The following is a 54,247-nucleotide window of genomic DNA, read 5'->3' on the forward strand; positions in this document are numbered from 1 at the left end:
CCTTAACACACACATTCCTGTTCCATACCCAAGAGCATACGATGTCAAGGGCGTCAAAAAGCCCTCCTGCCCCTCGCTGCTTATCCTTATCGGACTTGGTCAGATATCTCTTCATTGGGGCATATAAATGCCTTCTAAAGTCCATGGTTATACATAAAAAAATTTAAATACAAAGATCCTGGGGAAGGGCACGAGGGGGTCTAAATCTACAGGAAGGGGTGAGCGAGCGAATGCAGACTCTTTCCTCCGGCAGCTTTGGGTACGAGGAAGAGGGAGAGCTCTATCTGAAGGGCACCGGGGCTCCTGGGGGTCAGCAATGAGGGGGGAGGCAGAGGCAGGGAGAAACCAAAAGTCAAACCTCACCCACTTCCCACACCTGCCTTGCCTGCCCTGGAAAAGAGCCTCTACAGCAAAGGCTGAATAAATATTACGGCTGGGATCACGAAAGCCAAGCCAAGCCGAACAAAGCCCCTAAAAATCCAACACAGGGTGGGTCACAGAGGAAGCAAGGAAGATCGGGGTGGGGGGAGGCTAAGGGTGAGAGAGGACAGTGACTCCCCTTGGCTGGATCGCTCTCTGGGGCGGGGGTGCCCCGGGGCACTGGGGGGGGGCTGAGCAGCATCCCCGGCCCCACCCCCTCCCTGCCGGGAGCCCCCCGAGTCCGACAGTCACAGACGGCTCCCAGACGTGGTCCCGGGGAACCCTGGGGCGCAGCCGCTGTCTTGTGTGTCCCCATCAGATACAAGTAAGTACCGCACCAGACGTGGCACGTCGTGGGCTTTCATTAAATGTCTGCTACGTGAATGGTGACGGGTCCATTGAGAAAAACACACTGGGATGGGAGTTTCTTGAGCACAAGGAGGGTGTTTTCCGGACCGCTGTGAGCCTGGAGCCCAGCATCGTACCTGACACACGGAAGTCTGGGTTCAGTTCTCCTCCGCTCGCTAAGCTCCCAACAGCTTCCTGCTGTATTTAGTACAAACCAGACTCCTTGCCTGCCCACCCCCCGCCAAGACCCTGAATGACCTGCCCCGTCCCCTGCCTGCCCTTCCTTCTCCCTCTCTCCACCCCCTCTCTCTGCTCCAGCCACAGGGGCCTCCTCGAGGTTCCTCCAACACACTAGACCAAGTCCTGATCACAGGACATTTGCATGTGCTGTTTCTTCAGCCTGAAACATGCTTCCCCCAGATCTTCCTATGGCTGGCTCTTTCTCGTCCTTCAGGACAGTACTTAAATGTCACCTTCTTAAGGGGTACCTGGCTGGCTCAGTGGGTAGAACATATAGCTCTTGATCTTGGGGTTCTGAGTTCAAGCCCCGCATTGGGTATAAAGCTTACTTTAAAAAAGAAAAAAAAAAAGGTCACCTTCTTCAAGGAGGCTTTTCCAGCCTTTGGTTGCCTTTCCCTGTGGTTATATGCAGTTTCTTGGTAGCACTTACTTGTTTATAATTTTCCTGATTTATTTATTTATTTATGGTCTAGCTTGTTCAGTGCTTTATCCCTAAAACAGTGGTGAGCTCGATGAGTAAGCATTGATTGAGCACCTCTGCTATGTGCAGGCACTTCCTAGATCCTGGGGACCCAGCAGAGAACAAAGGGAACTCCATTCTAGCCTGTAAGGCCCTGGGGGTGGGGAGGAGAGAAATTAGGGAAGACACAAAAACAGGTAAAGGCAGAAGACAATGTCAAACGGTGAGGGGTTCCTGAAAACAGTGATGTCACAAAGAGCTATGGGCCTGGGCTCCGGGGAAGGGGGTGGTCACCCATAGCCTCTTAGCCATCTGGGCTGAATATACAAAGACAGTGACAGAGTCAGAGGTGGGAGAGAGGGCCTTTCCTGGCAGGCAGAACAGCAAGTGCAAAGGCCCTGGGGTTGGGACCAAGTTTGGCTCAATCAGTATTCAAGGACTAAATGAACGATAGAAGATTCTAGAAGGAACTGATTGCCGCTTCGGTTTGTCTGGGGAAGGCTTGGAGGGTGGGTAGGAGGCTACTAGGTCCTGAGGGAAGGGAGCTTCTGGCAGAGGGAACGGCTCCAGCAAAGGCCTGGGCTGTTCCTCTTGGTTTTGTTCTGTCCTGGGAGTGGACAGGACCCACAGCCAGGGGCCCTGGGCTCTGCTGGAGACCCACAACCTGGGACTCAGAAGAGAAACAGTCCCTGAAAGTAGGGGAGAGGTCATGGCAGAGCTGAGGCACCCCAGACTTTGGCCTTTGCCCACTGCCGTCTAGAAAAGCACAAAACATCAAGATAACGGTCTTCCCTCCCTTCCCCCAGCCTGCCCTGGTGTCACTGGCCCTTAACCCTGTCCATCTTGCCTGCCCCCCAATCAGCACCCAGGGATGGGCTGGGAGCTCCCTATACTATTTCAGCATCTTTTGGGGGTGGTTACAGAGCCGGAACGAGGAGCAGAGCAGAGCCTGGGAGTCCTGGTGGTGGGGTGAGGCTCCAGCTCAGAGCAGACTCGGAAAGCGGTGGGAGGCAGAGCTGGCTGGCCTCATGAATGGGGATTTAGCAGCTGGAAAGGTGAGCCCTGTCCAGATCCATGGGGGAGGGAGGGAGGGTCGAGGCCAGGAAACCCACCCCAAGCTCCCAGAGTTGGAGGGAGCCTCACACACACACACCCCATTGCAGATGGGAAAACGGAGGCCCAGAGAGAACACGGAATGACCAAACTCGTGCCTCCATCCTGGGGCTGCTCTTGTCTTTCCTCCAGGAGGGGGGCACTTGGGCAGGCGGGAGGATGAGAGGGGGCTGGTTTCATCAGCCTCCTAGGAGTTGACAAGGCTGCTCACCCCCAGACAAGCACCTGTCTAGCACTTTTAAAGGAATTGGTTCACATGCCCTGGGAGGGCCTGTGTCAGCTCCACAGCCCATCTGGAGATGGAAGCTCCAGGGGCAGGGTGGGCCGGCCTGGGGGCTGAGCGGTGGTTGAGTTTGAGCCTCATGGACCTTGGGGTGGCGTGCAGATGGGTGGCGGGAGGGGAGGGGGCTGTGTGATCCTCATGCTTGTCCCCTCCTTGCCCCAGATGGCTTCCTCCACCGGTCCCATGGACCCCATTGGCAGCCTGGAGCTCCTGGATCTCCTGTTTGATCAGCAGGACGGCATCCTGAGACACGTGGAGCTGGGTGAGGGCTGGGACCATGTCGAGGACCAGGTGAGGACATGCCAGGCCACAGAGCCAGAGCCTCACTCCATGTACTGCCGCACTTAGGGCTCACAGAACTCAATTTTAACAAAGCACAGCATTGTGTCGAACCTCTCAGCTACCCTAAGGGGCAGGTGACATTAGCTTCTTCTTAGAGGTGAGGAAACCGAGGCCCAGAGAGGAGCAGTAACTTGTCCAGGGTCACACAGCACTTTGGGGCTGGGTTCAAGCTCAAACTCCGGGCTTGTGCCTTGGCGGCGGGGGCGGGGGGGGGGTGTACCCATGCTGCACGATTGTGTTCAGGCTCCAACAACCCCGGGAGGACTGTCTTGCAGAGAGGACAAGTGAGGCCCAGAGAGGATCAGTGGCTTGCTCGGAGTCACACAGCAATCCAGAATAAAGCCTAGCGCTTTCATCTCCCACCCCGTCTCTCTCTGTCCCAGCAGGTCCTGCCAGGCCCAGACTCTGATGATTTCCTAAACTCCATCCTGACTTCTGGAGACTCGGTGCCCAGCTCCCCGATCTGGTCCCCTGCAGCCAGTGACAGTGGCATCTCTGAAGACCTGCCCTCTGACCTCCCGGACACCCCTCCACGCAGTGGGGCGGCCGCCACCCCCACCAGCTGCCATACCATGGAGTCAGGAGAGGGGCTCTGCCCCTCCTACCATCCTGGACTCCCCTGCCTTGCCAGTCCCCCGGGACCAGTGGCCCAAGTGCTGGAGACCTCTGTGGCCATAGACCTGGGTGGGTTCTGCATCTTTGTTCACCGCCCTCTCCTCGTTCCAGGCACTGTGCACACACACCGGCCCTTTGAAATAGATGCTGTCATGGGCCCATTCCCCAGATGGTGAAATGGAGTCCCCGTGAGGTTTAGGAATGAGTCAGAGCCATTGAGCTGGGCTGCAACCCTGGCAGGCTGGTTCCCGCCCCAGATGCCACACTGTCAGCCTCATCTTTGAACCTCCCATGCCTGGATCATAGAGATGCTCAATCAAAGTGTGTGAGGTCATGGGACCCTAGGCCTCAGGACGCTCCTCCTGGATCTGGGGGAAACTAGCCTTATGCAGAAGACACCTCCCCCCCCCCCAGCAGGGCGTCCTTTGCCCCTTGAGCCTTGCAACGAGGTGGGAGCTCTTATTAGATTCATTGGAGAGTTGACAAAAGTGAGGCTCAGAGAGGTTTAGTCACTTAACCGAGGTCACACAGCTCTGCCCAGTCAGGATAGGAACCCAAGAGCTGTGTAACCCCGAAGTCTGTGTTCTGGAGAGCAGCCTGCCTATAGGTGCCAGGTGGGAGGGAACCTGAGGTGAAGTAGACCTGCTCCCTGCCCCCAGGGGGAGGAGATAAGGCCGCTCTGGCTGGAGATCTTGTCTATAATCCCGGGCTATAACTGCCACTCCTCCTGGGTTGGCAGTGGGTCCCTCAGCAGCGTCCTGATGAATCGGGTTCCCAATTTCCCTCAGCGAGAAGACAGAGGCACCAGTTGGGGCTGTCGCCTTCAACCCAGGCCTTGGGGCCCCAAGCTGTGCCCCAAATCCCTAGCACATTGTGGTCAATCCTGGGAGCCTTTCTGGAGGCGGCAGGTAGAAGCTGGGAGCTCAGGGGCCCCCACCTGACTTTTCCCTGTCTTTGTCCCCATCCGCCCTCGTCAGAAATGTGGAGCCCGGGCCTGTGTTCCGAGGAGCAGGTTGAGTTGATGGACCAGCCTCCATCCTGCAACCTCACGGTGAAAGATCTTCTTCTCTCCGGCAGCGGGGCCACCGACCTGGTGAGCAGCCCCGACCCCACCCCTCAGAGCACTGGGGCTCGGAGGGCTTCATGGGGCCCCAGTACCTCCATTTCAGATATCGGAAGGCTGAGTCACACACAGGGTAGGGGACTTTCCAGTAGTAATAATAATTAAAAAAAAAAAAAGCTAAAACCTTTCCATGTATCATCTTTTAATTCACAGTAATGCAAAAGATTGGGGCTCTTGTTACATTAATTTCACCCTTGAGGAAATGGGCACAGAGAGGGTCAGCAATTTGCCATAAGTCACACAACGGCTGCTGGCTCGATCTCTGGGCTGGCCTATTGGGTCACTGCACACTGACCCAGGGCCATCTATCTTTCCAAGGGCTTTGAGTACCCATAAACCAGACCTGACCGACCCAATTAGTGCCTCCATTTCACAGATGAGGAACCAGCTGGGCTGATTAATGGCCTAGAATTCTGGGTAGTGGGGACTGATCCACAGGATTGACAGACTGTCCCAATCTGTACCTTTATTCTGGGGTCTGTCATTCCACAGGGTGACATTTTTAAGACTTTGACACTCGGGTGACATTTCTAATGTTTATCTTTCATAATTTAAATTTAATTAAACACTTTTTTTTTTTTTTAACTGGCAAATGCATCCATACAGCCCGAGTTCCAAAGGCACACACAGGCATGGGGTGGGGGGGATCTTCTCCCTCACCCTATGTTGCCAGATACCTCCCTTCCCACAGAGGTGCCAAGGACTCCTCCCAAAGGGATTCCTTCTTCTTCTTTTTTTAAGTCTGACATAATAACTAGCATCCCACCCTTAACACGTTTTTGCCCCTTTATTTTTTAACTTGAGAGTTTATCGTGGTGATTGCTTTATATCACGATACGGGGGAGCCCCGTCCTTTTACACCACCGTGTAGTACCCCCCACCCTGCATACCCGGGTGATGCCTTTTTTAATCTATCCCCTATTTGTTGGATATCCCCACTGTGTCCAGCCCTTTGCTATTACGGACAGCACTGCAGTGAATTTCAGAGCCCAGAACAGTGCCTGATACCTAATAGGTGCTAAACACATAGTTGCCAAGTGACTATTTGTTAAGCAGATGAAAAGCCTGTGCCTCCGCCGTTTTGTCCACGCGTGAGGTACCGTAGGATCAGTTCCCGGCTCAGAGGGCTGGTGCTGGCTCTCCTGAGCCCCAGCGCCCATGCGGACCTGACAGCAGACGAATCGATAGTTTCTCAAATCTAGTGCCTCTTCCATTTCCTGGAGGGGGTCGGTTTCCCTGCCCCCAGCGCCGTGTCCTGATTTTTCCCACAGCAACAGCATCACGTGGCAGCCCCCCACCTGCTGCACCCCGGGGCTGAGCACTGCCAGGAGCTGGTGCTGACAGAGGATGAGAAGAAGCTTCTGGCCAAAGAAGGCCTCACTCTGCCCACCCAGCTGCCCCTCACCAAGGTGAGCCGGGGCTCCGGGCCCCGCCCCCTTTCCTGCAGCTACCTGCCCAGGAATCTCACCTTGTGGGCCTCCTGCGCTAGAATGTCATGACGCATCTGTCGCTGGAGCCGGGAAATGCATCCTAAAGGCCAACTCTGTGGGCAGGGCTTGACATCCAGGAACCAAGGGTGGGCTTCCAGGCAGCGGCGGTTCGGGCGCTGGGGGCCTTCCTCGAGCCTTTCACGCTTTATCATAGCCCCTTGCAGGCCAGAGCTCACAAAAGGGGTGACCGCAGGCCAGGTACCCCTGCAGAGAGGCTTCGACTGGGCTGTGCTGCATTTTATGAATGTTTGAATTGGTTGCTAACATTTCTCTGGCCGGGAGTTTCCACGCAAGAATTCCGTGACTGTGGCCCCCATACTCCCACACCGCCATATGCAACCAGCTCGCCGCAGCTGCCCCCCGAACCCCAAGCGTATTTCACTCAGCTCAAGACCTAGGTTTGCCATTCCCACGGCTTCGTCTCGGTACCAGCCGGCCCCGGGAAAGGCGCTGTTCCCAGGCGTGGCCGGAAGGTGGCGCCATCGCACCAATGCGCAAAGTCTGGTACCCAGTTGCTAACTGGGATGGGGTCTGGGAAGATCATCCGGACCCAGGACACCCCCCTTCCCGCCCCGGAGACGGCAAGAATTTAGAGGGAGTCACTTGGAGTCTTCCCCCAGGTCCCTGGGTCTGGGGCGGGGGCTCCCATGGGAAGAGAGCATGGGTCCAGACAATGGAGTGGACTCTCCTCCTCATGTCACTGTGCAGTACGAGGAGCGAGTGCTGAAAAAAATCCGCCGGAAAATCCGGAACAAACAGTCGGCCCAAGAAAGCCGGAAAAAGAAGAAGGAATATATTGATGGCCTGGAAACTCGGTAAGGCTGGGGGCCTGGGATGCCACACTCGGGGTGGGGGAGGGGAACAGAGGCCCAGGGAGAGGGGTGCAATGTGAATAGGGTCACAGTTTGGGGGGCCTGACAAAATGAGAGACTTTTTTTTCCACTCTGGGGGAGAGGTTATTTTTCATGTGAATTAATTGCAAGGATGGAAAGATGCCTAGAGATGGCAGAGGGCTCAGTCTCGAGGTCCCTTTACCCCTAGAATATGTGGCACCAACAAGGGAGAATGTATGACCCATCTTGTTCTGGCTCTCTGCCTGAAGATGGGGTGCTTACTCCCCCAGTCTGAGCATCCCTGGTCCTCAGCTATCACGGCTTCCTTGAGTGTGTGTGTTGGGAAGGACAGAGGGGACATCATTCCTAGCAGAAATTCCCCAACTGAAAAACTGTGACCCCAGTTTCATCCACTCACCTCTCTCTTAACTCATGTAAGGGGACAGGCTCCTCTTTCTTCTTTAACAGGAACATAACAAGTGAGCATGCTCACTTCCTAACCTGGGACTGACTTGATGATGGAGTATTATAGGTTTATTTGGGTGTTCTGTCTTCCCAAGTCAGTTTTGGGATGTCGTACATTTCTAGGAAGTTGCCCGTTACAAATGTAGCACCATAAAATGGTTCATAGTTGTCTCTTATTATTTTGCTAAGCTCTACGTTGTTGGCAGTCATACCCATTTTAATAAATTCATGCTGTTCATTTGTGCCTTCTTTTTCTCCTTCATCTTCTTGATTCATCTTGTCAGAGACTTATTTATTTAGTTATTCTTGCCAGAGAATGGCTTTCTGGCTTTTCCTCCCACCCACCTCTAGTGTTGTATTCTGGTTCTTCCATTTCTGCTCTTATCTTTATTATTATTTTTAATTTATTTAAATTCAATTAATTAACATATAGTGTATTATTAGTTTCAGAGGTAGAGTTCAGGGATTCATCAGTCTTATTGCTCTTAGCTTTAGTATGTATGTTCTTCCTTGATGCTTTATTTTGGAGGGAGTTTGTTCTGTTGTCCTTTTGCTAACTTTCAGCACGTGTGCATTCAGCTTGTTGAGCTGTAAAAAGGCTGGTAAAGGTCTGTCCCTCCTGGCCCTGCGTTAGCTGCCCCTCACGCATTGTGATTTGCACCAGTGACATTACCACTGGGTTCCTGGGTCTTCCTTAATCTACATCATGGATTCTTTTCTATCCCATGAGTTATTTAGAAGAAGGGCCTTTCAGTGTGTGTGGGGGGGGGGCTGGGGGGGCTTATTCCTTTCCCTGGATGCAATGTGAAGACCCAACATATCCACATGCTGGGATTTGAGAATTTCAATTCCACATCTGAGTGGTCTGGGCCAACACCACGATCACAGATGGATGCAGGTAGGAAAGGCGGGGCCCCAGCCTGGATCTGGGATCCCTAGATGGATGGATCACCATTGTCATGTTCCTCAGATGCAATCCACAAAGTCCCTAATCAACTTTATTTCATGTCATTCTCCCGAACACTCTGTGAACTAGGTAATTGTTGCCCCATTTTACAGGTGAGGGGACTGAGGTCAGAGAGTAGAGTGGCTTGAGCTCACGGGGAGGGTGAGGATTGTAAGTTGGTTCTCCTTAGACTCCCAGTCATCCCACTCCTTGGTCTTCTGGAAGCATCACTGCCCAAGTTGGGCATTCCATTCCCAGTCCTCGGGGCACAGACTGGAGTGAAACCCCCACACCAATGCAGACGTGGGACCTAGGAGCCAGGCAGACCTGGGTTCAAATCCTGGCCCTGTCCACAAACTCGCCAGGTGAATTTGGATGAGTGACGTCCCATCTCTAACCTCAGGTTCCCTGCCTTTCAAGGGGGGCCTGACAGGGAGAGGTCAGCTGGGCCAGGTGATGACAGGCATATTCAGAATGTCACTGTGACATTGTCCCTACAGGATGTCAGCCTGCACTGCCCAGAACCAGGAGCTTCAGAGGAAGGTCTTGCATCTCGAGAAGCAGAACCTGTGAGTTTTGGTCTAGCTGTGACAGAGGACGGGGGTAGCTGGCCCCCAGAGTCCCTTGCAGGAGAGGTGGACAATGTGGGGAACAGCCTCTGTGAGGGCAAAGCAGAGCAGGGGGTAAGGGCTCCACCTAGAAAGGGGGCAGGCTGCATTGAGGAGGGCACTTGGACTTGGGGACAGGTATTTCCGGTGGAGGAAATGACACATGAATGGCCAGAGGCTAGAAACACAGCATGCTGGAGGACTGCATGTGTTCCATCTAAGAGGTGCATCTACTCAACATATATTTAGTACCTCGTCTGTGCCAGGCATTGTTCTGGGCACTGGAACCACAACAGCAAACAAACAGACAGTCTCCCAACTTAGAGAACTCATGGCCTAGTGGGAGACATACTCAAGACAAATGAAAATATATGATTGTTTTCAAATAATGATTGTCACTGAGGGTAAGAGCGAAGCAGGATGAAGGCCTGGAGAGCAAGTGGGGGCTATTCTGAGCAGGGAGGTCAGATAAGGTGACCTTTGAGATATGACCTGATGGATGAGAAAGAACCAGCTACAAGAAGACCTGGGGGAATAGTGTCCTTGGTACAGAGGGAGCCAGCATGTGCAAAGGTCCTGGGGCGGGACCAGGTCTGGCATGTAGCAGAAAGAGCACGTGAGCCCTTGTGGCTGGAGCAGAGTGGGTGAGGGGGAGAGAGGAGGAGGGGAGGGCAGGGAGGGGATGGGGTAGGTCGTGCAGAGCCTTGGGGGCCATGGGGAGGACTTGGGCTTTTACCCCAGGGGGGTGGGAGCCCTGGGAGGATGGAGAGAAGCCCACTTACATTTGAAAAGTGCCATCTGGCTACTGCTTGGAGCGTTAACCCTAGGGGGGCAGGAGGGGCCTTGGGGGGGGCCAGCGTAGAGGCTGGGGCTGGCATTTTGGTGATAGATGATGGTGGCCCGGATCAGGGAGGTGGGGTGGCGGAGAAGTGAGTGGGTGCAAGGGGCTGGGATGTTCAGGGAGATTTAATGAAGCAAAGAGGGAGAGTCTGGGACTCTAAAGACCAGTGGGGCCGTGAGGGATGAATGGGGTTCAGACACCAGCCAGGCTGGGAGATCCCAGAAGTGGATGGGAGTCAGATCACAGCCCCATGGGGCTGAGCCAAGGCCCCCCCATTCCCACTAAGGTCCCTCTTGGAGCAGCTGAAGAAACTCCAGGCCATTGTGGTCCAGTCCACCAGCAAGTCGGCCCAGACGGGCACCTGCATAGCGGTAAGCCCTGGTCCCCAGGATAAAGGGGGCCCTCAGCTTTGGCAAAGGGGGCCTGTGTGGGGAGCTGAGCACAGCCTGAGCCCCAATTCAAGCACGATCCCATCTTCTGGGCCTCGGTTTCTTTGCTCACAGGGTGGGGGAGGGACGGGGTGACCTCCCCCATCTCTGCCAGGTCCTGCTGCTCTCCTTTGCCCTCATCGTCCTACCCTCCATTAGCCCTTTCGTCGCCAACAAAGCCGAGAACGCCGGAGACTACGCACCTGTTCGAGGTGGGTGGGCTAGGGACACTCTGTCCTCAAAACCCCTCCGGGCTGCACCGTGGGCCCAATCCCCTTGTTTCCCCAAGTCTCTGTCCTGGGCCTCTGGGGGAGGCGGAGGGGGTCCCCTTGCCTGCTCGCTACTCCTTGAGGCTGGGGCTAGGGAACGGAGGGACACCAGTCCCCCACGCCATCCCTTATGATCCTCCCAACCCTTGCTCAGTTTTCTCCAGAACTTTGCACAACGACGCTGCATCCCGCGTGGCCCCCGACGACACACCAGGCTCCGAGGGCCCAGGACCACGGTCCAAGGATGGCACATCCCAGGAAGGGTCTCCAGGCAGCCCCACGGTGGACTGGGAATCTCGGGGCATGTCGGCTCTGGACAACTTGACGAAGGGGCTGGACAACTCGACTCTGATCCCAGACAACTCCACACTGGTCCCGGACAACTCGACACTCACCCGGGACAACTCGACACTCGTCCCGGACAACTCAAAGGAGAAGCTGAACGGGGCCACCCTGCTGGGCTGGACTGGGCCTGAGCCAGCACTCAGCTCTGGGTGGGTGGGATTGGAGGCAGCAGGGGAGGAGCTGTGAGCACCATCCCCATGTGCCCCCAGGCGCCTGGGCTTAGGGGCCCTTCTGTGGACAGCGACAATGGGCATGGGGGTGAGAGGTGAGACCTGGCCGAAGAGCCAGGGTGGAGTCGTGCAAACTCATGGACCCAGATACACACAGAACACGCTCACAGGGCAACCACAGGGCCACGAAGCCTGAGAAATACACAGATCCAGGCAAAGGAACAGGCAGACACAAAGTGATCCACAGACCCAGACAGACAGACACACACACACACACACACACACACACACACACACACACACAGATACACCCCATGCCTCAGCAGCTCCCCTGCCCCCGGACTCTTCCCTGCCTCCTGCACACAGGGAAGAGAAACCAGCTGAGTCTGTGGGGACCCTGGCCCACAGCCACCCTCTTTTCTAAGATCACAGAGATCCTTAATAAAGTATTTTTTTTCTTAATATTTTGACAGAACACGGCTGGCACGAAGCGGCATTAGGGTGGGAGCTGAAGCAGAGTCTCGGGCTCCTCAACTCCTGGAAGAAGGGGCTGGGCCAGCCTGGGATGGGGAGGGAGGTGCGGGCGGACCCCCAGGCTGGGAAAGCGGCCTGCCAGGCCCCAGGGGTGCCTTCAGCACCTTGGAGAGCAGCCGCGAGCAGCTCGCAGGGAACACCTGAGCCTGGACCGCAAGGCGTCTGGGGGCCCCAGGGAGCCCTTCAGGGTGTCCATGGAAGCTCTGGGGACCTGCCTTCCTGGGGGCTGCACAGCCCGCCCTGCTTGTTTTCCGGATGGGGAGACTGACGCATGGGAAGTGAAGGGACCTGGCTGGAACCCAGCTGTGGCTGCGCTCTCCTAATGTGTGGTGACTCTCCACCCGCTCTGAGCAGGTGCCAGGGGCTTTGAACCAGACCAAGGGCCACGGCCTCTAGCCTCAAGGGGCTCACAGCCTAGTAGTGGAGGGCAAATATTTAGAAACCACACACACAGGCACATCATCACACACTGAGGGCTCCGGGAATGCCCGGTGTGGTACTGCCCCATGTGGTACTGCCCCTCCTCCTTCGCCCCGGGGCCTGGTTTGCAGAGAGGCCCAGGCCGGGTCCACAGGGGCAAGGGGACCATGCAGTCCTGTCAGGACCAGGACCTGGCACAAGGTTATGAATGTCGAACACAGACTCCAATGCAAGAATTTCTGCCTTTATTGCATTGAAGACTTCTCTGGAAGTCTGGAGGCAGCCAGGTGGACACACCTTTCTCTCCCTCTAGCCCCAAAGGCAGTGTAAACCCCCATTGTCTGTGCCACCATGAAGTCTGGCTCCTGAATGGCGATTCTGCCCCCCCCCGCCACCTCCCAGAGGGACTGTGAAGGCGATTTGGGGGGGGGGGCAGGGGAAGGGGAGGATGAGGGCCCAGGGGCAGAGAGAGTTAGCTCTCGTTTACACTGGGAACTAGGGAGGGCCTGGCCACACCTCCCAGAACATCCTGAGTCAGGGGCTGGGGCCCAGGAGGAGCAGGTGCTTGGGGTGTCAGATCCAAGGTCTGTGTCCAGGGTGAAAATGCTCCTCCCCAGGCCCACACCAGAGGCCCCTAGAGCTAGAGAGAGAGGCAGTGGAGGGTGAGCCTGCCCTGGGGCCTGGAGCCCGGCCATCAGCACCCTGAGGTCGCCCCCCTACCCCCATGGGCAGGTACAAGTAACAAAGTGAGACCAGTAAGAAAAGATGAATCCATGGTTTCTATCAAAAGCCCCACCCTCCCCGGGCCCCCGGGTCAGCTGGGGGCCACCTCGGCCTTCACCCTTTTGGGGGGCCTGTGCGGTGCAGGACTGTCCAGATGCTCCCTCTTGGGGCTGGCGGGCCCGGAGCCATTGTGCTGGGTGCAGGGCTCTGCTGAGGGCTCCGGCTTGGAGCTGGCGGGCGCTGGGCCGTTGAGCTGGGTGGGGGCCTCCTCTTTGGGCTCCAGCTTGGGGGCGGGCGGGCGGGGCAGCGGGGGGGAGCGCCCTCTCCAGCACGCGGGGGCCGTCCCAGGCAGGGATCTCCAGGCCCAGGTGCTTCATGAGCCTGCTCATGACCTCATCCACATAGCCATGGATACGCAGGTCGGCGTGGCGGTCCTGCGGGGGCAAAGACAGGCCAGGCTGAGGCAGAGGTCGAGAGGGGACGGAGGCTGGGGCAGGGAGCATGTCAGGGTGGGCTCAGAACGTACATGCTTTGTGGGCTGAAGGTTGACAATGACCAGTCGGCCTCCTCGGCGCTTGGTGGCGAGGGGCAGGTTCCCGCTGGGCCGTATTTGCAGCGAGGTGCCCAGTGTGATGGACAGGTCTGCGTTCCTGGGACGGGAAGGCAGAGTCAGATGGAGCCCCTTCCAGCCCTGCACAAGGGTCTCTGCAGCCCTCCTTCTGCCCCACTAGGCTGGGAGACCTCCAACCCCTCCTGGCTCGAGCCCCATGGCCTCACCACCCACCTTGTGCTCCCACAACACGCCCGGCCCTGGGAAGTCAGCTCACTCCACACCCTCTGCTCTCAAGGGCCGCCCACAGCCTGGGCCAGCTTCCGAGCTGTCCTGAGTCCTGCCCCTGCCGCTTCCCTTCTGCCTGAGCCACCTCCCCACCCCGTTGGCAGAAGCAGGGTTCTTGACGTGGGCAGGACCTTCAATGCTTGGGACTTGGGTTCTATCCCGGCTCATCCACTTCCCAGAGGGGTAGCATTGGACAACAGTCCACCTGCTGAAGCCTCAGTTTCCCTGCCTGTAACACGTGCATGGTGCAGCATGAGTAGCTGCTGTTAGAGGACAGGGAGGCCTAGAGCAGGGCAGCCACCTCTTTCAGGAAGCCTCTCCTGATGGCCCAGGACCGGAGCTGGCTGTGCTTCTGCCTGTGTCCCCACCCACCCGATCTGGGCTCATCTGAGGGTCCGACCTGCTGGCCTCGTCGGCGAGAGTGAGGTCCCGGTCAGGCAGGGCGTCCTCCCAGTCCAGGATGGTATCTCTCAGCTCCCCTCTGCAGGGGAGGGGTGGGGGGATCAACATGGAGACATGCACCACCCACCCCCCCCGGCGTCCGGGCACGGCGAGAGGTCACTCACCTGCAGGCCCGAAGCCCCCTCGCCTTGGCCACGGTGCAGAGCCGGCCCGTGGCCTTGAGGCCCATGCTGCCCACGACGGTGTCCCGGACGTACTGCCTGTGTTGGGGGAGGAAGGGGGCCCCGTGGGGCTGGGTCAGCCCACCCCCGCTCCCCTGCAGCCTGAGCTGGGCGGCTCTTGCTCTTTTGGGGGAGCTGTTCTCCCAGGGAAGTGGGGGGCTTCCACAACACAGCTGGCCTGGTTGTACCCCAATGCCAGGGTCATGGAAACAGAAAGGCTGGGAAGTATTCCAAACCCAGGAGACTAGAGAGACCGGACAATGACAGGCAAAGCGTGACCCCAGGTTGGATCGTGGACTGGGACAAAAATAGAAGGCATGGGAGCCCTGGGAAGCCAGGTGAGGGCCCGGATGATCTACACGGTCTTCCACATCCCGGCCTTTACCACGAATGTGCTGTGGCCGAGGGAGACACGTATCCTGTGGGCCTGGGCCGGTGGACACGCTGACGCCTCAACAGGACAGCAAGGACTAACAGAATAGGAACGGAAGACTGTCAAATCCACGTTGAGATCAGCAAACTATGGCGCCGAGGATCAGATCTGGCCCTCAGCCTCCTGTCTTTGTGAATAAAGTTTTATTGGCACACGGCCACGCCCATTCCTTCCTGTGTTGTCTACGGCAACTTTCGCGTCACATCCTGACGGAGACTGTCAGGGCCACAAAGCTGAAAACGTTCTACCATCTGGCCCTCTACGGAAAAAGCTTGCTGAGCTCTGGTCTAGGCAAAGTTCGGGTTCATCCAGCAATTCTTATGAGTTTTCTGTAGATTTGAAATTTTTCAAAATAAATTTGGGGACACTTTTTTTTTTTTTTTTTTACTTGGGGGCCCCACCTGGAGGGCTGCTCAGCCAGCTCAAGGAGACACAAGCAGAGAGCCCCGGCTTCGGGAAGGGCTCTGGCTCAGCCTTCCCAGAGCAGGCCGACACACCTCTGTCACACTCCGTTATGGGCTGAACTGTGTCCCCTCAAAAAGATATGTTGGAGTCCCGGCCCCCAATACTTTAAAGTGTGACCGCATTTGGAAAGAGGATTGTTGCAGATGTGACGCGTTAAGACGAAATCACACAGGGGGAGGCTGGCGCTCATCTCACAGGACTGGGGTCCTTATGAACCAGGCGGAGGGTGGCGTGAGGGGAAGACAAGCCGAGGAGCACCAAGGACTGTGAGAAACCTCCAGAAGATGCACAGGGGCAGGAAGGAGCGCCCCCTGCAGGCTTCAGTGGGAGCCCTGCCCTGCCGATACCTGATCTCGGACTTCCAGCCTCCAGGCCGCGATGACACACTTCTGTTTCGAGCTGTTCAGCTTGTGGTCATCGTCAGCGCAGCGCAGGAGGGGAACTTGCTTCCCCAGGAGGAACACAAGCCCCCAGCCCCCACCCCAGCCTGGGTCTCTGGCCACAGCTGAGGAGACGCATAAGGCCCTTACGCAGAGCCTGACCTGGGAGGTGACAGAGAATGGGGCCGGCCCGTTCTAACCCTAACTCCCCCCACCCCCATGGCACTCACGTCTTACACTTGACACACTCTTCTACAAACATGTTTCCGTGGAGCTCCGCCAGCTTGTCTCTGTGGGAGGAGAAGAAAGACACGTAGCCGTGGCACAGGGTTCTGGTTCCTGAGGCTGCAGACCAAGTACCGAGCCCTCCTCTTCCAGGAAGCCTTCCCTAAGCCTTCATCCATAGGATCAATGGACTCTCTCCTTCTGGTGCCTCTGGCTGCTGACTCCACCATCCACACATTGTACAACCTCAACCAGATGGCCCAACCTCTCTGAGCCCGAGGAATCATTATCCCTCATGGCTGACCCCACCTCTGTTCACAGACAGCCCATTCCACTCACAAAATCCATCCACAATCATGTCGGAACCTCCGAATGTCACCAAGTCTGAAGGACAGGAGTTCTGATCCCCAGTTTGCAAAGGAAGAACCTGAGGCGATGGGTGGCCCAGGGGGCATGAGCTTTGGAAGCAGAGGAACAGGGGATCAACTCCCAGTTCTATTGCTTCCCAGCTGTGTCACCTCGGGCAGGTCGCTTAACCTCTCTGTGCCTCAGGCCCCGTCTGTGAAATGGGACAGCAGTGCCTAACTTTTGGGATAGTTGGAGGAGCAACGATCAGGCCTGGGCTCTTCCCCTGCCTCCCTTGGTCACCTCCCTCACGTCCCCACTCCTATGTCACAACCCCCCTGTTACAGGCTCCATTGCCCACCCTACCTCCTCCTCTCTTTCCTGGCAGTGATCACCGCCTGACCTAGAATGCAATTCACTAATTTATCTCGTCTTCTGTTTCCTCGCCACCAGAGCATAAGTCCCGGGAGGGCAGAGCTTCTGTCTTGTGCGCCCAGCATCCTGTGTCTAGAACAGCGTGCGGTGCCAGTGGGCACTGGGTAAGTGGTTGTAAATGGTTGTTGGGTGTGATCCATTTTGCTCCTGTCTGCACGCAGTGGGTGCTGGGGGATTAGTGCTTCGTCCTCCAAAATGGGACTCAGGAGGTAGTGACAGTGCACGACAGCTCTGGTTCGCAGAGCCCTACTGGGCGCCAAGTGCTTCTCCCTGCCGCCTCACTAGATCGCCACGGTGGCCTCACAGGGGAAGGGCTGGCAACCATGCTCATTTTACAGATGAAGAAACTGAGGCCCAGAGAGAGGGGTGGCCTGGCCCAGGCCAAGCGGGGCCGGAAGCTGGGGGTTACCTGGGGAAACCGGAGCGCACGTGCAGCCCATCCACGTTCTGGCTGACCAGGAAGCGGAGGAGGCCCACGCGCTCCAGCTGCACCAGCGCCATGTGCGTCTGCGTGGGCCGCGCACTCTCAAAGGTGGTGTCGAATTTGGGGGCCAGGCCCCGCTCCTCCATCGTCCAGACGCCATGGGGGCCCCTGAAGGCGGCACGTGGGGAGAGACACAGAGAGTTTAGGGTTCAAGGAGACAAGGATACAGAATAAGAGATCGAGCATTAGAGACAGAGACAGAGAATCAGGGAGACAAGAGATAGAGACAGAGTAAGCAAGACAAAGAGAGGGGAGAGAAAAGGGGGGGGTGAGGGGAGAGGAGGGAGGATGTGGTGCACGAGGGCAAAAAATTATTCATTTCAATCAGCACTTCCTGCTGCTGCACTGAGCCTGGCCCTGTGCTGGGTGCTGCTGGGGTCCTAGTGGACCCGGGCCCTGCCCTCGAGGAGTCCTCCATCTTGTGGAGGGGGGACACAAGTGGCCACAGACCCTGCAGCCTGTGGAACTGGAGGAGCCCAGTGGAGGTGGTGGGGGCTATGCACGGGGAGTGCGGGAAGGCTTCCTGGAGGAGGCTGAGCTGTCTCTTCAACTGTGCGAGGAAAGGGCAGAGCAATTCAGGCAGAAGGGGTAAGCAGAGGCCTAGGGGACTGACAACAGCCCATGAGTTGGGGAAACGCAAGTGGTCTGGGAGCAGCAGGGGCTGAGGTGGGAGAGATGTCCCAAGGCCGGAGCAGGAAGAGCTTTGATTTCCAGCCCGAAGTACCTGGAACTCTCCTGTGTGGCAGTGGGGAGCCATGGCAGATTGTGAAGGAGGGGTGGGAGGGAGTCACGCCTTAGAAGCCTAACATTCCTTCCAGAACCAGGAATCTGGGGCGCCTGGGTGGCACAGTCGATGGGGAAGGGTTGCAAACTCAGTGCCTACACGGGCCACTAGGGGGGTGCCAGTTGAGACGTGGACGCTTCAGCAAGAAGACTCTTGTCTAACACGTGATGCGCCAAGGAGAGAGGAGTCTCGACACTGTCTGGTCCCACACCCTTGTTAATGGGTGAGAGGCTGAGGTCTGGATGGTTTAAGCCACTTGCCTGACACCAGGTCCGATAGAAAAATATTTGCAAGTGAGCGTGGAGCTAATTGCCCCTGATATCAATTCTTCCCATCGTCTAAAGTAATAGAACCCCAGTATTTAGGCATGCATGGTGAGCCCAGGCAAGAGACTACATTGCCCAGGATCCCTTGCAGCCAGGTATGGTCAGGTGACCATGCTCTAGCCAATGGGGTGTGAGTGGAATGTTGCACATGACTTAAAGGGCCGCGATTAAAAGGGCGGGGTCTTTCCAGTGCCCAGCACCCCCAAGGGGAAGGCAGCAGGATGGCTTCTGATGCCCAAGCCTCTGTGAGCTAACAGGGAAGCTGCTGGCGGTGTGGCAGGCCCTGCCTCAACTTCCCCTGCATGCCCACAGACCTGAAGTCAGGGATGCCCGAGGCGGTGCTGATGCCAGCACCTGTGTGGAACACCACGTTGGAGGACTGCCAGACCAGCTGCGCCAGCTCCCACACCTTCCGCTCCAACTCCTCAGGGGGGTCGAAGATCTGTCAGGGGACACAGCAGAACGGAGAGGTCAAAACGTGTCCCAAGTGGCAAAGCAACTAGCCACAGATTGGGATGCCCCTGCCTTGCCCAGTGGGGAGAGCCGATTGGAAAAGGCAGCTTGTCCTCATGTCCCTCCTCTGCCCACAGCCCTCTGGGGCTCCCGCATTCCTCAGGGCAAAAGCCTGAGCCCTCCCAGCGGCCCTCAAGGCCCTGCATGACCACCCTCCCCTCCCCCCCTCCCTCCCCCTCGCCCACTCTGCTCCAGTCACACATGCCTCCTCACTATTCCTCCAGCACACCAGGCCTGGTCCTGCCTCAGGACCTTTACATGGGCTGTACCCTCTGCCTGGAGTGCTCCCACATGGCTCCTCCCTCACCTCCTTTAGGTCTTGGCTCAAAAGTCATCTCATTTGCACACCCCTGTTCACAGCAGCATCATTTACAATCGCTAAAACGTGGAATCAATCCGAGGGTCTGTAGATGGATGAAGGATAGACACACTGCGGTCCACGCACGCACTGGAATACCGGTCAGCCACAGAAAGGAAGGGACCCCGACACCTGCCACGACGTGGAGGGAGCCCGAGGACACTGTGCTCGGTGAGAGGAGCCGGACATAGAAGGACACATCCCGCAGGACCTCACTCTCAGGAGGTTTGAGTCCACAAACATTTACTTACTTATTTATTTATTTATTTATTTTAAGATTTTATTTATTTGAGAGAGAGAGAACGAGAGAGAGCACGAGAGGGAAGAGGGTCAGAGGGAGAAGCAGACTCCCTGCTGAGCAGGGAGCCCGATGTGGGACTCGATCCCGGGACCCCGGGATCATGACCTGAGCCGAAGGCAGTCGCTTAACCATCTGAGCCACCCGGGCGCCCCTCCACAAACATTTATTGAGCACCTACTGGGCGTCAGGCACTTTCTCAGCCCTGGGACCACAGTAGGGAACAAGGCATACAAAACCCCCTCATGCTAGCAGGGAGACAGACACGGAGCAAGTAAATATAAGAAGCCTGATGATGATAAGCTTCAGGTCCCCAGAGGAGTCCCGTCCACACAGACAGAGAGGAGAGGGTGGGAGCCGGGGCTGGGGCAGGGGGTGGAGAGTCCGTGCTTCATGGGGACAGAGTCTCCGTGTGGGGAGATGGAAAGGTCTGGAGACGGAGGCTGGGGGTGCTGCAGGACCGGGTGAGTGTGCTTCATGCCACTGAGCTATGCACTGAAAATGGTTAAGGTGGTACATTTTATGTTGTGTATTTTGCTACAACAACAACAAAAAAAAATTGAAAAACCAGAAGTGATCTCAATGATGCCTCCTGGGTCCTGGATTCAGGCAGGCCCAGCTCTCCTCACCACTCCCTGCTTTATTTTTCTCCCTGAAGCTTACCATCATCAGACTTCTCCCCCCCCCCTTTTTTTAAAAGATTTTATTTATTTATTTGAGAGAGAGAGAATGAGAGACAGCACGAGAGGCAAGAGGGTCAGAGGGAGAAGCAGACTCCCTTGCTGAGCAGGGAGCCCGACACGGGACTCGATCCCAGGACTCCAGGACCATGACCTGAGCCGAAGGCAGTCGCTTAACCAACTGAGCCACCCAGGCGCCCACCATCATCGGACTTCTTATATTTACTTGCTCCGTGTCTGTCTCCCTGCTAGCATGAGGGGGTTTTGTACGCCTTGTTCCCTACTGTGGTCCCAGGGCTGAGAAAGTGCCTTATGCCCAGTGGGTGCTCAATGTTTGTGGAATCAAGCGACAGGCAGGAAGAAAAGAGAGGGGCTTCGGAGGGATTCTGAGGGCTCATATTAAATGCCTCCCTCAGAACGCACAGCCAGCCTTTAGGGGAGGGGGGCAATCTTCCCCCCAGTTTACAGAGGGACGAGGGGACCCAGAAGGGAAGTGACTCACCCCAAGTCCTGCAGCGGCAGAAGGGGTCTTCCTGACACATATCTACGTCCATCCAACCTAAAACCCTTGTCCATCACCCTCAGGATAAAGTGTCAGCTCCCCAGTCTGGCACGGGCGGCCCCGGCGGTCCCGGCTCTGGCCTAATTTGTGCCCCAGGTGTGTTTATTTCCACCTCCTCGCCTTCGCCCCTGCCGAGCCTTCCGCCTGCAACTGCGTCCCCTCGCTTCCCCCATCAGAACTTCGGGACTTCCCGCAACGCGGGGGCCTCGCTCGGTCCAGCCCGGCCGACCCGGGGCTGGGGGCGTCCCGGGCCCCGGGAGCGCAGGGGGCGTCACTTCCCGCCCCCTCCTCCCTGGGAAGTCCCTCCCATTGTCTAGCCTCAGTGCCTCCCGATATTCCCACAATGCCCCGCTGCTGTCCGGCCCCGCCCAGCCCGCGGCGCCGGGGGCGGCCTTCGGGACGCGGGGCCGCGCTCACCTCGGGGAGGCCACACTTGCCCTTGTCCGCGTACGGCGACAGCCCCGCCGCGTAATTCACCGACATCCTCGCCGCGCCAGCGGGAACAATAAAGTTTCTCTTGTTGAGGCCGCTTCCGCCGGAAACGGGGCGGGACAGGAGGGGGGAGGAGGAGTCGCGTTCCCCTCGACGCGCCCGGCCTCTCCCTCCAAAGGCGCACGCGCCTCGTCTGACGCCTCAGGCGCCATCTCAACTGCGGGCAAAGAGACGTCCGCTTCCTTCGAAGCGCTGGCGGGTGGCGGGAGACAGGGGCGGCCGCCTACGGGACAGCCCTCCCTCCAGTCACCTCTCAAATGAGGGGCACAAGCAACCGGTGCCCCCTTTCTTCTTGCAAAGGAGTAAACTGAAGTCCCCACGTCCCTCACGAGGACAGAGGACTCGTGCTTCCAGTCGCGGCTCTTTCCGCTGCACATTTCAGGAGTTCACAAAGTCACCAAGGCAGGGCACTCGTGCACGTGTGCGGGGGGCAACGTAGGGCCTCACCACGAATTACCCGAACGTCATCCGGGCCGGTGGTAGTCTGCGCTCGGCAGGCCAGGTGCACCGCTAAGAGACTGCTCAAGGGCACTGGGGCTGGTGGCCTTGAGGATGCATTTAAGAGACGTGTGGAGCACCAACCGTGCCGGGGAGACCCTGGAGAACAAAGGCGGCACCTTGTGGCGAGAGGTGGACACAGACCGGTGACCGGGAGATGGTGACTTAGTGTGATTAAGGTGCCATGAGGGCAACGGGCCATAGAGAGCTCAGAGGAGGCACCTGACCCAGCCTGGGTGCACCCGGGAAGGCTTCCTGGAGGAGGGGGTGTTGCACCAAAGCTCCGAAGAGTCAGTAGGAATGAGACGGGGAGAGTGAGCCTGTTGGGAGTGACATGGCGTACAGAAGGGGCGTTTCTGGTGGAGAAACAGCAAGTGCAGAGGCTCGGAAGAGAGGCAGAGGGTGGTGGAAGAGAGCTGGTGTCTTCCCACCACGGCTCGTTGGCCAGCAGGCAGCCCCGCGGCCAGCCTGTCTCCTCCCTCTGCTCATCCCCGGCCCCCTGGGGCGGCTGCCCTCTCAGAGCTGATCGGGTGTCTGAGCTGAGCACTTGGAGCTGCCGGTGTGAGCTGGTGGCCCAGCTGGGAGCAGGTAACTGGAGCCAGCGGTGGGCGAGGAGGCCAGAGTCACTGGAGTTGCAGGAGGTAGGAGAGGAGGACGTGAGGGAAGCCTGGGATGGAGGCGCTGGTTAGGGCCTCAGCCCCTTGCCTCTGAGCCCTGGTGTGTAGGAGCAAGGAGAGGCCCGTGTATGTCCCGGCTACGCTGAGGAACTTCCCAGCACCCTCTCTCTCTCTCTCTCTCTCTCTCTCTCTCTCACACACACACACACACACACACACTCATGCACGCACTTCCCACTTCCCAGCCTTTGCATTGTCTAGGGTACATATAACTGCTGCTGCCCCTCTTAGCATCCTGCCTGGCCATCAGACCCTCCTTTATATATCATCACCTCCTCCAGGAAGCTAGTCCCATCCCCCAAGCCCATGGATCCCCTCCTGCCCAGCCAACCTGTGGACTCCTCTTGGGTGTCTTATTACACTCTGCCCTGGGTGTGATTGAGACAGAGGTGGAAGAGAAAGGGTAGGGTGAGTGCTAAGTGAATGGGTATGTTGATTGGTGGAGGGGTGGGTGGATGAGTGGGTGGTCAGTAGATAGATGGGTGGGTAAATGGAAGGATGAACGGATGAATGCACGGTAGGGTGGGTGGATGGGTGGGTGTTGCCTGGGTGAGTGTTGGATGTGTAGGTAGGTGGGTAGGTGGATGGATGGGTGAGTGTTGGATGTAGACGTGGGTGGCTGGGTGGGTGGGTGGTTGTTCAATATGTAAGTGGGTGGGCGGATGGATGGCGGACGAAGTATGGTTGAAGGGTCATGAAGAACCCTGAGAAGGTGAGTCGGTGGCTGGTGGCCAGCAGATGGCTGTATACATGCTTGGGTAGGAGGTTGGATGCACAGGCGAATAGATGAATGAACAGACAGGTGGAAGGAAGGATAGTTTCGAGAATTCACAGGCAGGTTGGACAGGCGACGGACGGGTCTTCACAGGAATCCGACTCAAAATAGGAAGGAATCCCTAGCCACACACCTTGAAATGTGTCTGCCTGTTCTCTATCCCTGTGCACGCAAAGAACATGTCTCAGGCCCAGGTGGACAGACAGGTGCATATACATGTATACAGCCGTCACCCCAGGCCTCTGCTCACCTGGGGTGACTTGCCTCCATGCTCTCCCTCACACAGATGCCAGCCTGATGTAAGGGGACTTGGCTGCAGATAATCTTCTCTGATTATCCAAGAACCGTGCCTTTGTGCTAAGGGGCCTCAGTTCTGGGCCTGTCCTCCAGGTGCCCCTCACTGTTCAGGAAGACAGTACCTGCCCAGACGCTTCCAACCTTCAAAGCCAGGGCTGGGGCAGAGGAAGGGACCCAACTAGGGCTAGGGAAACCCAGCTTGAGGAGTTAAGAGTTCAGCCTGTGGACAACAGGCAAAGCTCATCAGAACACGGGATTTTGTGAACTGGGCTGTGAAGGGTAAATAGGAGTTCACCAGAAAAGAAGGAGAAGAAAGGGCGTTCTGTGTAGAAATAACTGCACAGATGGAAGCTTGGAGACCAGAAAAAGCTTGATCTGCTTGGACAGCAGGGAATACGGGTGAAGTACATATATTGAGCACCTACTGTTTGCTGGGCTCTATGCTAGGGACTTCACTGAAGACCTACCACAAGTTGGTCAAAAGGGGACTATCTCCCTCATTTTAAGTTTGAGGAAGGTGAGACTTAGAGAGGGCAAGTGACCTGCCAAAGGACACACAGCGATTAGGAGATGGGGTGTCCTGCGTCTGGGTCCTGTTCTAGGGTCTGAAATGGCCCAGGGAAGAGGAAGAGGTCCTCTTAAGGAAGGGGAGGCGGGTGCCCTTCCTATTCCCCAGGTGCCTCCTCCCACTCCAGTCCTTATGCTTCCCCAGGGGGCCTAGGTTGAAGAGAACCATCAGACGCTGGCCATGAAGACCCTCCGGGCACGATTTAAGAAGACAGAGGTGAGTCTGAGGCCACTGAGATGCCCGGTATCCCCCCATTTCAGGCTCATGTGCCCCGGGGCCTGGCCATTGGGCCTTTGGAGTACTGTCCTCTGCCCCTCCCCTGATCCTTCTGGCAGCTTCCATATGACCAGGTCCCTCCATGTTCTGGACTCTCCTGAGGTTCCTCACCATACACGGGTTCCTCACCACCCACCCCGTAGCTTCTGCTTCCTCTCTTCCCTTTCCTGTCTACTGCACCCTGCTGCCCTCGTGTCCCCACTGCATCCCTGCTCAGTTTCCAGCCACCAGACCTTTGCCCCGGCTGTTCCCTCTGCCGGGGAAAGCCCTCTCTGCCGGGAAAGCCCTCTCCTGCATGCATTGCTGCCTGTCAAATCCTCTACAGCCCCCACCCTAGGTGGCACCAGTAACTCTTCTTCCGGAAGAAGGTCCATTCTCCCAAGCTCCAGTGACAACTTGCTTTTCTGAGGACTCAATTGCTCAGGGACCCTTATCTCTTGCTTTTGAGGATTCATTCAGCAAATGTTTGTATCAGGCACTGTTGTAGGCACTGAGGAAATGCCTGCTCTCTTGGAGCTGACAGCTGAGTGGGGTGATGGATACTAAACAAGATAAGTAAGTGCAAAGGCATTTTTTTTTTTTTTTTTGTACCATGGAGACAAAGAAAGCAAGGAAAGGGAGCATCCAGGGCAAGGAAGATGGTTGCAATTTTAAAGCAAGTTATCAAGAAAGACCTCACCAAGAAGCTGATATCAGAGCAAAGATCAGAAGGGAAAGAGGGAAGGAATTGTGTGTATATTTCAAGAATTGCATTCCAGACAGAGGGGACAGCCAGTGCAAAGGCCCTGAGGTAGGCTGGAGCTGGCTTCCCATGTACCCACACCTTGGACTGTGAACTCCCAGAGGGAGATGTTCCTTTTTCAGTCGTACCACCCCCTCCTGGCCCCCCAGGTCCCTGCCAGTGTGGGGACCAGTCCAGGGCACTGACTGAGAGAATCTAGGGTTGGAGGACAGAGACCAGTGTGGGCAAAGGTTCAGAGGCTGGGCCAGGCCTGGTTGATTTAGGGCATCTTGGGATCCCGACGAGCAGGTTCCTTGGGCTGGAGTAGAGCGTGTAAGCGGGCTGATGCTGAAGAGGGCCCAGCCCGAGGAGTCCTGGAAAGCCAAAAAAAAGGGGGGGGGGCCAAAGGAACACACAGTTCACACAAAGGAGCACAGTCAGGTGGCTCTGGGTTTGAGTGCATTCTCCTCCCAGCTAGCTGGGTGACTGTGGGTCTGTCCCCAGCCGCCGGTTGCCCCCTCAGGTTTTCCCAACTCATCTTATTTATTTCTATGATTTATTAAGCCTAACATTCCTTTTCCTTTGATTTGTTTTAATTTAATTTTTAAAAATTTAAATGTAATATCATTGAGTTCATTTTTACTTATTTTACCTATTTTTGGTTTTATTTGTTTTTGTTTTATTTGTGTGTTTTTGAACGCTATAAGGAGTTTACCATGTGCTTTGCAGATGTTAGCTCATTTATTCCTCATAACAATCATATGGGGCAGGAGCTTTTATTATCCCACTTTAGAGATGAGGAGGGGAGGCCCAGAGAGCTTAAGGAACTTTCCCAAGGTCACACAGCAAGGAAGTGAGACACCAGACTTCCGCCAGGTTGAGGGCGGAGGGAGTCTACTGATAAAAAAGAGAGAGGTAGGGAGAGACCCAGACAGGAATAAATGGCTTATGAACCACTTACAAAATGTGGCACAGAGTCAGACTCATTCATTGAGGAATGATCCTAAAATTCTTCACCCTGTTTGAAATCCGTTCCTAAGGTGGACTGTTCACGTTTACCCCCCAAGAATTCCTGAGATGTTGTAGCCAGCGGTAACCCAAACCATATCATTGTTTAATTTCAAAAGTAGATTTATACTGAAATTGAATCCTTCAAAAAGTGTGTGCAGCTAAAAAAAAAACCAAAGACACCTGATTTGGGACATGGGTGTATTGGGTGCATAGCACAGGTATGGGGTGAGTGGGGGGGGCGCGGAGGACAGGTGTTAAAGCCTCAGACTGGGTGTGAGGGTGTCTGGGGTGTCTGGGAGGTGGGGAGGAGCCTGGGCTGGAGCAGGGGCAGCGCCAAGAGGCCTGGGGGCGTCCTCCGCATCCCCCATCAGGCAGCTCGGGCAGCTCCCTCCCTCCCTCCCTCCCTCCCTCCCTCCCTCCCTCCCTCCACCGGCCAGCTCCAGTTTCTGGGCAGACAGCAGGAGTCAGGTTCGGCTTTTGTTCACTCCCCAGAGGGACGAAAGCGAACACCGGACGACACCGTGACTGCGTGACTGCAGACACACAGACACCGCCACCCACCCACCCCCCCCCCCGCCCCCAGCTATCTCTCAGGACCTTTCATTCTGTCTTCTCAGCACACAGACCAGCCACGACACCTTGGGCCTGTCCTCCCAGCTGCCTGGCATACCCTCCCCACTCCTTTCTGCTTCTTTACCACCAGCCTTTCCCTCAAGGCCCCACCCAGCACATCGCCATACTTGCTCTGAGCCTTCTCAGAGCTTTCCGGGCCTCAGTTTCCCCATCTGTAAGATGGGATTTAACTGGAGCCGTGAGCCTCGTCCTTGGGTTCCTGCCGGCCTCCTGCCCTTATGTCAGGTTTTAGAAAAATCCCACAAGCAAGAAGATCGGAGTTTTTAGAGGTTCATAGATTCCCACTGCCTCACTGCTTCCTGGAAAGTCTGTCTCTCATTTTTTGTTCTCCGGAGTTACTATTGAATTCATTCAACAGACATTTACTGGGTCCCAACCATGTTCCAGACCCTGTGGTAGGTGCTGGCGGTCAGGCCTGGCTTCACGGACCCACACTCGGAAGGGCCCCATGTGTGGTTTAATGCTGTCTTCTCTGACATTGTAAGGGAATAGACCCAGAGGAAACAGAATGTATTCAGTAGGAGGTGGGGAGAAGAGCAATAAAAACCAAAACCAAAACACCCTCTTCAGGTGCCTTCCAGGGTAGACAACAGGAGAGGAGCCAGCCATGTGGACAGTGGGGGAGGGACGGTGCTCCAGGGGGAGGACACTGCAAGACCGGAGGCCCAGACCAGAAAGGAGACCCCTGCAACGGAATGGGCCTGGCCAGGGCAAGCGTAGGGGAGGTGAGCTCCGGGAGATGACCAGGCTACTGTTCAGGGCAGGGGTGGACCAGTTCTCCCTGGAAAGGGCCAGGCAGTAATATTTTTGTCTTCTGGGGCCCTCAGACCTCAATTCGGCCAAGGCCGAATGGGTGAGGCTCTGTCCCAATAAAACTTTATTTATAGACACTGAAATGTGAATTTCAGGTCATTTTCATGGATCACAAAATATTACCCTTCTTTTGATTTTTTTTCCGCCCAAACCACCTATAAGTGTAAAAACCATTCTTAGCTCTTGAGCTGCACAAAACCAGGCGGGGGTGGGATTCGGCCCGGGGGACCAGTTTCTGTAGACCCTTGGGGACCCCCCGAGAGCAGTCTGGATTTTACGCGGAGTGAGGCTGTTGGAGGCTTTTCAGCAGGAGAGACATAAGAGTTGATGCAGGCTTCAGGAAGCTGGGGGACAAGAGCAGGGGCTGGGAGACCAGGGCAGCGGTGTCCCCACATGGAGCCCGCAGCAATGGGGCTGGACTGCAGGCAGGAATGGGTACGTACATGGAGCTGACAGCCAGTGGGGTTGGCTGGTAGATGGAGTGTGGCACGAGAGAGGGGGATGGTGGTGCCCACATGCCCCAGCGGGGGGAGGGGGGGCGGTGACGGGTGTTCGTCTGAGCTTGTATAGAATCCAGGAGGACAGGCCAGGGCACTGGGAGATCTATTTCAGTTTCCTCCCTGGGCAAGCCTGAGAGGGGCACTCTGCCTCTGGGTGTGAGAGACAGGAGCCCTCAATACCCACCCCTCCCCAATTACTTATTACCAGACTCCCCATTTATCGGCCCCACCTCTCCCTCCTCCTGCCCAAAGGTGTCCTAAGAAGAATCACAGACAGATCTTGCCCCCTGGGGACACTGAGCCATGTCTAGGGACGTCTGTGGTGATCACACTGGGGGTGCTCCTGGCATCGAGTGGGTGGTCCCCCACGGTGCCTGGGACAGCCCCCCGACAGAGAACAGTCTGGCCCTGAATGTCCGCAGTGCCTCGGTGCAGGAACCCAGCTCTGTGGTGCCTGTTGCATTATCTATCCCGTTTAGCAGTTGGGGAATTGAGAGCCAGAGAAGGAGCATGACTGGCCCAAAGTCACACAGTGTGCATAACATGACCGAGCTGGATTCAAGCCCCGCCCCCTTCCTGTCTGCAGTCATGGCTGCTAACCCCAGGTTCCAGAAGGCTGTCTCTATACCCATCCCTTCTCTCCCCTGTCACCCCTGTGTCCCCCCCCTCCAACCACCCCATGGCCCCTTCGTGAATTTGCAGCCACATCAACGCAGTGGACCATCCCACATTTTGGAACCTCTCATAGCTTCCCCGATGTACCCCATTCCTGGATTCCCCCTCCTTCCGTGGACACACCTCCTCCTCTGCCCTACCCTTAAGTATGACCCCAACCACCTGGTCCTGGACCAGGGCATGAGCAACTGGGCTGGTGGAGGAGAGCGATAATTTCGTGATTTCTCCTGAACTTGTTCTTGTCCCTGCCACCGCCCCCAACTCCTGCCCATCTAAGTTTCAGCTCAAATGCCCTCTCTTCCAGGAAGCCCTCCCAGACTCCCCAGTGTCAGGAGTCCTCTCTGAGCTCCTAGCTGGCCTGGCGTCCCCCATTACGGCCCTGATCACCCTGGTTCATCAATTCCCGGGTGTGTATGTCTCCCCAGGGACCCCAGGGATAGCAGGGACATCTGTCTTGTCACCACTGGGAGACAGTGCCCCGTGCAGCACCAGGCTCCCCATAGGACAAATGGACTCAATGACTGAAATTCACATGGCTCAGAGGGCCTGGCCTTGTGAGTCATTCATTCACTCAGCAAACATTTATGCTGGGGTGCCTGGCCCTGCTGTGAAGGGGCCCCCAGTCTGAGAGAACACCCAGCGGACACAGACCCTACCAGCCCCTGGGAGGAGCTGGGTCCTCCCCGTGTTCTGGCGATTTTACTGACCACCTACGGCGGCCTGTGCCCTCAGGATTTAGCATTAGATATGCACACGGGCGCAAGCACATCCGTGTTCAGTGCTTTGCGTGGCCGATCTCATTAGTCCTCCCGCTAACCCTCTGCGTGCAGTAGCAACTGTTTATTTTGTTCAACATTTTCCAGGTGAGGAAAGTGAAGTCCGAAGCAGGTAAGCAAGTATCTTGGCCGGGTCGTACAGGTGTTAAGTGCGGAGGGCCTGGGGATAGGGCCCTGGATTCAGATTCAAGTTTGCCACCCTGCTGGGTCCCCCTGCTGCGTGAGTGCATGATGGCCCGGCAGAGTGGGAAGCTCTGGCTGCCGGGGACTCAGGCCCGGAGTCACCTGCGACCCGCGGCCAGCTCGGACGAGGCGGAGACGCTGCGGGCGGGTCCCTGGAGATCCAGCGGGCAGCCCGCGGGGGCAAGGGAGCCGGCCTCCTTGGCCGCATCCTCCTCCAGGCAGGAAGGTCGGGGAGTGCCCAGGCGGCACCTGGTCTCAGAGCCTAGCCCCTCCCCGACACGACCCCCACCGTGGGGGCGGGACCCCCAGGAGGGGGCGGGGCGCGCGGGCCGGGTGGCAGAGCTCCGCCGGACCCCCACCCCTCCGTCGAGTCCCCCCCCAAGTTTCTCCCTCCGGACCCCCCAGCCCCTCCCTCCAGCGCCCTGCATCCCCTCCCTCCGGCCCCCCCGTAGCCCCTCCTTCCGGGCCCTCCCTCGGCCCCCCCCGGCCCCTCCCTCCGGACCCTCCCTCCAGCGCCCTCCAGCCCCTCCCGCCGGGTCCCCCTTCAGCCCCCCGCCCCTCCCTCCGGGTCCTCTTGGCCCCTCCCTCTAGACCCTCTCCAGCCCCTCCCTCCAGGCTCCCCCAGCTCCTCCCTCCAACCCCGCAGTCCCTCTCTCCGGAACCCTCCCAGCCCCTCCCTCCGGACCCTCCCTCCAGCGCCCTCCAGCCCCTCCTCCCGGCCCCCTCCAGCCCCTCCCTCTGGGTCCCCCAGCCCCTCCCTCCGGACCCCCTCCAGCCCCCTGCCACCCCCTCGGGGCTCCCCCAGCCCCTCCCTCCGGGTGCCCCCTGCCCCTCCCTCCGGACCTTCCCTCCAGCGCCCTCCAGCCCCTCCTCCCCGCCCTCTCCAGCCCCTCTCTCCGGGCCCCCTCCAGCCCCCTGTCCCTCCCTCCGGGCTCCCCCAAGCCCTTCCCTCCGGGCCCCCTCCAGCCCCACCCTCTGGGTCCTCCAGCCCCTCCCTCCGGACCCCCGCCCAGGCCCCAGCCCCTCCCTCCGGGTCCCCTCCAGCCCCTCCCTCCGGACTCCCCAGCCCCTCCCTCCAACACCCCCAGTCCCTCCCTCGGGCCCCCCCAGCCCCTCCCAAACCCCCTTCCGGCCCGGTCGCCTCCCGGAGCACCTAGCCCGGCACCCGGCGCCCTGGCCGCCATGAAGCAGCTGTGCGTGTGCGCCGCCGCCTCCTCCGCGGTAGGGCCAGGGGAGGGGGCGCGGGAGCGGGCGGGGCTCGGGCCCTTACTCTCCCCTCCCCACTCCGCCCCTCCCCGCCCCTGGCCGCTCCCGGCCTGGACCCCCGCCCCAGACCCGGGGAGGACCCGGAGTGAGGGGGTTGCGGGGGAAGGGGGCAGAGGTTGGGGGTGGGTGGGACATTTGGGGAGACATGGGGACGTTCTGGGAGGCAGTTTTGAGAACAGATGGGAACACTGAAAAATTTAGAGGACATATGGAGGGACAGTTTTGGGGAACAGTTTTGGGTGGGTTCGTTTGAGGGGACAATTTGGACTATATTTTGAGGGATCATTTTGGGGAAAATATATTGACATTTGGAGAAAAATTTCAGAAAACATTCAAGGGATTTTTTTGGAAGGATATTTTTAGGACAGATGTTGGGGTCATTTAGGGGGATGATTTTGGAGAAACTTAAGGAATTTGAGGATGACATTTTGGAATGCATTACATGCTAAGTAAGTTTTTGGGGAACAGATCTTGGAACATTTGGGGGACAATTGTGGCATTTTGGGGTCAGTTTAAGAAGGATGAATGACAGAGGACAGTTCTGAAGGACATTTAAAGGGACCCTTTTAGGGGCTCTTATGGGAAGATTTTGGAGGTGGGGGTGATGTTGGAAAGGGGGTTTTCACTAAAAGACCGGCTGGGTGCTGATCTGGGGGAAATTTAAAGGGATGATGCCCGTAGTGGGTGTAGGATGGACCTGGGGGCAGATGCTGGGGGATGCAGACTGGGGGGATGCTGTCTCAGACCCCTTCCCCAGGACTACCTCCCCCTGCAGCTGCGGCTCAGCCCCACTGACCTTGGCTCCTGCCCGCCCTGCGGCCCCTGCCCCATCCCGAAGCCGGCAGCCAGAGGCAGGCGCCAGGCAAGTGCCCAGGGGCAGGTGGTGAAGCCTGGGAGCTCCGGCCAGGGGGAGCGGGGAGGGGGCAGTGATCGCTTGGCCCCACGACCCTCTGGGTGTGCCCCGCAGAGCCAGGAGTGGGGCAAAAGTGATGAGCGTCTGCTGCAGGCTGTGGAGAGCAATGACGTAGCGCGGGTGGCCGCCCTCATCACCCGGAAGGGGCTGGTGCCCACGAAGCTGGACCCCGAGGGCAAGTCCGCGTGAGTGCCCATGCCCTGGGGGGTGTGAGGGACGAGGCCCAGCCATCCTGCAGCTGATCCCCGATCTCTGACCTCCAGATTCCACCTGGCTGCCATGAGGGGTGCAACCAGCTGCCTAGAGGTGATGCTGGCTCACGGTGCCAACGTCATGAGCACAGATGGGGCAGGTACCGCCTGCCGGGCCCTGGGGGAGGGATGAGGAACTCAGACCAGGTGCCCAGCCTGAGGGTCCAGTGGGGCCCTGCTCCCCTGGCTTCAGTGACCTGGTGAAAAAGGGGGAGAGTTCCTTTCAGTGCTCCCAGGAAGGCACAGGGACGTGTCGGGCTGCAGTGCCCAAGGAAGAAGACTCTAGCTGGCACCAATCAGGGTCAGTCGACAGCTTGTGGTCGGGGAGTGGCCAGGACTCAGGCAGTGCTTAAGTCCGAGGAAGTAGCTGGAACAGAGGAGTACCTGAGCTTGAGAAGTATCTGGAGACAGGAGACTAGCAAGTAGAGGTTAGGGGGTAGTATCTCAGGTATGTTGAATAGCTGGAGCTCTGGGAGTAGCTGGGACAAAAGGAGAATCTGGGTGTATGGCTTGACTAGGGCCCTGAGATAGACTGCACCGCCAGAGAGGATAGCTGGAGCTCAGGAGGTAACTAGGCGTGGGGCATAGCCATGTCTGAAGCTTTGGGGCAACATAGGAGACATAGCCGGGATGTGTGGAGCCTCTGAGGGTCTGTGGAGTATCAAAGATGACAGGGAAAGAGCCTGTGGAATAGCAAGGGTTTACAGACTGGCGGGAACATATAGGGCAGCTGGATTCTCAGGGGCAGTGGCACTGAGCATATAGAGTAGCTGGGGACGTGGGGAGTCGCCGGGGCAGGAGGGCTTGAGGAATGCACGGGAGTGGAGTGTAGGCTGGGATGCAGACTAGCTGGAGCTTGGAGAGTCTCTGGCCACGGAGTAGCATGGTTTGGAGAAGTACCTGGGGGTCGGGAACTTACTGGACGCGGGGAAGCTCATTACAAATAGTTGACACAGGTTTGGAGAATGGCCAGAAGCTCCTTGAGTGTGTGGAGCCCAAGCAGACACTCCCTGCCTTTCAGGTTACAATGCCCTCCACCTGGCCGCCAAGTATGGGCACCCACAGTGCTTGAAGCAACTGCTACAGGTCATTTACTTTCTTGTATCAGCTCCTCCCTCAACCCTAGATGCTACCTTCCTCTGGCCCCTACCTCCCTCCCAAGTTCTAGAAATCCCCAAGCCCCCAGATACTCCCTGAATCCTAGATATGTCTTAACCTCTTTTACTGCTGAGCCCCAGCTACTCCCTGGACAACCAGCTACTCCCTGAGTGTCCCGATACTTGCAGTACCAGACTATCTCCTGAGCCCCAGCTTCTCCCCAAACCCTAGGTAGTTCTTAGCCACCATCACTCTCAGAGCCCCCACCCAGCCCCCAAACCCTCAGCTTCTCCCAAGCTCCCAGCAATTTCCACTTGCTCACCAGTTTTCATAAAAGCCAAGTCACTTGGGGGCCTGTGAGAAGGGGGAGAGAAGAGCTAACTAAAGCTAGGAGTCTGAACTCTGGCACAGCCTAAGAAGGGGCAGTTCCTAGAGAACCTCCAGTGACCCGCACCCCTCCCCCACAGGCGTCCTGCGTGGTGGATATTGTGGACAGCAGTGGGTGGACGGCCCTGCATCATGCAGGTGGGTGCAGCCCAGCCTCGCCCCGCCCACCATGACCCAGAGGGTGCTAGGCTGGGGATTCTTCTACCCGGGGCCCTGGGGACCTACCATGAACCTTCCGCTTCCTCCCTTCTCCTTCCTCACCGAGTACCTGCTGTGTGCCAGGCCCTGGGGCTCAGCATTAATATTCAGCAACCCTCTGAGCCACAGACAGTCACCCCACGGGACAGGGAGGGTGATTGAGGCTCGCCCACAAGAAAGTAGGGAAGACCCAGGCTGTCTGACTCCAAAGCACAGCCTGATGTTTGCCAGGCCTGGGTGACACTGGGTGTCACTGGGTGACTGCATGATGGCAGTCTTGGCGGGGGGTGCGACCAGAGTACAATCTCCTTTGACCAAATCCTAGGGGATCTCAGGAAGACCAAAGGTCCAGGCATCCTTAGAAATCATTAAATCCAAACTCCTTCATGAGGGAGGGGAAAGGACCCACCTGCCAGAACCAGATGTCAGCCCAGCATCTGTCCACCATGCCTGTGAGATTGGGGAATGACTTTCACTAATGACTCAAGAAACGTCTGACCTTTTGGGAACACGGAACACATTTGTGTTTGCTTTGGGGTTTTAATCACCGGTTAGAACTTCCCTGCAGTTGGAGTATGCTGCCACCTAGTGGTAGTGATGCCTTTGGTCGCACTGGAAGCGCACTAGGTTTTTTCATGCAATAAATATTTAAGTTCCTGCTCTGTGTGTCAGGCTCTGTTCTAAGCGTGGGGACTACAGCAGAACACAAAATGCCATACCCCCTCAGGCACACAGCAGGTCATCAGATAGAGCTTGTTGACTTTTCCAGTGACCCCCTAGCATGAAACCCTTCCTCCTTTCTTTACGGCTCTAGACACGCACACTGTCTCCCACTTCCTTGACCTTACCATGCTCTCCCCCACTTCACAGCCCTTGCCTACTAAGAAAACTCTACCCTCCCCCTTTCACCTTCAAAACTCAGAACTCAGACCCAACCCCGAGAAGCCCGCCCAGTCTCCGCTGACCGTCTGATCCCTCCAGCAAACATTAACACTCTCTGTATGAGGTTTGGTGCATGGCAGGTACACAATGCTAGTTAAATCAAAGAGAGGAAATACATAAACATTAGTCAAAAGGTCCACCTTAAGAGGGAACCATGAGGGCGCCTGAGTGGCTCAGTTGGTTAAGCGGCTGCCTTCGGCTCAGGTCATGATCCTGGAGTCCCAGGATCGAGTCCCACATCGGGCTCCCTGCTCAGCAGGGAGTCTGCGTCTCCCTCTGACCCTCCCCCCTCTCATGCTCTCTATGTCATTCTCTCTCTTAAATTAAATAAAATCTTTAAAAAAAAAAAAAGAGGGAACCATGATGGAATGTGGAAAGAACTTGGGACAGCAGGTTAGCAGACCTAATCATAGCTCTGTCTCTGACCCTACTGGCTGACCATGGACCTGGCTGGACCTCAGTTTCCCCATCTGTAACATAGGAGTCATACCTTCGCCATTGTCCTCCCAGGGAAGGTGGGAACTTCTCATGAAATAAGGAGTAAGAATCACCTTCGGCAGAAAGCCCCCAGAAAATATCTAAACCTTGCCTACATACCCTCCCTCTTTTTCCAGCGGCCGGTGGCTGCCTCTCCTGCTCAGAAATGCTTTGCTCCTTCAAGGCACATCTGAATCCCCGAGATCGGGTGAGCCTCTGGGATCTTTTTGGGAAGATGCTGTATTTGAGGTACACCGTCACCAAGTGGCAGCATCCCAGGCACCCTTTAAAAAGTGTGAAAAGGTCTGGAGTGAAGTTCGGGGGCACTCATATAGGCTTCCCTACCTCCCAAGATCAGCCGCTCACCTTTTGTCTTATCTTTCCCCTAATTCCCACCAGTCAGGTACAACGCCCCTTCTCATAGCGGCTCAGATGTGTCACACAGATTTGTGCCGCCTTCTCCTGCAGCAGGGGGCAGCTGCAAATGACCAGGACCTGCAGGGCAGGTGAGTATCTCCCCTCCCAGTTAGTCCGTTGTATGCCGTGTGACCTTGGGCAAGTCTCTTAACGTCTGTGGGTGGGGGAATCTAGCTGACCCTCCCCCCCACCCACCCGGCCTGGGTGTGGAGGAGGGCTTGGAGGTGTGAGAATGTCCTCGCTTCCTCAATAGCCCCCTCTCCTGGTAGGACAGCCCTGATGCTGGCCTGTGAGGGGGCCAGCCCCGAAACAGTGGAGGTGCTGCTGCAGGGTGGGGCCCAACCAGGCATCACCGACGCACTGGGCCAGGATGCTGCTCACTACGGAGCCCTAGCAGGAGACAAACTCATCCTGCACCTCTTGCAGGAGGCAGCCCAGCGCCCTTCACCACCCAGTGGTATGCAAGCCTCGCCTATGCAATTTCAGGCCCCCCCATCTCCTTCCAAGCAGTTTCTCGTCACCCCTTTCCCTACTGTAGATAGTCTCAAGGTATCTCTATTGGCTGCATTACGGGAGGTTTCGTGTTTCCCCTGATGCTACTCAGAACAGTTTCAAGGAGCCCCAGAGCTTTCAGATTAATCTAGGGATCCACTCTGCTTTCCTGAGCCATCCTTATCCTTGGGTCTTTGCCTTTCCTAAGAATTGGCACCCCTGCTTGCACCGTCCTGGAGGTGCCATGGTCCTCCCCTTTTGAGAGTTCCAAGGGCCCTGCTATTAGCATCTGCAAAAGTAGCTGATCCTACTTTCAAAATCCTGATTCTCGGGGAATTGGGAGCCCCCCCCCAGCCATAAGTCCCCTCACTAGTGTCCTGCCTAGGGCTGGGAATGGAGCCCCTAAAACAGAGTGCCTGACCCTGCTTCCCTCTCTTCCCTGCCCTCCTAGACGATGACTCAGGCGAGGCATCATCTCAGGTACGGATCTCTAAGCAGTGAATGAGTCCCCTCCCCCTGCACACACTGCCTCCCGCACCCACCCTTGGCCCAGCTTTATGGGAAAAGGAGGAGATGGACTTCTGTCCCAGGGTTATGACCTAGGAAGACCTGTTTGGGATGAATGCCACCTTCAGGGTATGCTGCCACCAAAGCGACAGCAACACCCACAGCATAAGTCTCAGAACTGGGTGAAAACACTGGGGGGATGGGGCCAAATCATGGGGCCGGGGTGGGGCGGTGGAGGGAACTGAGTTTGGTGAGGGCTGGTGCAGGTCAGGGAAGAAGGCAGGTCTGGCCTCTTTCTCTCTCCCGGCCCTACAGCATCTCAGCTCCACAGGGAAGGGGAACGTGTCGACAATCTGGTCTAGTACCACGTACCAAGGCACAAAGAGGGACAGAGAGTGAAGCATAAGACCTGGAACTCTCAGGAAGTGTGGCCTCTTCTGTGCTGGGGTCAGTGAGGACCAGGGAGAGCCAGGGACTTGCTCAGGGTCACACAGGAAGTGAGGGCCAATTTGGGGCTGATGACAGTGGGCCTGGGCTGGCATATTTGGGTGGGAGGCTGGCATATCCCCCATGTGCCCCTGTCACCCCTTCCCTCAGAACTCTGTGTCCAGCCATGAAAAGCGAGGGGCTCCCAAGAAGCGGAAAGCACCTCAGCCCCCTGCCAGCATCCCCGTGCCGGTGAGAGATGCCCCGGCCAGGCCATGGCGGGGAGGAACAGGGGCAGGCAGGAGGGGAGGAAGCTCTGGCTCAGGTACGGGAGGGGACAGCCCGTGGGCCTCATGTGAAGCTGGTGGGTCCCTGGGGCGGAGGAAACAGGATGATCAAGATGCCTACGAGGAGATCGTGCGGCTGCGACAGGAGAGGGGCCGCCTGCTGCAGAAGATCCGGGGCCTGGAGCAGCACCAGGAACAGAGGAAGCAGGAGGTGAGGGGCCACAGAGATACGGGCCTAGGGCTAAGCCTGGGGTGGGGTGCAGTTCTGCAGGGAAGACTCCCCTTACCTCTCCTAGCTCCCGCCTCCCTCTCTTTACCCACACTTACTCCGCTCCAGCCACACGGGCCTCTTTGCTGTTCCCCTAGTGTTCCAGGCCTGGTCCTGCCCCAGGGCCTTTGCATGTGCTGTGCCCTCTGCTTGGAACACTCTTCCCCAGATGCTTCTGTGGCTCCCTCCCTCTTTTCCTTTAGGTCTTTGCTCAGAAACCACTTGCCAAAGACACCTCCCTTGCCTACCTTATTTAAAATTGTCACAGCTCCCACTCACTGCCTAGTTCCCTTTATTTTTATTCATGCTATTGGGCATGCCATGTATCTTATTCACGTTCACCCATTTGACTGTAAGCCCACGAGGATAGGCATGGTTGACCATGACTGGCTCACAGGATTCACTTGATGTTTATTGGAAGAACGGGTATTTGAGTGAGCGAGTGAACGAGTGGTCCCAAAACAGGGTCTGACACTCAATAAATCCTTAGTGATGAGTCAGGGGTCAGAGGAAGGTGCTGGGTGCGCAGTAGGCGCACAACCACTGTCTGGGGTGGGGATGGGGGGCTACTACGGAGGTGGGGTGGGAACGACCCCCGACCCAGATTCAAGCCCTGTCCCCCCCTTCTTCCCACCAGCTGCCAGAGGCAGAGGCCAGCTCCCTCCACAGCCTGGAGAGACAGGTAAGTGGCAGGTGCGGAGAGAGCCAGCCCCTCAGCCACCCGTGTTTCCTCCCCAAGGCTGGCCAAGCCCCCCTGCTGCCGCCCCCCTTCCAGGTGCAAGAGCTGCAGCAGCTGCTGGCTGAGAAGCAGGAGGAGAAGGAGAGCCTGGGACGGGAGGTGGAGAGTCTGCAGAGCCGGCTGTCCCTGCTTGAGGTGGGCGGGGGCGGGGCCTCTCGCACTGTGGTTATGGGGCAGCCACACCAGTATAGGTACAGACTCTCACGGGGACATACACAGTCAAACCTACAAACGCACCATCACAGACAACAGACAACACACCCACACATGTACGTGCGCAGAGTGGACACTTCTCCAGACACGGAGCCGGGACACGCAGAGATGAACAGCCGCGCTCACACACGTGGTCTTGCACATTAAACCGGTGACTGCAGCAAGCATCCGTGATGAACGCTTACTCCCACATGCACACCAGAAATACTGGCGCCTACACAACACACGCTCCTCCATCCCACACAGACGACACACCCACAAACCCAGGTACACGCACACATATTTCCCCCAATACGTGATTACACAAACATCCGCGTGCACCTGTCCTCATGCACACAGACCCACCCATATCCACAAGCACAAAGCAATCACACACACAACAGACTAAAACACAAGCACAAAATCACACACAGTCACAGGAACTCACACGGGGGGGGGGCGGGGGGCCACGCGACACCCCCGTGCTCACCACAGACCCATGAACCCTGAGCTGTCCATACTCACATGCAGACACCCTCAGCCCGACGTGACCCCAGTGCAGGATTCCAGACATAACCCTGTGAGGACACGGCCCCGCATCCCTCTCTCTGTGACCCACACACACGGGCCGCACATACACCCCCAGGCATCGGGTTATGGTCACACATTCGCGCGGTGGCTGGGCTGTTCCCTGCCCTTCCCGGGGAGCCCAGCATAGCCCCATGGCACACAGCTGGCACTCAGCAAACGCTGTGGCCCAGACACGGCCAGTCTGATGCTCCTGGGGAGCGATGAGGACACGTGAATTCCCCTGTCCTCTCTAGATTCTTGGGGGCGGGTTTGGGGCTGGGAAGGGGGTACTACCGGTGCCGGACCCTGTCCCCCGCCCCAGAATGAGCGGGAGAACACCAGCTATGATGTGGCCACTCTGCAGGATGAGGAGGGCGAACTGTCTGACTTTCCAGGTGAGCCCCCACCCCCGTCCTCCCTCCATGCACCCCTGTCCCCCTTGACCCTGGGGCCCCTGGAAATGGAGCCTTGACCCACAGGCATGGAGGGAGTTTGAAGCTGGGAGGGAGGTCGGCCCCCACCCATTATCCATTCCACCTGCTTGCCTTGGGGGCTCTGACCCCCTGCTCCAGACCCCTAGTTCCCATCCCCTGTGGCCCAGGACACGCGGGGCTGACTCTGTGCGCCCACCAGGGGCCGAGGCTCTGCTCTCCAAACGGCTAAGCCCCTCAGCCCAGGAGCTCTTGGCCTCACTGCAGGAGCAGGTGGCTGCACTCACCAGACAAAACCAGGAGCTGATGGAGAAGGTCCAGGTGGGGAAACTGAGGCCCTGGAGGGTGGGATGGGGACAGATCTGAGGACCTGAGGGATTGTTCCCCGGGGGGGTCGGGGTGGGTACACGCTGAGTCTGTGGGCAGGGAAGGTGGCAGTGCCACTCTGAGCCCCCATGGCCACAAGCTCCTGCCAGCTCCCCACTACCTCCCAGATCCTGGAGAGCTTCGAGAAGGACGAGATGGAGGTGAACGGGTCGGCCGAGGTCATCCCTCTGGCCCTCTACGACTGTCTTCGGGCTGAGTTCGACCAGCTCCGCAGGCAGCATGCCGAGGCTCTGCGGGCACTGGAGCGACAGGAAACATGGGGCGCCCCTGGGGAGGGCAGGGCCACGGGAGGCAAGACCACCAGGAATGGGCCAATGGAAATGGAGCTTGACGGCGCCACGGCTCTGGGATCCAAAGTGAACGGAGCTGAGACCACAGACGAAGGGGCTACAGGAGTGGAATCTGTGGAAGCAGCTTCTGTGGGGGCTGAGGCCACAGAGGCAAAATCCACGGGGGCCGAGGCCACAGAAACAAAACCCATGGACACCGAAGCCACAGAAACAAAACCCATGTGGGCCAAGGCCACAGAACCCGAGGCTCTGGAAGAGGGAGGAAATCCAGAGGCAAAGGCCACGGGGGGCGAGGCCACAGAACCGGAGGCTCTGGAAGAGGGAGGAAATCCAGAAGCAAAGGCCAGGGGAGCCGAGGCCACAAAGCCGAAAGCAGAGGAACGGGAAATGAGGGCCAGCAGAGCAGGCGGCGTGGAGGCCGAGTCTGCAGGCGCAGAGACCACGCATGTGGAGGCCACAGCGGTGGGGGCCGCAGTCCCGAAGGCCTCCCCGGGCCCGGTCCTCCACCCTGGTGCTGCAGAGGCTTCCGAACAGCTGCAGGCAGAGCTGGAGACCCGGATTCGCGGCTTGGAGGAGGCACTCTGGCAGCGGGAGCGGGAGGCGGCCGCCGAGCTGGAGGCGGCCCACGGCAAGTGCCAGGCCGTAGAGGCGGAGGCCGGCCTGCTCCGGGAGCGGGTGCGCCAGGCTGAGGGCGGCGAAGCTGCTGGGGGCAGTGACATGGTCCAGCTGCGGGCCGCCCTGGAGCAGGCCCGGGAGGACCTCGGAGTGCGGGACGCCCGCCTCCGGCAGCTGGAGGCGGCCTCAGCCTGGCTGGACGAGGCCCGGGCTGGCCGGCTGCTGGCCGAGGAGGAGGCCCGGGGCCTGCGGGCAGAGCTGGAGCGGCGGGAGGAGGTGCGGCTGGAGCAGAGCCGGGAGCTGCAGGTGCTGCGGGAGCAGCTGGCCACGGCCACCGCCGCCGGGGAGCGGCAGCAGGCTGTGGCCGCTGAGCTGGGCCGAGCACGGGATGCAGCTGAGGCCCGAGCGGCTGAGCTGGCCGCGGCCTGCGAGGAGGCTCGGCAGGGCCTGGCGGAGCTGCGCGAGGCTTCCGAGGCCCTGCGTCAGTCGGCGGTGCCGGCCTCCGAGCACCGCCGGCTGCAGGAGGAGGCCCTTGAGTTGCGGGGCCGGGCGGCCAGCCTGGAGCGGGAGGTGGTGGCCACGGGCAAGGAGGCCGCCCGGCTGCGGGCCGAGCTGGAGCGGGAGCGCGTGGGGGGCGTGGCCAGCCTGGAGCACGAGCGCATCGTGGGCGCCCTGCAGGCTGACGTGGCCCGGCTGGAGGGGCAGCTGGAGGAGCTGGGGCGACGGCATGAGAAGACCAGCGCCGAGGTCTTCCAGGTGAGCGTGGCCAGGCCAGGCCCCCGCCCGGCACAGCCCAGTCCCAGCCCAGCCAGCAGCAACTTGGCGGCCTGACCCGTCCTGTAGGCACCTGACCCTGTTTGCGTTTCTGGGTGGATGGCTGACCCTGAAACCGTTCTGAGCTCTTGGACATCTCAAATTGTGTTATCTTTTCTTAAAAACCTTTGGCTATTTTGACCCCATCAACTTACTTTTTCTTTTCCTTTTTTTTTTTTTTTTAAGACTTTATTTATTTGAGGGGCGCCTGGGTGGCTCAGTTGGTTAAGCATCTGCCTTCCGCTCAGGTCATGATCCCAGGGTCCTGGGATCGAGTTCTGCATCGGGCTCCCTGCTCAGCGGAGAGCCTGCTTCTTCCTCTCTCTCTGCTTGTGCTCTCTCTCTGTCATATAAATAAATAAAATCTTAAAAAAAAGGACTTTATTTGAGAGAGAGAGAGGAAGAGAGAGCACAAGCACGGGGAGGGACAGAGGGAGAAGCAGGCTCCCCACTGAGCAGGGAACCTGATGTTTTTTTACTATGACATCCATTTTCTCTGCTGGCCTGAAATCTCCCTGTGGTTCTTCTAGTTGGCTGTTTAGAGCTTGTCATTTTGTCTTTGGATCATTTTTGATGTTTCAGCCCCAAAGTAGAAGGACGTTATTTATGCCCAGAGATTTTTAATCTAATATTTTGAACCCAGTAGATTTTGATGCTGAGTTGTTGGTTTAAGGCCAGGGAATATATATATAATTTTGTCCCTCATGGTGGACATTTGATTCCGTCTCTGCTCTTAAAAAACAAACAAAAATCTCCACAAAAACTGGCAGGTGTTATAACAAAATATGTGAATAAGAAGCCACATTCATTAGTTGTTGTTGGGAAAGCATTTTTCTCTCCGTGCCTCTGTTTACTCACCCCTGGGACAGAGATAATAATACTTCTGAATCCTCGGGTGAAAATTGAATGTTTTAATCTCTGTAAATGATTTAGGGCAGTCATAGTATAAGAGATCAGTAAGTGGCAGCCAGAATTAACTGATTTTAAAAGAGCATTTTCTTGGAAGAATAATGATTCTGTTCTAAGCACATGCCCTGTATTTGTCCATTTCCTCCTCACAATTACTCTGCGAAGTGGGGGCTGCTATTACCCTGATCTTCCATATGAGGAAACAGACACAGAGAGGTTGAGTCAGTTGTCTGAGGTCACACAGCTAACAGGTCACGAGCGTAAGGATGGGTCAGAATGTTTGCGGTGTCCGGGAAGAACCCAGCACTCCCTGAGTCAAACTCCTCGATATCAGAATGGGCTTGAATGTCCTTGGGCCCGAATGGAAGGGTCAGGAGACTCTGGGGTCCTCATGTCCCCGGGGTCACGCATGGGCTTGGGCTGCAGGTCCAGAGGGAGGCGTTGTTCATGAAGAGTGAGCGGCACGCGGCCGAGGCCAAACTGGCCACCGCAGAACAGCAGCTGTGGGGGCTACGGACCGAGGCCGAGCGGGCACGCCAGGCCCAGAGCCGCGCCCAGGAGGCCCTGGACATGGCCAAGGAGAAGGACAAGAAGGTGCGTCCCCTTTCCCTGTGCTCCCCTGGGGGTTCCCACCCAACAGAGGTTGGGGGAAATCCAAGAATGTCCCAGATGAACGAGTCTTGGGAGATCAGCCCATTTTCTAGATGGGAGACTGAGGTACAGAGAAGGAAGGGGACAACTCAGACACGCGGGCTACTGTTCTAACTGAATTATAACCACAGTTAACATTTATTGAGCACTTACTGCATGCCAGGCCCCGAGCTATGTATTCGACATGGACTAACACATGTAATCCTCACATCAAGTTTCCGTAAGATCGGTGCTCCTGTTGTCCCCATTTGAAGAAGCAAGGCACAGGGAGGGGATGCCACTTGCCTGAGGTCGCACAGCCACGCAGAGGTTCAGCCAGCGTTTGGGCCCAGCTTCCCAAGTTCTGGTCTTCAGTAACGATGATGGTTGACAGCAGGCCATAGCTACCGAGTTGGGTGGTTTTCACACACTATCACTTTTAATTTCCCTCTAACCCCAAAAGCCAGAAGGCATTCTTATTTCTGTTTTCTAGATGAGCAAGCTGAGGCTCTGAGAGGCCAAGGTGACGTGTCAGAGTGACTCGTCAGGTCGCTCGCTCATTGGACAGGCACGTGACTCCCAGAGCCCCAGGTGCATCAGCATAGAGTCCCCCAGCTCTAGTTCACTGTGTGACCTTGAACAAGTCAGTTGACATCTCTGAGCCTGTTACCACCTTCTGCAAAATGAACATAAAGTTGTGGTTGAGATTACGGTTTATTTGTTGCAGGATCTCTCCCCCTTGGCACCTAGTGACACTGGGGTCAGGTCATTCTCTGTGGGGGGGGTGTCCCAGGCACTGTGGGGGGCTGAGCAGCATCCCTGGCCCCACCCCCTCCATGCCAGGAGCACCCCCAATGTGCCAACCACAGACATCCCCACACATGGCCTGGGGTTCCCTGGGGGCAGAGATTGAGAACCTCTGATCTGTAGTATAATAATAAAGCTTAGCATTTATTGAGTGCCTGCTGTTTGCCAGGCACAGTGTAGATTTAACCTCCGTTCAGAATCACAGTAACCTGCCAAGGTGAGAACCGTGATTCTCCTTCCTTTACAGATAAGGAAACTGAGGCTCAGAGGGGTTAAGTCGTCTTCCCAAGATCTCCTGCAAGAAAGGCGTAGGGAGGGACCCAAGCCCAGGGCTGCCTGACCCAGCCCCACCAGGCCAGGCTGCTCTGGGCCTCCTGTTCTGTCAGCCTCCCCTTTCCAGAGTCCGCAAGAGGGGCTGTGACAGGATCGACAAACTTCTGGAAAGAGCCAGAGTCCATGTTTTCGGCTCTGACGTGTCGGTGAATGGGCCTGGCAGCGCATCAATGAAATTTTATGTACGAGCTCGGAATTTGATTTAATTTTCCTATGTCATGAAATATCATTTTTCTTTCAACATTTCCCCCCCAACCATTTACAAATGTGAGAGCCATTCTTAGCTCACAGGCCAGACTCCCGCGGGCCAGAGTTTGCTAGCCTCTAGGATGTGACCTTCCCTCACCAGCCTCTTCTCTAGGTGCTAGGGAGGTCCAATGTCCTGGGCTCCAGGCTCAGGGTGACTGTAGGTGACCCCCTAACCCCCCGCCTAGATCACAGAGCTCTCCAAGGAAGTCTTCAGTCTTAAGGAGGCCCTGAAGGACCAGCCAGCGGCCCCAGGCACCCCTGAGGTGGAGGCCCTCCAAGGCCAGGTCAAGGCCTTGCAGGAGCAGCTGAAGGTGAGGACATGGGACGGGGGGAGGAAAGCAGTTCAGGATTTTTTTTTTTTTAAGATTTTATTTATTTATTTGACAGAGAGACAGTGAGAGAGGGAGCACAAGCAGGAGGAGTGGGAGAGGGAGAAGCAGGCTTCCCGCTGAGCACAGAGCCCGATGTGGGGCTCGATCCCAGGACTCTGGGATCATGACCTGAGCCAAAGGCAGCCTCTTAACTGACTGAGCCACCCAGGTGTCCCCAGCAGTTCAGGATTTTAGCAGCTGTCACACTGGGGCAGGGGCTCTGGGTGTAAAGGGGGCTTTGGGGCGTGTTGGGGGGGGACCTGCTTTCCTAAGCACCCCTCCCCCATACTCACAGCAGGCTGCCAGGAACCACAGTGCCGTGGTGGCCTCGTATAGGAGCCACCTCCTGTATGCCATTCAGGTGAGTCCCGCCTGGCCACCAACACTCCGGCCTGTTCTCCCATCTGTACAGGAGGAGAGATTCATGGCCTCCAGGGGTGGGGTGGGAGGGAACCGGGAAGCCAGAGCAGGAGTGCCCAGGCTCTCTCTCTCTCTCTCTCTCTCTCTCTCTGCTTTCCCCCATCCCAGGGTCAGATGGATGAAGATGTGCAGCGGATCCTGAGCCAGATCCTACAGATGCAAAGACTCCAAGCTCAGGGCCGCTGAGCACCACAGCACTGACCCTCTGCCCGCCAGGCTCACGCGTGGGGGCGTCCAGGCTCACGCGCTGACCTTCTAAGCTCGGACACCAGCCTGGGCCTTCTCTACTGTACTTAGCTGCGTCCACTGCCCCACTGGTCCCCACATGCACTGGCCGGTGTCATCCCCAGCCCTGACTGTGCCCCCGCCCCAACCGGAGAATCTGTGAGCCCCCTCTCCCGCGTCTGGTCCTGTCGGTCCTGTAACCAGGCAGCACCCCGGACCCTGGGAATAAAAGCTCTCAGAGCAGAGGATGAATGTGTATGGCCTGATCGCTGGGCCCCTGTGGCAGGGAGGAGAGGGGTGGCCTAGAGCAGGGACTGGCAGGTGAGGCACTCACCTCCTGCACCAATGACTCAGACCCCGGAATGAGTACTGTGTGCGTGCGGTGTTGTAAAAAGTCAGAAGTCCACGATGAACAAACCGTCCAAATGTTAAGTGACGACAGCATCCAAGTCGGCGTGTGCCCTGAGTCACCTTCCTCACCCTAAATCCAGCCCCCCTGGGAGACTCCCACCCCCAGCCTCCCTGCCCTTGGGCAAGTCCCCTGAAATCCCCCGGGGCTTCTTGGCTCTTTCCAGCCGAGGTGGGGGAGGTGGGAATATGGCCTGTCTCCGGGGTTTCCTTGAGCGTCCGGGGCCGGCACCGCGTCTGTAGGGGCTCAGCCCGTCCCTTGGCGTCCTTATGGCTCAGAGAAGGTCCCGCAGGAGGGGCTGCCCTCCCAGGGCCCCGCGTGTCTGTGTCTCCGTGGCCTGGAGCGTGGAGTGCTGGCCAGGGTGGATCCCCACCCCTGCAGTCAGTCGGTGAGTAAAGGGGTGATTTCTGTGTCCTGCCTGGGTCTCTCTTCACCCTGTGTCTCCCCGTCTCCAGGTCCCTCTTCTGTTTCTGCCGCTGGCTCACGGGCTCCCATCTCTGTCCCTGTCGCCTTCTCTCTGTGTCTCTGTGTCTTTGCCCGCACTGGCCTTCCTGTTCTTCTCCCTGTCCCCTTCCCCTTCCTGGGGCTTCCCCCCCCCACCCCCCGTGCTCGTCCTCCCTGCAGCGGAAGGAAGGACTTGCAGTCAGGCTGTTGTGGGAAAGGCCACGGGGGCTCCACTTCTCTCTTTTGAGACCTCCTCTCCCGCCCCCTTGCCCAGGGCCTCCAGAACCTCGCGCCCAACCCAGCTGTGACAGGTGAAGGGACCAGGGCTCCTCCACCGTCCCCGCACAACTCTCTGCTGGCTCCTCAAACTGCCCAGGGAGTCAGACCCAGGGAAGGGAAAGGGGGGGCTTTGACCGGGGGCTGTGCGGCCCCCTCGGGTGGGACCCAAGGCCCCTGCCTCCCCAAGGTGCTCCCGGCCCCAGCTCCTGACAGCAGAGCCCGTGGACTCATGGCCTCAAGACTTCTCCTGGTGCTCGCCCTCTGGGTGGGCTGCTCACCCTGCAGCGGGAGAAAAGGTATGTGGGACCCGCCGGGGGGCCTGGGGGGCAACAGCAGAAGGACACTACCCGGGGCCTGGAGTTGAACTGTCTACCATGGAATATTCTGGGCTGTGGGGTGGGAGCTCACACACCTACTAGAGAACCCACAGGTGGGAGGGGGTTACCATCCCATTGCACAGGTGGGGAAATGGAGATACAGAGGACCAGTCCCACGGCAAAGCGACACCGGGAAGTGGCAGCCACAGCATGGACAGGGGGAGGGGGAAGGAGGGAGGGAGACATTTTAATTGCATGCATTTATTCCATGCACTTCTAAACAAAGCTGCTAGGAAGAGGGGCTACACTGAGACAGTTCCCTCCCACCGGGGCTCCCCACCACTCAGGTCCCCCTGTGTGGCTCCCTAACCCTCAGTTTCCCCATCTAGAAAATGGGCTAATACTCCCTGCCTTCGCAGGTTGTAGTGGAGGCGAGAGATGATGCAGCTGCCCTTTTTTTTTTTTTTTTAAGATTTTATTTATTTTTTGGGCGCCTGGGTGGCTCAGTTGGTTAAGCAACTGCCTTCGGCTCAGGTCATGATCCTGGAGTCCCTGGATCGAGTCCCGCATCGGGCTCCCTGCTCGGCAGGGAGTCTGCTTCTCCCTCTGACCCTCCCCCCTCTCATGTGCGCTCTTCTCTCTCTCTCTCTCATTCTGTCTCAAATAAATAAATAAAATCTTTAAAAAAAGATTTTATTTATTTTTTGACAGAGAGACACACAGAGAGAGGGAACACAAGCAGGGGGAGTGGGAGAGGGAGAAGCAGGCTTCCCGCAGAGCAGGGAGCCCGATGCGGGGCTCCATCCCAGGACCCTGGGATCCTGACCTGAGCTGAAGGCAGCCGCTTAACCACTGAGCCACCCAGGTGCCCCTGTAGCTGCCTTTCATTTACATATTCATTTGCTGCACAAACCTTTATTAGGCACCTACTGTGTGCCTGGTGCCTCCGGCTGGCAGGGAGGCTGAGGCTGGGCACATGTAGGGCTCTGACAATCCCGGGGCGGGTTGGAAGCTCACACGCCGTCCTCTCCCTCCGGGGCCCCAGCAGCCCCCACCCAGCCCAGGGTGCGGTGCCGGGCCTCTAGGTACCCAATTGCCGTGGATTGCTCCTGGACCCTGCTGCCCACTGCACGCTCCGCCAAGCCCACGTCCTTCATTGCCTCGTACAGGTCAGAGTGCCCAGGAGGGCGTCCTGGGGTTTCACACTGGGGCCAGGACAGCTGGAGGCCTAGTGAGTACCCGAAACCCCCGGGATTCCAAAGCAGCATGGGCCAATAGAGATATACTTCCTAAAACACAGCCTGCGAGTCACATGTGGAGTTCAAACCCTTCTAGAAGCCACATTTAAAAAGGAAAGAGAAATGACGTGACTTTTAATATTTTGCTTCAGTATCATCTCAATATTCCAGATATTTACTTAATAGGATCGAGTATCACTTAACATGCTTATGTGCAATTTATATATGTAAATTCATAATAGAAATTAGTTTTATTTAGTGGGATTAAAGCAGGATCATGTCAACATGTAATCAACATGTTAAAAGTTAATGAGGTATTTTACATTCTCTTTATACTAAACCTGAAACTCCATGTGCATTTTACACACAGAGCACCTTTCAACTCACGTGCTAAATGTTCACAGGGAATTCTTAGTCTCTGATTAGACTTTATAAAATCTGTAGGTAGGAATGTAGAGTCACCCACCTGGGTCGTCCTGAACAACTTTGTCAAGTTTTCTGACCACCAGGAAATTGACATCGAGGGCAGATAACATAAATTGGAAAGCGGCCCTCGCTTGCACCAGCCACATTTCGAACAGCGGACAGCCACTCATGGCCAGTGACTACTGCATCCGACGGGGTGGTCGGAGCACGTGGAATGTTCTGGAAGGCTGTATGTGCAGCGCTGAGCTTGTCCCTAGAGTCTGAAACCTTGGGGTCTCAGAACTCAGGACAATCAGAATCTTCTTATTTCAGAATCTGTGAGTCTGTAGACCTCGGAATGTTGGAATTCTAAGGCTGGAATGCTGACATTCCAGAAACTTGTAGAATCTGGACCCCAGCGTCTCCCTGTAGGGTGTTCCCCCTGGCCCTGGGTCCACACAGGCTCCGTGATGTTGGGGTGAACGGCTACCTCTGGGTCCCACGGCCAACAGCAGGACCCCAGCCTGTGGTCCTTGAGTAACCCCGCTTCCCCATCCCGCGGGAAGTGCTGAGGCCCTCACGCTGCCCCTGCGTGTCCAGGCTCGGTGTGGCTGCCCATGGGGAGAGCAGACCCTGCCTCCAGCTGACCCCTGAGGCCACCAGCTGCACCATCCCAGACGTCCAGCTGTTCTCCATGGTGCCTTATATACTCAACGTCACAGCGGTCCAGCCCTGGGGCAGCAGCAGCAGCTTCGTGCCCTTTGTTCCCGAGCATATCAGTGAGTGCGGGTGGCAGCGCGGGGCCGTGGGGGGTGGGGAGGGCCGCCAGCTTGCTTGCCCCTCCCCGCTCTCACCACCCACCTCCTGTCATCCATCCGGGGTCCTGTCGGCTCCACGTTTGCATTTCTTCAAGAAGCCGCCCACTTCTCCCCGCACCGAGCCCCCACCCGGCCCAGCCTCCATGTTCGCTTGGACCGGCTCAATCCCCTCCACCCTGGTCCCCAGTCCTGCCCTCAGCCCCACGATCTGCCCTCCCCACGGTGGCCACCAGAGGGCGCCTGTGAGCACCCGAGTCAGGTCCCACCCTCCCCTGTTGTCAGCCCTTCAGAGCTCCCACCTGCCTGAAGTAAAAGCCCAAGCCTTCCCCAAGGCCCCCAAAGTTCTGCACGACCTGCCCCATCCCCTCCGTGCCCTCCCCTCCTCCCTCTGTCCTCCTCACTCACTCACTCTTCTCCAGCCACACACGCCTCCTCTGTTCCTCCAGCCCACCAAGCAGGTCCTTGCCCCAGGACATTTGCACAGGCTGTGCCCTCTGCCTGGAAACCTCTTCCCCCAGATCTCCACACAGTTCACTCCCTCACCTCCCTCACATCTACTCAGATGTCATCTCCTCAGTGAGCCCTCCCATGAGCACATTATTAAAGACTGCAAACCCTTCTTTGTTGCTGGTGATTATTAAGAAAGTCTCGTAGTTCAAGAGTCAAACATACGTTATCATATAAGCCAGCAATTCCAGTTCTAGGCGTATACCCCAGAGAAATGAAATTATATGTACTCAGAAACTTGTAAAGTTCACGGCAATGTTATCCATAATAGACAAAAAGCAGAAACAACACAAGGGTCTGTCAACAGATGAATGGATACACAAAACAGGCTCCGTTCATATTATGGAACATTACTCAGTCGTGAACAGGAGCGAGGCACCCACACATGCTGCCCCGGGGACAGACCCCGAGCCCTCGATGCTCAGGGAGGGAAGCAGACACAGAAGGACACACAGGGTGTGAGTCCACGTGGGTGACACGTCCAGAACAGGCTGATCCACAGACGGGAAGTGCATTAGTGGTTGCAAGGGGCTGGGGATGGTGAGTGACTGCTGATGGGGACGGGGTATCTTTTTGGGGGTAATGGAATGTTTTAGAGTTAAATAGCTCTCGATCTTTCTTCCCTACTCTTGATGCCCCATGGATTTGCTTCTTGTTTCTTGTCTTTTGCCCTGATGGACTGAGCTCCAAGAGCACAAGGGTTGGGTCTATATTGGTCACTGCTGTGTCCCCAGTGTCCAGGATGCCGCTGGACATTCACTAGACACTCAATAAATACTTGTTGGTTGATTGGATGAAGGAGTGAGCCTACCAGCAGCCCCTGACCTCGCCTCCTGCTTGTCCGTCAGTCAAACCAGACCCTCCCGAAGGCGTCCGCCTGAGCCCCCTCCCTGGACAGCGGCTGTGGGTGCAGTGGGAACCCCCCCGGTCCTGGCCCTTCCCAGAGATCTTCTCACTCAAGTACTGGATCCGATACAAGCATCACAGGTCCGCCCGCTTCCGCCAGGTGAGGAGGAGGGGAGGAGAGGGGAGACAGCACGTGCCATTCACAGCGGCCAGAAGGCGGGAACCGCCCAAATGTCTGTCAGCAGATGAATAGAAAAACACACGTATCCACCCACGCGTGGGCAGGTCACCCAGCGGGAACAGGGGTGAGGCGCAGACACGCGCTGCCCCGGGGACAGACCCTGGGCCCACCACACTCGGGGAGGGAACCAGACACAGAAGGCCACACGGGTGTGTTCATCACGATTCCATTTATGGGAAACATCCAGAACAGGCACATCCCCAGACAGGAGGGCGGTTCTGGCTGCCAGGGGCTGGGGAGAGGGAGCGGAGAGAGATGGCCGATGGGGACATGGCTTCCTTTTGGGGTGATGGGCTGTTCTGGAACTAGAAGGAGGTGATGGTTTACAACACTGGGAATATACTCAAGGCCCCAGATTGTTCTCTTTAATTGGTTAATTTTATGTCATGTGAATTTCACCTTGATTGAAAAATACGTTGTTTAAAATTTTTACAAAGTAAAAGATAAGTAAGGCAAGGGTATTGCCGAGCATCTGTGGTCAGTTGTGTATTAGCCTCAGATGCCAGAGCCAGGAGCTGCATGCTTGCAGGGTATAGGCTTCCGCGACCCTGTCGCATGGGACTTTCTGGGACCGCGGAAATGTTCTACACGTGCACTGACTAAAATCGTACCACGAACCTCATGTAGCTACTGAGCAGCGGCGATGTGGCAAGTAGTCAAGGAACTGGCTTTGACATTTTATTTAGTGTGCATTCGTTTTCTTTTAAATATTTTTGCAATTTATTTTCATTTATATACATATAAATAAATTTTTATTTTACTTTTTAAGATTTTATTTTTAAGTAATCTCTACGTGCAACATGGGGCTTGAACTCACAACCCCAAGATCAAGAGTCACACTCTCCCAGCACCGTCGGTTAAGCATCTGACTCTCGGTTTCAGCTCAGGTCGTGATCTCAGGGCCATGATATCGAGCGCCATATCAGGCTCTGTGCTCAGCACAGAGTCTGCTTAAGATTCTCTCTCCCTCTGCCTCTGTTCCGCCCCCCTGCCCTCCTACAAGCTCTCTCTCTAAAATAAATAAATATTTTTAAAAAGAAAAAGAAAAAAAGGGAGTCGCAGACTCTACCAGCTGAGCCAGCCCAGTGCCTCTATTTTTTTGGAAATTTTTTAGTGGTCAGAATGAAGGTGATTTTTTTTTTAAGATTTGTTTATTTATTAGAGAGAGAGAGAGAGAGAGAGAGAGAGTTGGGGGAGGGGCAGAAGGAGAGGGAGAATCTCCAGCAGACTTTGGCTTTGCAGGGCTCCATCTCACCACCCTGAGATCATGACCTGAGCTGAAACCAAGGGTCGGACCCTTAAATGACTGAGCCACCCAGGCGCCCCTATTTTTGCAATTTTTAGATTGAGACAGAACTCACGTGTCATAAAATTCATAAAAACTGCACAAGGCAAAAAGTCCTTGAGCATATTCGCAAAGTTACGCGATCGTTAATCTAAAGTAAAACGTAAACCGCCACATCCACCTGCCATCAGGATGACCCAGGACCCAGCGGGGAGGCGGACAGTCAGATCTGGGGCCAGGAAGTTGGTTGGAGGGTGCAGGGGGGGCGGATATTGGTCTGTCGTTCTGTTCTGAGGATGAGGGGGACCCGGCAGGGGGCCAGAGCCGCATCTAGGAGGGAGAGTGGGAGTGGCGGGAGAGAGACGGGGAAAGGCAGAGCCGAAGTGGGTGTCTCCCTTGTGCCCTTGGGTTTTAGTCTATAGAGGTGCCTGAGAGCGGACCCAGAGAGGTCAGTGCCATTGCAAGAAGAATTGGTTACATTTCCCCAGAGAAGGGGACATGCCACACCACGCAGGCCCGCACGGGCAACATCAGGACGGGAGGCAGAAACAGGAGTCCGGGGAGAAAGCCCCTGTGGGCGGTTTGGTGGGAAGGCAAGGCAGGGCTGGGTGAACCGCTCGGCTGGGGGCTGGCGAGTGTGAAGACTTCTGGCCGCCTCTGGGCGGCACCTGGCCCCGGGAGGCTGTAGGGCAGGGGGACGGCTGGCTTGTGTGCGAGCTGGAGGGAGTGGGCTGTGGGTCTGATGGGCTGGTGTGTATACGAGAGCCATGCTCCTGGCTGGTCGGCCATCTCTAAGAATCCGCTGACCCCGGGAGGGGCAGTCTCTCCCTGGTCAGCAAGATGTGGCCGACAGCAGAAAGAGAGGATGCCGAAAACTTAACAAGGGTGATACCGCGGGGCCAGGAGGGAGGGAGGCATTGAGGCTGATCACAGAGGTTGTGGCTGGGGCCTGGAGGAGGAGTGGGGTGTTGGGGTTGGGGGTCTGTGTGGTCCACAAGAGTGTCCGGAAATGGGCGGCTCGGGGGGCCAAGGATCAGGAAGGACCAACAATGTGGAGGGGGCCTCAGGGGCATACTTGTTAGGATGGAACAGGGGAACCGAAGCTCCGTCACGCGGTTCCGTGCCCCACGGCCCCTCCCAGCCTCCTTGTCCCCACTGACCTCACCCCTCTTTTCTGCTCTCAGGTGGGGCCTATTGAAGCCACATCCTTCACCCTCAGGGCTGTGAGGCCCCAAGCCAGGTACTGCATCCAGGTGGCTGCTCAGGACCTCACCGACTATGGGGAAGCAAGTGACTGGAGTCCCCCTGCCGCTGCCTCCAAGCCCATGGGCAAATAGTGGGGCTTCCCAGCCCCCCCCCCGCCCAGAAGAGGGGCTGGGTCCTTGACATCCGCCCCCCACTGCCACCCACTCAAGGACGGATGGGACCCATCCGGCTTGGGTTCGCTGCTGCTGAGTTGCTGCGCAACATTGGACAAGTGACTTTGCCTTTCTTTCTTTTTTTTTTTTTAAAGATTTTATTTATTTATTTGACAGAGAGAGAGAGAGATAGTGAGAGCAGGAACACAAGCAGGGGGGAGTGGGAGAGGGAGAAGCAGGCCTCCCGCCGAGCAGGGAGCCCGATGCGGGGCTCGATCCCAGGACCCTGGGACCATGACCTGAGCCGAAGGCAGACGCTCAACGACTGAGCCACCCAGGCGCCTGTGACTTTGCCTTTCTGAGCCTGTTTGTCAATCTGTGAAATGGGGATGCACTTCTCCCTTAGGCCACAGTACGGGGCTCTGGGAACTATGAACTTCTGATGTGTTTTATTGTTTAACTAAAAAAAGATTGTTGCTGGAATCAGGATTCCTCCTCCTTTCATTTTTTAAAAAGATTTTATTTATTTG

The 54,247-nt window shown here is 57.0% G+C and overlaps 4 protein-coding genes across 13 annotated transcripts; 3 read left to right on the plus strand and 1 right to left on the minus strand.

The window, feature by feature from the left end:
- The first annotated feature begins 1,807 nt into the window (after positions 1-1,807).
- CREB3L3 (cAMP responsive element binding protein 3 like 3) lies at positions 1,808-11,801 on the plus strand. 2 transcript variants are annotated; one of them, XM_027584389.2, is made up of 11 exons: positions 1,808-1,953; positions 2,392-2,523; positions 3,027-3,155; positions 3,590-3,890; positions 4,799-4,914; positions 6,216-6,353; positions 7,143-7,249; positions 9,179-9,247; positions 10,414-10,498; positions 10,671-10,767; positions 10,979-11,801. In XM_027584389.2, exons 2-11 carry the CDS (start codon positions 2,497-2,499, stop codon positions 11,353-11,355), a joined length of 1,446 nt encoding a protein of 481 aa, XP_027440190.1. In that variant the 5' UTR covers positions 1,808-1,953; positions 2,392-2,496; the 3' UTR covers positions 11,356-11,801. The 2 variants fall into 2 exon arrangements, with proteins under 2 accessions (XP_027440190.1, XP_027440191.1); XM_027584390.2 differs by having other exon boundaries at positions 1,810-1,953; positions 3,593-3,890.
- Positions 11,802-12,965: 1,164 nt separating this feature from the next.
- SIRT6 (sirtuin 6) lies at positions 12,966-21,303 on the minus strand. Its single transcript, XM_027584400.2, is given in 9 exon segments — positions 12,966-13,329; positions 13,331-13,450; positions 13,543-13,666; positions 14,255-14,335; positions 14,421-14,516; positions 15,986-16,045; positions 17,170-17,352; positions 18,669-18,796; positions 21,183-21,303. Coding segments are annotated over 9 exon segments (1,080 nt in total). The 5' UTR covers positions 21,249-21,303; the 3' UTR covers positions 12,966-13,107.
- Positions 21,304-30,797: 9,494 nt separating this feature from the next.
- On the plus strand, positions 30,798-46,211 carry ANKRD24 (ankyrin repeat domain 24). Of its 8 annotated transcripts, XM_035723839.1 has the most exons (19): positions 31,150-32,024; positions 32,103-32,191; positions 33,112-33,176; positions 33,656-33,713; positions 35,330-35,400; positions 35,592-35,698; positions 35,879-36,066; positions 36,553-36,581; positions 37,206-37,286; positions 37,425-37,532; positions 38,227-38,271; positions 38,365-38,463; positions 39,413-39,485; positions 39,724-39,842; positions 40,016-41,569; positions 42,962-43,129; positions 44,740-44,865; positions 45,221-45,286; positions 45,454-46,211. In XM_035723839.1, exons 1-19 carry the CDS (start codon positions 31,618-31,620, stop codon positions 45,529-45,531), a joined length of 3,531 nt encoding a protein of 1,176 aa, XP_035579732.1. In that variant the 5' UTR covers positions 31,150-31,617; the 3' UTR covers positions 45,532-46,211. The 8 variants fall into 8 exon arrangements, 7 of the variants coding, with proteins under 7 accessions (XP_027440160.2, XP_035579732.1, XP_035579728.1 ...); XM_027584359.2 differs by adding an exon at positions 30,798-30,881 and having other exon boundaries at positions 31,894-32,024; positions 37,206-37,532; positions 45,221-46,211; XM_035723835.1 differs by having other exon boundaries at positions 37,206-37,532.
- A 21-nt stretch (positions 46,212-46,232) lies between these two features.
- On the plus strand, positions 46,233-53,963 carry EBI3 (Epstein-Barr virus induced 3). Of its 2 annotated transcripts, XM_027584411.2 has the most exons (6): positions 46,233-46,367; positions 46,698-46,998; positions 48,065-48,188; positions 49,263-49,441; positions 50,836-50,993; positions 53,544-53,963. In XM_027584411.2, the coding sequence occupies exons 2-6, from the start codon at positions 46,932-46,934 to the stop codon at positions 53,694-53,696; spliced, it is 681 nt and encodes a 226-aa protein (XP_027440212.1). In that variant the 5' UTR covers positions 46,233-46,367; positions 46,698-46,931; the 3' UTR covers positions 53,697-53,963. The 2 variants fall into 2 exon arrangements, with proteins under 2 accessions (XP_027440212.1, XP_027440211.1); XM_027584410.2 differs by lacking the exon at positions 46,233-46,367 and having other exon boundaries at positions 46,691-46,998; positions 48,068-48,188.
- The last annotated feature ends 284 nt before the right edge of the window (positions 53,964-54,247 follow it).

Source organism: Zalophus californianus, chromosome 1 (genome assembly GCF_009762305.2).
Source record: "Zalophus californianus isolate mZalCal1 chromosome 1, mZalCal1.pri.v2, whole genome shotgun sequence".
Classification (NCBI taxonomy): Eukaryota; Metazoa; Chordata; class Mammalia; order Carnivora; family Otariidae; genus Zalophus; species Zalophus californianus.

What these genes read in the sequence shown, in the direction of transcription:
- ANKRD24 (XM_035723832.1), top strand. Translation starts at nt 31,618, where the DNA reads ATGGACCTGGGGGCAGATGCTGGGGGATGCAGACTGGGGGGATGCTGT. An exon ending in TCCACAGCCTGGAGAGACAG is followed by an intron (nt 38,272 to 38,364) that starts GTAAGTGGCAGG and finishes CCCCCCTTCCAG; the next exon opens with GTGCAAGAGCTGCAGCAGCT. An exon ending in AGCTGATGGAGAAGGTCCAG is followed by an intron (nt 39,843 to 40,015) that starts GTGGGGAAACTG and finishes ACTACCTCCCAG; the next exon opens with ATCCTGGAGAGCTTCGAGAA.
- CREB3L3 (XM_027584389.2), top strand. Translation starts at nt 2,497, where the DNA reads ATGAATGGGGATTTAGCAGCTGGAAAG. An exon ending in GGGATTTAGCAGCTGGAAAG is followed by an intron (nt 2,524 to 3,026) that starts GTGAGCCCTGTC and finishes TCCTTGCCCCAG; the next exon opens with ATGGCTTCCTCCACCGGTCC. An exon ending in GCAGCGGGGCCACCGACCTG is followed by an intron (nt 4,915 to 6,215) that starts GTGAGCAGCCCC and finishes TTTTTCCCACAG; the next exon opens with CAACAGCATCACGTGGCAGC.
- EBI3 (XM_027584411.2), top strand. Translation starts at nt 46,932, where the DNA reads ATGGCCTCAAGACTTCTCCTGGTGCTCGCCCTCTGGGTGGGCTGCTCA. An exon ending in TCCTTCATTGCCTCGTACAG is followed by an intron (nt 48,189 to 49,262) that starts GTCAGAGTGCCC and finishes CTGCGTGTCCAG; the next exon opens with GCTCGGTGTGGCTGCCCATG. An exon ending in GGTCCGCCCGCTTCCGCCAG is followed by an intron (nt 50,994 to 53,543) that starts GTGAGGAGGAGG and finishes TTCTGCTCTCAG; the next exon opens with GTGGGGCCTATTGAAGCCAC.